This window comes from Typopeltis vanoorti, chromosome 5, assembly GCF_054136105.1.
Source record: "Typopeltis vanoorti isolate ZY-2024b chromosome 5, IOZ_Tvanoo_1.0, whole genome shotgun sequence".
NCBI classification, from domain to species: domain Eukaryota; kingdom Metazoa; phylum Arthropoda; class Arachnida; order Uropygi; family Thelyphonidae; genus Typopeltis; species Typopeltis vanoorti.
The window spans coordinates 71,436,148-71,508,236 of NC_143553.1; the positions used below are offsets into that span (position 1 = coordinate 71,436,148).

Sequence of the window (72,089 nt, forward strand, 5' to 3'; positions counted from 1 at the left end):
CTAGAACACTGAAAATTATATTTTGTTCCTCGTGTAAAGTAGTAGTAGTAGTTGTTGTTGTTGTTGTTGTCGAAGTTTACAAAAATTAAATCTGTTCAACATTTACTCCCAAATTTCCTGAATATTAATTTTCATAAAAATAACAATATTCGTTTTCGAAGTATTTCATACAGACTGACAAACATGAAGAAGTTGATGGATACTGTTCGTCATGTACTAGATGCCTGGCAAACTAAAAATGTTCTGAAGGTTCATACAATAAATAGTTGTGAACGCAAGCCGCGAATAATAATAATAATTATTATTATTCGTGACACTTCCAAGGAGTCCGAAGACTCATCGCGGGAGGACACCTACTATACAACTGTCTCCAATACCACACCGAACCTCTACTACCAATCATCTCCATCAACGCCATCTACCGCCCACCACCACAACTAGTATTTTTTTTGTCTCTAAATTGCGTGTGTTCTGTAGGGCCGATTTGTCTGTATACGGAATGAAAAACTCGAGTTTCGGTGAAAATAAACCCTGCAACCTCTAAGAGATCGGCTAATTCACCTTCGATTGAAAAAGTCCACATAAAGATTTCTCCCGTCACGGAAAAATCGAAGGGCGCAATATACCGTCGTTCTTCCAATTGCGCTACGGAGGCGTTAATATCGAGGTTTTTAATGAAAACTTGAAAATCAGTGGATATTAATATTTTCAATAAAAGTAAATATTGAAAGACGCTTAAAATGTGGATTCTTATAAAATGACCAGAGTATTATATAACGAACTGTTTTCATTCTTATGTTGACTTTGCCATGTTCATGGGGCTTGTCAATAAGTACAACTATTTTGCTGTATTTATCAAGTAATTAAAATTTTAAAAGATTTAATACTGCAAATTTTCTGAAAAAAACCATGATACCCCTAAATGTTTAAAGCAGAAAAGAAAATGAAATTTATGGTGTGTTGCATGTTGATGTGCTTAAAAAAAAAAAAAAATAATAATAAATAAAATTGTGGAGTTGCTAGCTATTTTTCATGCTTAGTAGGAAATTTATCCATAAATAGCTTAGTTTTTTCTTTTCTACTTTAAAAGATTTAAACATTTCATATTTAATTTCAGTATATGCTTAAGAAAAAAAAAGAGTAATTAAAAAAGCGAAAAAATGACAGATTTGTGCAGAGCACCATGTTTTTACACACATAGACGCAGAGCTTTTGTTTATAGAGATTACATAAAGATTTGCACTTTCATCTTATTGCTATTTTGGGCTCGTTACTAGCGTGTTAATTCCAAAATACAACTTTAGTTCTACAGTTTGACCTAATTTAACATGAGGAAGATATGTGATTGGCTGCGGGAACGAGTAAATCCATTTCGGTTATTTATTATGATAGCATGCACCTTTCGCGACCAAAGATTCGTCTGCTTTGATTCGTCGATATATTTTGAAAGTTATGTGGTTATATTCATATAATATGAGAATAACACCCATATTAAAAGTTCTGTTTGTGAAAAAAGATGGAAAGCTGTTTGTTTAACAGCAGTTAAAAGAGTAAGTTACATTTAAGTATACTTAACGGGGAAATGTAACCTAAAAAGTAATTCAGAGCGCTGATATTTCTACTTGACTATGCAAGCTTGTAGGTATGTATGCTCGTATTATGCTTTTAGTTCCGTTCTGTTCCTACCAACAATTAACGTGTAGATCAGTGGTCGATATAACATTGTTAGGGATCGATAGAAAAATATAAGACATCATTGTACGGGTAATATTTAATTCGGTTAACTTGGATTACCTCCATCCTGATTGACAACGCAATCAAGAGTGAATCGTGGAAGCAGTGACATGAATAGGACCTGTAAGATGGAGCAAGGCTATGAAAATAGTTAAAGAGGCCAATCATATAGGCCAAAATGACGTATTTACCAATAAACGGATGTCGGTGGTTCCTGCGCGGCGGGAGCGAGATTGCAACACGTGCGTGGTTGCTTATTTACTTACACTTACACGTATTCGATCCCAGTCTCATTTTTGCTCATCGACATACAAGTGAGCGTTAATGTTCTAAAATTCATCAACATACATATTATAATTCAATCCTTATTCATTCACGAACTAAACTTCAATATGTTGAAGAGTTGAGCAGGGCTGGTAGTTTTGTAAATCATATATACCTATAGGAAGATTGTATTATTGTTATCTAAATTAAATTTTATATGTTATATATTATTTATCCCTCCTATCAAATATGCAATGTTAAGAAGGACGTCAAAAACAAAAACGTATCCCTTTGACGTTAAGCCAATATAATAATATATACTATATTATACATACAAGAAACACTGTAACTATAAAATAAACAACCTAAAAACTCACATAAGCGTCTTTTTTACTTGTCCTATTATAATTTCGTAATAGTAAACTAGAGGGGGTCGATAAAAAGTCAAGAAACTCTTGAAGGGATCGACGGTCAAAGAAGTTTGGCGACCCCTGGTATAGATTATCTACTCATTACGTGTTGGTGTGGATTAAAAAAAAAAAAAAAAAAGTTGGTGGCAGTAGAGTTGCTGGCTATTCTTAATGCTTACTAGGAAATCAATATTTATTAAAAAGGCTGTAGTTTACAGAAAGGTAAAGAATTATAGACACGTAAACAAGATTATTTTAATATTTGCCAAATATTTCAGTCTGAAAATAACAGACTATCTTCAGTGGCTACATAGGAACAGTTTTTAACAAGGTGGAATACCAACAATTGATCATTCAAAAGTTGAACGAGCTGCGTGATGTTACATTGCTAAGTATTAAAGATAGGAAAAATTTCATCAGAGTCATGATTAAACTGTAGGTATTAATTCACAATTACATGTAATAATCTTAATTTATAAATAACATTAGACTAATGTAGGAATTACAAGTCTCAATTTAAAAAAAAAACCTAACATGTTATCCTGATTAAACTTTCCCATATTTTTGATAAGGAAATACAGTTATTTCGATTCAAGTTAGAGCGTTGAAGTAAGGCCTCAGCACTTTCTTTAAATAGGCGTTCGAATTTATAGCGACATCTGTGTAGAAGGCGAGTCTTGGACCAGAGGATGTTGTGGCTTGTCTCTATCCCGTGCTGAGCCAATCCAGACTTATCGGATTTGTTGTGCTGAATGTATGATTGATGTTCTTGAATTCCTGTTTGTCCAAAGTAAGACAGATTGCAGTTACAAGAAACTTGATACACACCAGGCAGAGACATAGTTGAGTGTTTATCTTTAGAAGAGGGGGAAATAGGTGGATATTTTGCTAATAGGTATATAAGTGGCTGTTAAATCATATTTCTTCAGAATTCTTGAAATTGGTTCTGAAATCCCGGAAATATATGGAATTGGAACTCGACGTATTGAATCTTTATTGTTCTGGATTGGATTGTAGGAATCAAAAAGATGTTGTGTACTTTTTTTCAGAGAAGCCATTTAATTTCATGTGATGTTTGATAGTTGAAAGTTCTTTCTGTAATTCATGAGAAGTTGAACAATTAGTTCTAGCTCCTCAGAGTAAACATTTTATGATTCTTGTTTTTTGATAATGATGTGAGCGGATTGTTTGAGAATATAAAATCCAGTGAAAGTGGGTTTTCTGTAAACTGTTGTTAGAATACCTGAAGGTGAACGGATGAGGAGGACGTCTAAAAAGGATAACTTGTTGTCTTTTTCAATCTCCATGGATGTAAGGAATTGATTATGGCTAAAAAGGAAGGTAAGGAATCTCTATTATGAGGCCGCACTGAAAAGATGTCGTCTATATATATCTTGCTGACATCTTCCAACAAGACATTATAAAATTATTTGATTTCGTGATGCACTCTGGATATTGCTTATGTTGAGAAAATAGCACCAACTGTGCTTTTTTCTCTGGCTTTAAAATTTTATAACAAAATAGTTAATTTTAAGTTGCCACGAAATATTCCATTTTCAAATAAAAAAACTTCCACTAATTTTGGCAAGCTGAAGACTGTTAGCTCAAAAACTGATAATTTTTATCCTTTTATCTTTCAGTTCTCTTTTAAAAATTTTTCAATAAAAATGTAGTCTATTATGCTACTTATAGTAAAACTGTTTGTAAGTGTATAATTCTGTTAGTTCTTGTTTTCCCCATATTTTTAAGTTTATTAATAAAAGCTACACTAATCTTTCTCTGTTCAAAGTGTCAAATAGCGTGCAGTCGCATTGCCACCATAATAAAGTCATTCCCAGTTAATTTATTTGTATTATAATTTCCACTTTGCATACTTCAGATTTATGTAATTTAATTCAATTTACAGCTTCGAATTTAACTGAAGATACAGTTCACAAATTGAAAGTTATCAAGAGAAGAATGGTAGGGAATATGTTCGGTGTGTCACTTGGTGAGAGGATATCCTCCCATTTATTAAGATCGAGAACAGGTTCAGGACATTATTAATTCAAAATGAAGATGAAATTGACTTAATGTAAGACATAACAATACATAATAGCCTAACTTATTAGCAGACTGGAGACCTATAGATATCACTAGGCAAATTGAAAGATTAAGGAAGAGATAGTGATATTACTAGTATTACTGGAATACTAATAATGGATGAGGAAAGCTGAAAAGAGAATAGAACGGAGGAATTACAGTAATAAGTAGAAGAATAATCACACAAAACAAGGAAATCGCATATGAAAAGTAAAGTACATAATTATATATATAACAAAATAATTTTATATCTTATATATGTTACGATTAAAGTGATAAATCCAGTTATTATTGATAATTACCAGTTATTATTAATAATAACCGGTTAAAGTGAATAATTCCTAGAGGAGTCTGGTAAATGTAATAAAAACATGCTTATAGGTTTTTTATATAGGTTTTCATTCTCAATAGAAATTATAACAGCTTAGGTTAGTTTATAATGAAAAAAGTAAGGAAAGTACTTCTTTTGTACTCAATAAAATCAGAAATCATTATAAACTAACCTAACCTAACGTAACCTAAACTAAACTAACCTAACCTAACCTAACCTTTATCGGTTAGAAATCATTATAAACTAACCTTTATTGGTTAGGTTAGGTTAGTTTATAATGAAAAAAGTAAGGAAAGTACTTCTTTTGTACCCAATGAAATCAGAAATCATAAACTAACGTAACCTAACCTAAACTGACCGATAAAGGTTAGGTTAGGTCAGTTTAAGTTAGTTTATAATGATTTCTGATTTCATTGAGTGCAAAAGAATTACTTTCCTTACTTTTTTCATTATAAACTAACCTAACCTAACCTATGCTGTTATAATTTCTCTTGAGAATGAAAACCTATATAAAAAAACCTATAAACATGTTTATTTAAGTTAAGAGATATTACATCCCATATAGTTTCATAACCGAATAAGAAACTCAAAGAGTTTCATGCCAAATATAGAAATAGAAACTTGTTTTTATTACAATTACCAGACTTCTCTAGGAATTATTCACTTTAACCGGTTAAAGTGATTAATTCTAATTATTCACTTTAATCGTTAAGTATTAATAATAACCAGTAATTATTAATAATAATCGGATTTATCACTTTAACGTAACGTATAGAGATAAGAAATATAAAAGTTTATAAATGCAATGACATCATATACCTTATAATATCACAAAATTTGTACCTTTTGTGCTTTCAATGCCACAAAATTCTTAATTCACCAAAGTCTAAATTATCCATAATATCGTTTTCTATAGATATTATAGACAACGTTCTTGGTGATCGTAAATAATTTTTAATAGATAAATTCTTAAAACAACTGAAATTCGGAAACGTATCATGTGAATTGTTCTTATATATGAGGTGAGGTTCAACAAATCATGAGGGGATATATCTTTTTTTTTATGAAACATTGTAAAGTTTTAAGTTCCTCGAAAAGAACATTGCCATCGATATCACGATCATTGGATTTTTATCGTTGCTTAATTTCAAGTGTAAATATTTGCAATCCTCCTTCCATTGTTTCAACTCTGCATTATGGATGAGGTTATGAATGATAGAGTACTGTCTAATACGGTAAAAAAGAAGTGTATTTTAAAATTATCTTTTGCATTAGATAGAGGTTCATCATTCGCTTCATAACCAAACATTCTTTTCTTTTTCGAATATCTTGGAAAACTGCTTCTATATCAAATATCTGCCATCTTATTTGAGAATTAATGACACTTTCAAAATTTTGATCTATCCTATAATCTGTTAATTCTTCTGTGATTTGTTCAACACATTCAGTAACTGTATATTAAATGAAGGGTTTGCATCATTCTACTTGACATTAATTTTAGTTAAAATATCATGTCATATAATAATTGAACAAAGAAATTTAAACGATAGTTTTTAAAACAAGATTATTAGCTTGCACTCTTGATTCGATATCTTTAGTTGCGTCTTCAGTTATTTCCAAGAGGGCTTGCTAAATTTCATGCATGTTAATTTTAAGAGGCTTTTATCGCTTCTAAACTGCTTTCCCATCTTGTATTTGACAAAGGTTTTAAAGTTAAATTTTGAATATGAGAATTAATATAGCCCATTGCTTAGAAGTGGAAAAATAATTGTGCAATTCTTGGACAATGCAAAAAAAAAAAAAGAATATTTTTATCGCATCATAAATTACTAAATTTAATGAGTGTATAGAGCATAGAACAAAGAAAGCTTTAGAATTTGTTTCAATCATTTTTTGTTGATGCCTCCTTATGTTTATCACGGACATTCGTGTGGGAAACATAAGGGCCAAGGATATGAAAACAGTGTTTTCATATCCTTGGCCCTATTTAAAACAGTGTTTCCCAACCTGTGGACCGCTGACCCCCGAGGGTCCTCGAGTAATTCAAAGGCGGTCCGCGGGATATTTTATTTTCGTTAAAATTTATCTTATCATGTTGCTCACACCTGGCCTAATTGACATGTTCTTATTCTTCCGAATATCTCCATTTATAACAGTATTACATTGTCATAAATAACACATTTAGTTTTGTAAAATTTTAATTTATTACTTCATCTTTATGATATGTAAAATATCATAAAGGTGATATTTTACATAAAATCCAAAATGGAAAAAAATTTCCATTTTGGATTTTATGGGGGTCGCGGTGAATTAATTCGCTACAGCGGGTCCGCGACATATTAACATTCGCTACAGGGGGCCCGCGACATATTAGCTTTCACTACAGGGGGTCCGCGACTTCCAAAAGGATGGGAAACACTGATTTAAAAGATGAAAAATTTGCTATGAGAGAGGACTTGAAAGAATTACTAGCGGTAGCAAAAGGAAAGAGTGAGAGCGTTAAGATAGTTAGTCTGTTACCGCGGTATGACAGAGTAAAGTTGAGAAAGAGAGCCATAATTGCGAATGATTCTATGCATAGGTTATGGAGGAGGAGTGGTGCGGAGTGAGTTTGAGGGCCAAAGGATTTATACAAGAAAGATGGTTTGCATCTGAATGGATTTGGTGTTCAGAGACTGGAAAAATTGTTGCTGAATGAAGTGAAAGTGGATGTGCAGAATCAGGGAAACTTGAGCTTTTAGGGAGGGTGGGAATGCTGTTAAGTGGACATGCAGACATCAGTGAGGCAATTGAGTGTAAGAATGTTTATAATATGCCTGAGTTAGGACGAAGGATAACAAACCAAAATGGGATAGTTAGTATAAAGCGTCAAAATTGGGGTGGGACTAGGAGACTTCTGCACTTTATGTACACTAATGTCAGGAGTACTAGTGTACATAAAGGACTTCTTCTTAGTTCTTCCTGGCCACAGGTTATTGGCATTAGTGAGACATGGCTAACAGAAGATGATATAGTTAGTGGGATGGAATGTGAAGGGTATAGTGTGTTCAGGAAAGACAGAGAGAAACGAATGGGGAGGGGGAGGAATGTTATTGATGGTAGCTGATGAACTGCAGCCAAAGAGAATAGAACTTTAACTTGAGGATAGCGAAAATAGCATATTTGAGGTTATCTGGTGTGAAATTGAGGTCAGCAGAATAACATTTCCAGTTGGGTTCTGCTATAGACCAGGTGATGGAATAGATGATGGAGACAATATGCCTAGGCAAATAAAATCAATGAGTGGAGGACAGGTAATTATTATGGAGGATTTCAACTATGGTAACATTGATTGGAGGGAGGAGAGGACAATTTGGAGGAAGGAAATGAATTTTATTCAGTTACTACCTGTGACAGCATGTAATGGAATATACTAGGTCAGTGGTGGCGAACCTTTTTATGTGTGCATGCCAAAAATTTACCAATCGATTTGCTGACGTGCCGGGCAGTTTTTAACAGGGGAAAAATTAATAGAAAATTAATCTAATTTAATTAATTTATTTATTTATAAATTTATAATATATATATTTATTTATAATATTTTATAAATAATTATTTAAAATTTTATAAATAATATTTTATTTTATTTAGAGTATTTATTTATATATAAATTTATAATGTTATTCAGTGTAAAATTGATTATTGTATTATTAAATTGATTTTCATTATGCTGGTTTGAAAAAAAAAAACAAAAACAGCAGTGAGAAAAATATTTATGCATTGTAACTCACCATCGAAGTTAGCTGAGCAAGGGAAGCAGCAGAAGGATGTCAACTTGTTGATGAAACGCTTACCATATTTACTCGAAAATAACTCGCCCTCGCATATAACTGGTACCCCTGATTTTACTTTATGAAAATATACATTAAAAAACATATTCGCGTCGAGGTGATAGTAACTTTCTCCCTGCAGTTAACAACACGCCCCCTCCCCAACAGCCATTATACTGCAGATGCAAGAAACAAGTAGTTTTTATTGTATCCCTGATTAAGGTACAGAGGCTTTTGCAGTCTGTGTAATATATTTCTCAACAAATAGTGCAATTAGAGACAACTGGAATAAAAACGGCGCTAACTAATGAATCACATATAAACTTGAGTCTATACATAACTAATGTATAGACTCAAGCAAAACCATATGTTGCAGTTAGAGTTAGAGTTTTAGTTAGATACTGGAAACACAGTATCTAACTAAAACCTCTTGTCCAATTTTTCAATTACATGAAATAAGTGTTTGTTTTATTGCATTTGAAATTCTCGAATTTCAAATGCAATAAAACAAACAATTGTCATTATGACAGATCACAAAGACTAACTTCAAATAAAAGTCTACCACGAATTGAAATATGCCATATAATGCACGTGTGAGTTCCTCTGCCAGCTGAAATGCAAACAAGCAGCAATAAAATTCAACCAAAGATTGAAACTTTGTGTGAGTTGAGCCCACTGATAAAGAGAAGTTCAGAACGATAAACGACACCCCGTCGTGAATGTGTTAAAACTAAGAAATATATAGTAAATGTTGATTATGCAGTTTCACATGTTATGGAATTCGGTTGAAGAGAATTAGCATTTCAACTCAACAATTGTAGGTTGCCTTTGTCTTTGGGTCGCGCGACCTTTTTTTAATACCGCACCAATGATCTGCACATCTTCATAGCTGCTCTCTGGTGTAAGACAAAATTTAACTTGTACATATTGTAACAATTTAAAAAAAGGTTGAATAATTTATAAGTGTATGAAAAGGATATCACCTGTAAATTGTTGACATGCCAGCAAAATTCTCGGATGTGCCATAGGTTCGCCACCTGTGTACTATGGGTTCGAGAGTGCTTGAGCTAGTAATTGCATCTGAGAAATTGACTATTATGAATATGACCATATTGCCACTGATTGGTAAGAGTGATCATAAGGTCTTGGAAGTGGCTAAATGTGTGCAATTTTCAATTAAGACAGGGTGCATGTGGAATTACCAGGCTGGTAAGTATGACGAGCTTAGAAGATTGCCTGGATCAGCGCCATGGCATATTGAACTGCAAGGGCTGGATGTTGATAGTGCATGGCAAGTGGTTAAGGAGCGAGGGAGGCAATGGCTGACTGCATACCTAGAGTCCGGAGAGTAAATTAAGTGGGAGTTAAATGGATGAATAACACCAGTAAGCTTGAGCTGCAAAAAAAATAATTATGGAGGAAATTTAAGGAGAAAGGTGACCTGCAGGCACACGAATAGTATAAAGCACAAGCCAGAAGGGTAACTAGTGTGGTAAGAAAAAAAAGCACATTATGAAAGGAGGTTAGCAATGCAAGCTAAAGTGAATCCCAAACAGTTCTTTTGATATGCTGCAAGTAAAAGAAAAAAGGTATACAGCAAAATGATTCTAAGGAATGTCAATGGCAAGGAAATAACTGAATCAGCTGAAATAGTAGAATTACTAAGCGCACACTTTGTAAGAGTATATCATCCAGGCTGTGATATTGCAGGAATGAGAGAACGAATGGCTGATACAGGAATTGAAATGGAGGTGAACAGTATATTACAGAACCTTAATGTAAATACATCTGTGGGATTGGATAGTATACCACCTTGAGTCTTATGTCAAGCGGCAAAGGAATTGTCAGTTCCCTTGACCATATTGTTTAATTTAAGTCTCAGCTCTGGGTTAGTCCTGAGGGGATGGAAAGAGGGGGAAGATATTTCCATTGCATAAAGGAGGTTCCAAAACTGCTGTTGTAAATTACCGACCGATCAGCATATCAGGAATTGTTGTCAAGGTTTTGGAGATATTAGCCAAGAGGAAAATACAGGAATGAATAGATGAAAATGGAATACTATATGGAGGACAGCATGGTTTTGTGAAGGGTAGATCATGCCTAAGTAACTTGCTCACGTTTTATAATGTAGTGACGCTGAAGTGGATAAGGGTAATGGATTTACAGTAATACTGCTGGACGTTTCTAAGGCCTTTGACAGGATACCACATGCAATTCTAATCAGCAAACTGCAGCACGTGGGGGTGGATATAGGGTTGTGAGATGGAGAGGATGGTGGTTGATGGAGAGATATCAGAGAGTAGTTTATTCTGGAGTGGAGTCCAAAAGAAGGCCTGTTACTAGTGGTGTGCCACAGGGTTCTGTTCTTGGACCACTGCTGTTTAATTTGTTCATTAATGATATAGGAAAGTATTATCTGAGAGTAACTGTTCATTTATTTGCTGTTGATGCAAAGTTGGGTAGAGCAATAGTGAATGCACATGTCAAAATTTTGCAGGATGATTTGGATAGATTGGCAGTCTGGGTTGATGAGAATGGATGTCAGTTTAATGTAGCAAAGTGTAAGGCTATGCATTTTGGGATGAAAAACTTAGCAGCAGTAAATCACATTTGATGGAACTGTACTCTAAGAGGTTAACGAATTCAGAGATTTGGGTGTGTTGGTAGATAGGGAGTTTAGGGGGCACATAGCATAAGTGGATAAATCAGATCACTTGGTTACTGAAGAATACTTTGACGAGCAGAGATAAGCAAGTTATTGTTCCTCTTTATCGAACCTTGATAAGACCCCTATCTTGACTACTGTGTCCAGATCTGGGCCTCTGGGTTTCTTCTTGATGGGAAGGCAGAGAGCGAGTGACTAAGATGATATCTGGTCTATGGAATCTTATGAGAACAGGTTGAATATCTGTGGGTTACAGAAATTGATTGATAGGTGGAAAAGGGTGATATGATTGAGACATTGAAATTACTGAAAGGTATTTACAAGAGTAATTCAGTGGAAATTTTTCAGAGCAGGTCTGGTGATGAGAGAACTAGGAGCCATCCATGGAAACTGAACAAGAATGTAGTTAGCAAAGGTGTTAGAACTAGGTTTTTTACTTGGAGAGTGAATGAGTGGAATAATCTGCCAGAGTTTGTTGTGGATGACATGACTATAAATGAATTCAAAACAAAGTATGATAGATACTGTGCGAATGCCGAATAGTTGCTCTTGATATGACATTTAGGGCCTCCCTCGATGAGTCTGAGGACTCCTTGGAGTTTCCCGTAATAATAATAATAATAATCTAGAAATGATAAGAATTACATCCAAAACAAAAATAACTAAATTATGTATGGCTTGTTTAAAATATCAACATACTGAGATTTTGTTATAATATTTCATATTCACAGGAAGAAGTGAAAGCATTTTACCGGATTTTCTGACGCCTGATGTCGAATGTACTGAAGAAAATAAAAAGGCGGAAAATTGTATTCTGAACTCTTTCATTCAAGAAGTAAGTTTCCCAAACCTCATCATTGAATTGCTTTAGTTTAAAACCGCACCCCCATCCCCACTGTTCTCACTTAAACTTAGATACCACCCTATAGGCGCTGCTGAACTTAATATCGAGAACAGCGGGGAGGGCTCTTATTTAAATCAGTTTTAAAATTGAAGCTAATTTTGTTATATTTGGATTCATAATTAGCATTTTTTATGTTTACTGTACGTCTTTAAGGTGTCGTAATCTTATGACAACTGTGCACTATTTCCAGGTATGCCGCCCATGCCGCCCATCCGTTCTTGTCACGTATTCGAAAATTTCTTCGGCATCTATTCTGTAACCAGCCTTATTAACTTATGTTTCAATTGCATATCATTTTCCACTTATCAACTGATTTTTGTAACACAAGTCTTTATTTCGTACTCATAAAGAACATTGCAGATCAGCCATTTTTATCACTCTGCTCAGGATCCTTTTTTCCTTTACCTCATCCCCCAAAAATTCCAGGCGATCAGTCCTGTGAACAGTAGTCGAGATTTGACAGTAGCAATGCGTATGGCATAAAATTTTCTATCGTGCTTCATAGGTATCCTCAGTGCGAAATGAATATAACATCACTGGACAACTAAATTGACACTGTACACTGTGATTTTAATAGCAAGTCAATTATGCTTTTTTTTGGGGGGGGGGGAGTAATGACGAGCTGAGTCGAGGTACAATAATTCCGATAAGAGTGATAAATGTTAAGCTATCTGATCTGTTGAGCGAGTTGCTAATGCCTTGCATCTTTCTTTGTAAAACCTTTCCATCAGAAATCTGTATGTACAAACTGTTTAGAAGAAATAGAATATTTTGCAAGACCAAACTGGTTAGGTTCGTGATACTTGTAATTTGATCTTTGCTACAAACAGCGGCGGATTTTTTGGATTGGATCAAATAAAAGGTGTAATAGACTACAGGAGCGGGAAACTAGTAGATACCTGGAAAACTCAAGGGGATAAATTTGTCTTTGGCTGATGAAAGAGAGAGGAAATTTTGCCGACCATGAAAAATGCTGTTGAATATTACTGACCTGAGAATTATACAAATTAAATAGCAGCCATCTCAATGCATAGCACTACAGCACATCGTCGGTCAGCCATGTTTCCTTCATTATTCTTGTCTTTAAACATCCTCATTTGTCAATATCACCACCTTCATATTTGTTGCTATTTGCACCAAGTTATATCATTGTTTCCATGCAGTATTCTATCATATAACTTTGCAAAGTCCAAAAGCATCATGTGTAATCATTTCCTTTATTCAACTAAACTATTCACATGTGAATAGTTTAGTGGGAATATCAATGTGAATAGCCAGATGAGTATTCACATTTATAGTTCGTGATATTCTTTGGTAATACCCTAAATTAACGCATTTACAATTCACCTACCTCCATTAGATCCTGTCACATCAACAACTGCAGTATCTTCACCAGGAAGATAAATCCTTGCATAGCTAATCGCTCTTACATCTGTTTCTGTCAAACAAAATCATTTCTCGTTTTACTCGGCACATAACGATAGCATTTGAACTAGACCTGGCTTTTTCTTTGGTATTCTTCACATAGGTCATCTTTTTTGCACGTACTTTGTACTGCTTTTGTACCGCTCATAAACTAACATCCTTTTAGTTTAGTTTCTTATTCCACATCGCTACCTCCTAAGATTGACACAATCGCTTGCAGCTTCTTTTAGTAACTGCTTGCTGACAAAAATAGGCCATTCATGCCAAAGTTGGTTGATACCATGTTTGGATATGGAAAATTTGACTACGGAATTTGTAGAAATAATGTCAATGTTTAAATTAGTGTTGGAAATGTATTTTCAAGACCTTTGCTTTCATATTCTGATTGCTTTCTACATTTGAAAAAATTCCTTGTATGCTACTGTTTTTCAAGGATATTATGCAACTGACAACGCAGAGGATCAAATTTCTACTTTAATTCAATAGAAACATTAGATTTCGAAATTAAATTAGCACAGGCAAGAATTAAAGAGTAAAAAAAGACAATATTTTTAAGAATATCCCATTCATATTCAAGTATGATAACTTTCATATCCTTCGCATATTTTTAAATATCTTGTAGTTGTGTCAGCTATAGAAGAAATGTAATATTTGATTTTTACTTTTAAATTGCAGATAGAGCGCAGACATGAGGATAATTTATGTGGCATAATGGTAAGTATAATTTGCTGTTGGATTATTAACGTGTATTTAAGTTAGCTCCTTAATTAACAAATGTCTACACATTTATTTTGAATCATCTACATTAACTTATGCAAAATTTTTATTTTTTCGTAAAATTATTACAAAATACTGTTTTATGCAAAACAGTATTTTACAATAATTAAAATATTGGTTTATATTAACCCACGTTATAAGTTTAAAATCACCTGTTGAGCTTAAATTTCTCCATAAGGATATTTAGATTTATTTTCCCAAATACTTTTCTTCGCTTTGAGGGTACTGATTCTATCTATCAATTTCCACCCTTTCCTTCAGTCGATATTAAAGATGCACTTTGGTTGGAAAGACCTGGTTTCCAAATTTGTCTAGGATACAAAGAGCTTTTGATCTGAAGGTGAGATAGCCGATCTCATACGGACGCGAAGGATATTTCATCCCAAACAACAGGCACACCGACCAAGAACACACGCAATTAAGACATAATACACTCACTCATATCTTTAGTTACTTCAGCAGTAATTCAGATATCTAATCCTTCTGTGCCTAATTTTCATTTTTCAAGTATACTTTTTTTAACATCTCTTTTAACACTGCAGTGAATTATCATAAATTAATTAAAGCCTCCATAGCTCATTTAGTTTCGATGATGTCCTTTGATTGGAAAAACCTAGATTTGAATCCAGTATAGGACACGAAGAACCTTTTTATCAGCACTTTTCTACTGAATGTGAGTTAGCCAGTCTCCTATAGAGGTGGTAGGGCTTTCCTCTGATGAACCCGGGTTTTTCGTCCCGCAATCGGCCAGATGAATATACACAATTGACAAGCAAGAATATATTATAACCGATACCTTTATACTGGTTTCACAAGATAATGCCATAGCTGTCATATTGGCCTCACAACCATTATATCATCATACTGTAATTTATTAAACTTGTGACATTTTTGCTAGATTCAAGCCAGCATCTTTAGAGTGTATCTTCACTTAATGGAAGACAGAACCAACTAATTGACACTTCAAACTGGAAAGGAAAAATATAACTGCTAGTGCCTGCCCTATAAGACTAATATGTGTAGCCGCAGCCAGCCTGGTTGGCCAAGTGGTTAGCGTATCCGCTCTCCAGCCGAAAGGCTGCGGGTTAGAATCCTGCCGTGGACATCTATGTTTGTGATTGTGAAAATACTAGTAGTGGGCGGTAAATGGTGTTGGTGTAGTTGCGGTTCGTTGTAGTTGGTGGATTGAGTGGTGGAGACGGAGAGTTGTAGAGTAGATGCCCCCCCCCCCTCTTGATGAGTCTTTGGACTCCCTGTGTCACATAATAATAATAATAATGTGTATATGTAGATGGCCTCTCACTATTGGGCTGACGGTAATCTTAATTTTCCAAATTAATGCACCAAATTGAGATTAGGGTGGTTTCATCGATTGAGACTAAACATAGACTCTCAGATTTATAACCACTTGTATGCAGATCTCTTTAATCCTATGTGAAGGGTGGGAAAGATGTTTATTTAAAAACATTTTACAGCATTTTCGTTATAACCTATATTTATTTAGTTAGCACAGATTAAGCAGTTACGCAGTTCTCCTCTAACGCCTTTTATTTCTCAAATGGAGCAGCGAGGAAATTTAGCCCTAACTCATTTTCAGAGATTAGCGGGCAGCTGGCCTCCACCCTTAGCCAATTACATATCTCGTCCAAGACTACCAGGTGATTTTAGTTAGCATCTCTAAGTACAGCAGATACTGTCACCATCTCATAGTCCTTAATCCTATGTACAGCATATACTGTTATATTGTCTGAAAGTATTGCGAGTTCTAAAGTTTCTTTTGAGTATACTGGATGAAAAACCCATTTGCCTGTGCCACAGATTGACTAACTTGGGAACATGTCGAAGAAAAGCTTAAAAAATTTTTCTGGCCAGCGACTAGAATCTAACGTTGACTGAACTTTCTTCAGACATCCTAGCTCTATGAATAAACAGAGGCCATTTCTACAAGACTACACAGGTGTGTTACACAATTTGGACTTGATAATATTTATGCTAAAACTTTCAATTTACCTCAATCAAATGCGTTAGCATTTGATTGAGGTAAATTGAAAAGTTATTACCAATTGTGATGGATTTCTCCTGTGGCATTCCTATAAGCAATTTCATTTCAAAGAGAAGTGTCTGAAACATGAGCCGCCGTACATTATGAAGATTTTTCTAATTTTTTAATATTCACATATATTCACAAATTTCTAATATTCACATATGTCATGATGAACTTGAAAGACGTATTTCTTGAGTCTGAAGAAATTACCCTCGATTCAACCCCCATGAATAGCAGCCTTAGCTACAGTTTACCTGATTCGCACAGCTCTGCTGTCCAGTGCTGGCGTTCTCGCAATATCATACGCACATTTGTGGGCATAAACATACAGCTGGAACTGTAGCTCGGACTCCAATTTAAACTGTACTACAGTTCTAGATAGATCTATTGTTGTTATTATGTAATGTTTCTGTCGGGTTATTTTGTATAATTCTTTTTACTTTGACACCTGAAGAAGTTGATTTACCAATGAAACCAGTAATGTGTCCTCATTAAACCTTATTCTTTATTTTTCTCGATGTTAAGTTATTTAAATTAAATTAACACACACACACACACACACATATATATATATATATATATATATATATATATATATATATATATATATATATATATATATATATATATATATATATATATATATATATTATAACTGATAATATAACTGAGCACAATAACAGCGATCTTTATGATTCTGGATGAGTTACAGACAACGTGAATTATAACTGCCAGATACCCACGTGGTTCGGGACTTAAGGTACGAAAGTAAAATTCTATAAACAAAACTCTGAATTCTAGTTAGCACAACACTCCCAGCTAAAGAAGATATAATCGGTTCACAATTTCAGTTTCTTCTTATGATGCTAAATATTTATTCACTATATTTTGTTATTGGTACATAAGTAAATACACTGCATGGAAAGAAGTCAACTGACATCCCCCATTAAGCAAAGTACCTCGTACGATGTAACGAGTCACGTGTTAGAGATAGGATGCCATGCTGCAGGCCCATCTATTTGGCCAATTGTCGACAAATTGGGCAATCTCAGGTCAACAATCAATGATCCCATATTGGTATAGAAGCGTAGGAGTCAACTGGCATCGACTGGAACACAAATCTACATAAAAACATTTAGAACCGAGGCTTACGATATGGATTTCCATGGTAGGACTGCAGTATGCAAGCTCCACATTTAACGAACCAACATGCAGCTTGCTCTTCAATGGTGCAAAGAGCGTGTGCAATGGGACATACAAGCTTGGAAAGTTTTGTTATGGAGTAACGAATCGCGCTATACCCTCTACCAAGCAGATGGACATGTGTGGCTGATGCCTAGTGAACGTCTCTTACCTGAGTGCGTAACCCCAACTATGAAATTCGAAGATGACTCTATGATAGTATGATCGGATTTTTCCTGGTTTGGCCTCGGACCTGTTTATAGTGCGACGAACATTATATTCCAAAAGGTATCTGAAAATTCTGTACAATGCAATGCTTCCAACGTTGTGATGTTTGTACTGAACTGGCTATTGTCTCTTTCAGAAGACAATGCACCCTGTCGTAAGGCAGTTTCGTGGTTTGTGGACATGAACGTCACTGCACTTGACTGACTTCACAGAGCCCTGATCTCATCCCTAGTGTACATCTGTGGGATGAACAAGGGACTTCTGCTCGCACAACAGTACAGAACCTCATTACATGCTTACAGGAAGAATGGCCCAAAATTCCCATTTATCGCTATCATACTCTTGTGGAAAACATGGCCCGTAGGATTGCTGCAGTCATCGCAACGAAAGGAGGTCATACATCCCATTAAGGTGAGCGCCACAGATGTTTGTTACTAACACTATGATGTCTGTTGAATTCTTTCTCCACGCAGTGTATAACATAAATACTATGACACCTTTTATTCTCCACGAGGAGGAGACTAGGCCTTTTAGCCCGAACTGTTTTAAAGACTAGTGGGTAACCATTATCCGTCCTTAGTTAATAATAACAGGCACGAAACTAGCAATGATTTTACTGACATCTGTGGAGATGAAGTATGGCTGATATCTACGACCATCTCTCGGTCCCTAAAGCTGCATACTATTGTCTCAAAGTTGATATTTGTTTTCCAAATATCAACTAAATGGAGAGCCTGCTGAAAAAGGCCTACAAAAATGTCGGTGACCTTTTTTTCTAGGCCTTTTTTTTTTTTTTTCTGTGACTTCTAATACTTTGGAGGCAGACGCAATTTCCACAGGCTTTCACAGTCTTAATTTTACTTATGAAATAAAAATAAATAAAGAGCCTTCTTACTTTCCTCTTATTCCCCAAAGGTAACAGGTGTGAAGACAAGTGGGCAACAAGTTTTCATCATTCACTGATAGCAATCTCAAGGTATCAACGAACCAAAACTTTTGGAAGGGATAGTCTTTGGACTCCCTGGAGGTGTTAGATAATAATAATAATAATTATATTTACCATATATTTTAAAATAGCAATAACCTGTGCACTAACAGAACGCAGTAATATCTGTTAGGTTTCTTTCGAAACCCAACAGATATTACTGCTTTAATATTTTACAAATGGACAACTGCTAACATCTCGTGGTCATAAACCCTAATAGTCATATTATTGTGTGTAATAGTACAGTGAGAGGTTCTAGTCTTTTTTTATTCTTTGAGATATTGTATGTTAATATTTATATTTATTGCAATGATAATATTAGCTGTTCATGTTCAAGGTTTATAGTTCTCGTGTTTATAGTTCTTCCTGTCTGCTCAAAGTTGGTCAAGTTGCAGGCTTTATGGCACTTGATAGTAAAAAAAATCTGTTTAGTCTATAGAGCAAGGTTTCCAGATCATGTAAGAAACTAAAACAATACATTTTTTTTAAAGAAAAAAGTACTAATGTGCTATAGGTTTGTAAAACCTTTCATAGGGGAGTTACATAAAATCGCTCAACACAGCTACTCAACCACACAGTCTAGCTGTGTTATGTTGATGTGTCTTTTTAGTGAATTTGAACAATCAGCATTCAAAAATATGTATTGTTTTAGTTTCTTACATGATCTGGAAACCTTGCTCTATAGACTAAACAGATTTTTTTTTCAAGCCACTTCAGGTGTCCAATAAACTAGAAGGAGGTGGTAAAAATTCATCTCCCGCAAAAAAGACAAACAACGACTTCCATGGCAAGATTCGAACTCCCAAATTGTTTGCATATATGTAAACCACTCGTCCAGCTAGGCCAGATTGGGGATCTAATATAGAAATTCTCTAAACTGACAGAACAATCTATGACTGTTCTATGTTACTTGAGTATTGTTCTTTCAATGTAACACAATCGGAACTTGAATAATTCAAAAATATCGGAAGGAGGGGGGGGGCATGCTAAGTCCATTTTAGTGGTATCAAAGCTGATCATGTACAAGTTCTTGATTCGAATTTTGAAATAAATCGAATTATTTATAAAAGAGGGCACAGTGACTTCAACTGTTTTTGAAAGTTTATAAGTAGATCTGCACATCAGATATTGAATAAAGGAGGAGAATACTGGATTTATAATGTCACATGTATCTGTTGGAAGTTAGTTGTATGCATATTTAAGCCTGTGAATAAATTTAGGACAAGAAGTAACTTTCTCTTAATTTCTAATGATTATTTCTTTGCGAGTTCGCTGGTAATGTAGTAAATCTGGTATAATCTGGTTGCTGTCTAAGCCATTAAAGAGCTAGATATGACCGTGAATCTGTAGAACTGCCTTGGCAATATGAACTTTGGAGTAGAGCTTTTCGCTAGGGTTATTGTCAATTTTCTGTAGAGCAGCAGCAATTACTGGATAGGAATAAATATGGACAGATGTTTAACTCCTGGACAGTTTTTGCATGTTTCATAGCTCCTACTACCGTCTGGCTGAATTTTCATACCTTTAAAATGTTCCGTCCTTAGTCTGGTGATGATTGTGGTTATTTCTCTATTTTCATTAATTTCACTGATTTCATTCTTCTTGATTATTTTACCAATCTTATTTTGGCGACAGAGTTGGCATCAGTTAGTGATAGTGGGTGTAATTTTTGAGGTAAGTATCTTTCTTCTTTGGCTAGTCTGTCTGCTCTTTCATTGCCTCCAATATTTACGTGGGCTGGTATCAATTGCAGTGTGCAGTTCTTATTTTTCAAATTTAAGGTTATTAGTAGTTCATGAATTCCTGTGTGTGTTTTGTTTTTCCATTTCTTAATGCCTGAAGTGCAGATTTTGAGTCGCTGTAGATGGTTATTGTTATTCCTTCTGTAATGTTTATTACTGGATTTGAGAGATAGAATTTGTATGAGAGCTATTTGTATGTATGCATGTATGTATATACATTTCAAGAGCTGTTATTTCTAGAAAATTTGAATTTTGGTGGTTAAGCGCGACAAATGAATATAGCTTACACGAATGTAAGCTATATTCATTTGGAGGATGTAGATTATAACTTACACGGAAGGTTTATAAGGGCTTTTCAATCGAAATCAGTTTATTTATTCTGGTACAGCTTTGTTTCCCAGAATGCTCTCTCCATTTGTAAAATAGACGATACATCTCTGGGCATTCAGAATACATGCTTTGACAGCACAATACCTGTGGTTTATGGAGTTAGCTGCTTCATTACAAAACCAAAGCAACAAAATAAACGGCATGAGTGACTTTAAAATCAAGTCGGTTTGTGTTTAATTGCGTTACCGTAATGAAGACTAAAAGATAACTATTACGTATCTCTCTTGCTTGCATGTTTTGCAGAGTCTTTTTAAAAAATCCATTAAGAAACATTCTTTCTTCCTAGATTTTTCCATTCAGTTGAAATACTGAAGTGTTTCTCTGGTATAGATAAAATTAAATTGAAGATTTTGAGTAGTTCAAGGATCGGTTTATGAAAATCATTTTTGTGCTAGGTGTTCAGATAATCATCATAATAAAATTCTGAACATACATTTATTATTTAAGTGTCCTTAAGTTTATTAATTTATTTCCAGACATTGCATAAAGTGTATTTTCAGTCAATAATGGTAAGTATGAGATTTTTTTGCATATTTGTACCTACATGTGATTAATTCTTATTAAAAAAATTAGGTTTTTGAAAAGCAGTTGATATGAAATAGATCAATTTAGTACAGATCAAAATAGTCCAGCAATGGTTATATAATGGATATTTCATTAATGTAATGATATTTCATCCTCATGTACTTTGTTGTACATAAAATTGTACAACAAATTGTACAGCAAATCCCGCCCCATGAATTTCGTTGATTCGTACTCTGATTGTAAATCTCTGGTCAAACATTTTATAAATAAATATATCCTCTAACTTGTAATCGCCGAAGGGAGTAGGTGAAGCTCCCTTAATCCTAACTTTTGTAGTCAGTGAGCCCAAGTTATGAATGAATCAAATCTTTTCGAGAGAGAGAGAGAGAGAGAGAGAGAGAGAGAGAGAGAGAGAGAGAGAGAGTATAGCATGAATGGAAACTTTTGAAGATCTTAATGAAGTACATCATAATTCTCGAATTAAATAAATCGTTTTGCCGAATCAAGAAATTTTAGCAAAGCCACAAAATTCATATTATTGCCTAATTGAGCCTGTTTTCCATTTAATTCGAATAAATGTTTGGTTACACATAGCATTTCATATCACCTTTGAGATTCCAAGATTTTTTGTATATGAATATATACCAGGGTGTATTGGTAAAAGTTGAACTTAATGAAGTTCAACTTTTACCAATACACTTAATAGCAACATATTTTAAAACGAAGTCATAGTGAAGTTTTGCAAATGCTGCCAAACACCCTAAACATTAATATGCCTAACGGGTATACTGCAGCGAACATGATCCCATGAGACATAAGCGTTCTACAACCATACTGAGCAGACAAGTTTAAACTTACTACTAGAAGCCCACGATTGGATTCTGAAAAATCTTGCAAATTCGGAACTACTGGAATACTCTCTCTCTCGAATTGACTCTTTCACATTCCTGCAACACCTTTTTCACTTTGATACCTAGCAGTCAGTTGCTTGCTAATTACCTGCAAAGATTTACTTATTTTTAGAAATAAATAAATAACCACTTTCTCATACGCAGCTTTATGGAGACAAAAGACAATGTACAACAAATATGTCAGCCATCTAACCCATTTCTTTCACCTCAGTACTTTCAAAAGTGAAGGAGAAAATTATCAACAACCAGCTTCTTCATTATCTGGAGACGTATCAGTTAATTAGCGATCACCAATAAGGATTCTATCTCATTCTATCTCATTCTACAGCTGACCTCCTAATCTCACCTACCTTTTGGACTAAGGCCATGGGAAGATTTGGAGAAACTCATGTTCTCTCGATCTATATTTTTAAGGTATTCGATTGTGTCTGGCATCGAGGCATGCTGAACCAAATTGCCATCTTATGGCCTCCCTTCAACACTCTGCGATTGGATTGTCAGCTTCCTAACTGGCCGTTCGCTGTGTCGCATGGTGGATTGATTCTTCTCATCAGATTCCCACACTGATGCTGGAGTGCCTCAGGGTTCTGTGCTCTCACCCACATCTTTTCTCTGACTTCAAATCCTATTCACAACTTTGCCGATGACAGTACTCTTCATCATTTGATAAACTCTGAGGTATCTTAATGTTAGATGCCTCCAGCTCTTCTATAACTGTTGCGATAATGTAAAATATAAATCATACAAAATAAATAAACACTTAAAAAATCCTCCTCCACCGACGGTACTAATTTTATTTCTTTTATATCAATAATCACTCCACGTGAGAGATTGCAAAACCTATAATACATTAGTGTCATGTCTGGGTAAGTAGTCAAGAAATAAGAAGGTATCTGTAGTGTTTTTTGAAAGACTGAAGGATATAGTCCTTACTGTGGGAAGGGTGTTCTGGAGTACCGAGGAAAAGGATATAAAAGACGAGGAAAAGAAGTAGTTTCCTTATGTGTGAAGTTGGACAGTGAACAGATGGGTTTGAAAGATAATGGAATCGTTCCAGCCAGTTCGGCAGAACAATGTACATAGGCGTGAGGTGAAGTCTAACAAGATTAATACATAGTGCAGTGTTGTTACAGACCTGGTGGATCGGTTGCTGGTGATGAAGAAATGCAACTACAAATTAATACGATGGGTGCGAAAAGAATAATCATAATGCCGGCGTGGTTGGCCCAGTGGTTAGCGTATCCGCTCTCTAGCCAAAGGCGTCGGGTTTAAATTCCCTCGTAGGTATTGATGTTTGTGATTGTCAGTGAAAATACTAGTGGTGGTGGACAGTAGATGATGCAGTTGGTGGATTGAGTGGTGGAGACGGACAGTTGCAGTGCAGATGCTCTCCTTCGATAAGTCTTTGGATAATAATAATAATACTTGGGGACTTTAATTACCTGAACATTGATTGATAGCTATAAAATCGGACGAGAATAACGAAACTGAATTTATTGAGCTGTTGCGATTCAACTTCCTTAAGTAGCATGTGACAAAAGGAACTCGAGGTCAAAGAGTGTTAGATCTGATTATAGTCAGAGGAGGTTTCAGTAAAAGAAGTAACTATTCTGTTTCCGATTGGGATAGTGATCATGCGGTATTCACTTGGGAAGTAGCTAAATTTATGAATGTTCCATTTAGAAAAGGTTACATGCTGAACTACAAAGCAGGAAATTATGACCACTTGAGTATGCTGGATTTCTGTTGGATAATATGTATGCAAGTAGCGTGAATGAATTCAAGAACAGGTATGACAGCCGGTGCGAACAGTATGGCCTCCCTCGACGAGTTCCTGACTCCCTAGAGGTCTCTCTTAATAATAATACGCAAAATGATTATACGTTTATAACCTTTCGTGGGCTGGAATACCAGTGAAATACTTTTCACTCTCAAAGCAGATTATACAGAAGTTCGGTTCATATCATACATCAGTATGAGAATTTCAAAATAAGCCTTTCAAATTTGTAAATAATATCGAATTGCTCTTGAACAGTAGCCTGAAATTTCTAAAACACTTATAAAATAAAAGCACGTGGCTCGTTTAATAAAAAAGAAACGTGTCGGAAAGCGTCAGAGATCCATTGCCTTTGGCAAAAATTGGTGGTGGCGAGGCGCAAATACCGCCTGCTTCCTCAGATAGTGTTTGGCAGCTAGTAGACAGTAGACTACATTCACAGTCCTAAATTACGTTAGTTTCCTGAGACAGGATATGATATAATATTGTGCTTGCGGCTGGAAGCACGCTTTACAGAACAAATGAGCGTCTTCATAAATGTGCAAACTATATTTCCAAATCCTAGATCTGGTTATGGTCTGGTGTTCCGATTAATATTGACGTCAACTGCATGATGATATACCACTGCCTAAGTTGGCCGAAAACATGCGGATTGTATTGTCATTACTAATGACAATACAATCATGTCAGTTCATGATGAAAATTGATGAATAAAGGAGAACACTTCAATTATTAGATAAAGGAGTTTAATTTTGTACTTATTTTCTTGCAATATTAATGAATTTGTTTGCTACTCTATATGCTTCAACGTTACATGTTCTGCAACTTATCTTGCTCTTGAACAGTAGCGTGATTTTATATCTATCCCACAGTAGCCTGTGGGATAGATATAAAACTTAAATTCGAATCATATAGAGCACAAAGAATAATATTCCCCACCTCCCCAAAATTTTAGTTCTGCCGTATATAGAATTATACAATGTGTATTTAGGTATTGTCATAACGAGAAAGCCAAAGGCTTATACTGGAACTGAGGTAAATGAAGTGGAAATGCATGGCATATTACAAAACCTTCATGTGAATATGGCTGTGGAATTGGATGGTTTACCAGCTCGAGTTTGAAAATTCCCTCGTGAAGCGGCGAGGGAATTTTCATTGCCCTTGACCATATTGTTAATCTAACTCTCAGATCTGGATTAGAATCAAGGGGTGTAGAGAGTAGAAAATAGTTCCATTACATAAAGGAGGCTCCAAGACTGATGCAGCAAATTACCAACCGATCAGCATATCAGGAGTTATGGACTTCTCCAATACTTCTCAAAGTATTAGATAAGTTGGTCATTAGCAAAATACAGGAATGGATAAGTGGAAATGGGATACTCTTTTGGGGCAGCACTATTTTTTGAAGGGTAGGTCATGCCTCAGTAACTTGTTAACGTTTGATAATACAATGAGAGCTGAGTTGGATGAAGGTAATGTGTTTACAGATACTGCTCGACTTTGCAAAGACCTTTGACATGATATCACATGGAATTCTAATCAGAAAACTGCAGCACATGTGGATAGATATAGGATTGGTGAGATGGATAGGAGGGTGGTTGATGGAGAGAAATCAGATAGTAGAGTCCAAAAGAAGGCCTGTGACTAGTGGCGTGCTGCAGGGTTCTGTTCTCGTTAATTTGTTCATTATCGATAGAGGAAAGGATCTGAGGGGAACTGTTCTGTTTTGTTGTTTGCTGATGATGCAGAGTTGGATAGAGCAATAGTTAATACAGATGATGTAAACATTTTGCAATGATTTGGGTAGATTGGCAGATTGAGCAAAGAGAATGGATGTCAGTTTAATGTGGCAAAGTGTAAGGTTATGCATTTTGGGGTGAAAAGATTACCAGCTGTATACCACATTGGTGGAACTGTACTCCAAGAAATTGACAAAGCTGGAGACTTGGGAGTGTTGCAGATAGGAAGTGTTAGTTTAGGGGTTATAAAGTGGCTAGAGCAGCTCATCAGATCACTTGTTACTGAAGAATACTTTGACGAGCAAAGACAAGCAGGTTATTGTTCCTCTTTATTGAGCCTTGATAAGACCTCCATCTGGACTAGTGTGCACAGATCTGGGCATCAAGGTTTCTTGTTGTTGATGATGAGGAGGTGGAGAGGATCCAGAGGTGAGTGACCAAGATAATAAGACTGTGGAATCAACCTTACGAGAACAGGGTTTGAATATTTGTGGATTACAGAAACTGGTTGATAGGCAGAAAAAGGATGATATGATTGAGACATACAAATTACTTGAAGAGTTTTTACAAGATTAATTCAGGGGAAGTTTTACAAATGTCTGGTGCTGGGAGAGTTAGGACCATCTATGGAAATTGAATAAGAGTGTTGTTTGCAAAACGGATGAACTAGGTATTTTGCTTAGAGAGTAGTGAATGAGTGAAATAGACTGCGTCTGTTGTTGGTGCCATACTGTGAATGAGTTCAAAGCAAAGTATGATAGTTATTGCTCAAATGTTGGATAGTTCTTGACATGATGTTTAGGGCTTCCCTTGTGGAATATCCTTGGAGTTGCCCATAATAATACTACTACTAATAATAAGAACAATACTTCTCCAAAATTATACGAACTCAGAAATCGGATATCCTTAAGCTGAAACTTGTATCCTGTGTAACTAAAATACACAGCGGTGTAATTCATAAATTATAATTTTTTTACAGAAATCCATATACGACCTATTGTAGTTCTATGTAATTATTATACAGGTATCTCGATGGAGTTAGAAGACTTATTGTGTGATATCCATTATTCACAACAATATATATCAAACTTCTCCTTAAACTCATTCACTGAGAAAGCAACCTCATCTTGTGCCCAATTCACCATTCTTTAAAGAAAAAAATCTAGTCTAACATCCCTGGAAACCATGCTTCTACAGTTTCATGGGTGACCGCTTGTTTTCTCCCTTTTTGCCATGTAATGAAAAAGTTCAGTTTCAATGCTATAAAACGGTTTTAATAACCAACATACTTCTTTCATATTACATATTTTTCACTTATCAGCTAGCAGATTTTGAGATCCACAGACTGTCAATCTATTTTTACATGGAGCATTCCACAGACTTACCAAATCTCTCACTTGTCTCTGGATACTCTTTGCCTCTTCTTAATCCCCAAGAAATCGGCGTCTAGATTTGCGTGTAATAATCCAGATGCAGCCTTGTTAAAGCTAATATAGAGAACAACTTTATCAGTGTGTGTTAGTGTGTTCTTCTTCAACAACAACAACGTAATCTGAAGTGTTATTTTGGCTACGTTCACAATATTCTTTCTAAACTTCAACTTCCTCTCCACAATCACCCCAAGCTTAGGGCCTCCCTCAATGAGCCTAAGAACTCCTGTCTAAGGCCTCATCATTTTCCTGCAGTTTAGTTCCATTAATATGGTACACAGCTTCAAAGTCCCAAAGTGCATCATCACCTTACACTTGGTCACGTCAAGGTTGCTGCTATTTACCTTTTCCCATACTGCTAGTCTACTGAAGCCTTGCAGCTGGATCTCTGCATCACTTTCCAGTTTAGCACCATGGGGAAACAAGTGAATATTTCCTGTCAAATCATTTCCTGTATCATTGATGTACTCACTAAAAACAGAGGACCAAGTGATGAGCCCTATGTTATGCCACTGGTCACCTGCCTTCTCCAGGACTTAATTACGCCATAAACCACTGTTTTGATATCTGTCCATCAGAAACCCTCTAATCCAAATAACATGATTCATATTCATCGTTTTTATTCTAATTCATGCAATAGTTTTATGTGGAATCCTAGAAAATACCTTTGCAAGGTCTAGTAATATCACCGAGTAGCTATTTATTTTATCCATCTCCACTGTCACTTTATATGATAAAGTGAGAAAACTAAGGCAAGACCTACCCTTCACAAAACCATCCCTTATAGAGTAACATATTCCTATCATCCAATCCTGAATTCTGTCTTTCACCAATTTTTCCAATGTCTTACCCATCACTCCTGCAATGCTGATTGGCTTACATGCACATTCTCGTAATACACGGGCCGATATGTCGTATAATCGCATTGAGGTTAAACAATATTTTAAGCACTTCCATTTCTTCGGCCTCTATTCTCCGATTGGTGAATGCCACATCTGACATTGCAACATCACCTAGGTGGTACTCAATAATTCAACTATTTGATTTTCTTCTGTTGTTTCTCCGCTGCTAATGCTTGTCATCGGCATCTCTGTTATATTCCTCCCTGGATTATAACAGTAATCAATTATATATTTCTCCAGATAGCCTCCATCAGCTGGTCTCTGCATCCCTGTGTCCTTCTGATGTACGACTACTCTTTTTTGGCGTCATTTCTTCTGCATTATGAGCAAAATCCCTCCTCCATCTTGTTCCCTCTATCCTCTGAAGATACTAGATTCTTTGCATTGTACTCCCATGACTATCATCCTCGGTTAACCAAGTCTCACTAAGTAATCCTAATGGGCACATTATTTTCGGTAACATTTACCAAAGTTGAGGTAGCTAATGCTAAAAAGTCCTCTGTCTGATTCTGAATACTTCTAGCATTAGTACACCTAAAGTGCAATGCCTCACTCATCCCCACAACTTCCCTCACACCTTATGAAAAGGTGTGGGTCTACGCTCACCTGCATCCCTCTAAGCATTCTAGTTTCTCTAACTCCGCACTTCCGGAATCTCACGGAACAACACATTCTCAAGACTTCCGATTTCAAATCTATTCAAATTAAATCATCCACTCTGTATAAATCCTTTCTTCCATCAAACTGACTCCACACTATTTTCCCAGCATAATCTGCGCACTGACTCATTCGCGATCATACTCAGTCTCAGCTCGCTCTATCACACGGTGGCAACAGACACACAACTTTTTCTTTCTCACTCTTCTGTTTTACTTTCACTGGAAACTTATATCTTCTCGCATACCACACTTGTCACCTGCTAAATCATTTATACCAGCCAATATAAACAACTTCCACTCTCTGCATCCTTAATCATGTCACCAGGAAAACACGATTTCTTCTCTCTCCTCAAGCACTCATCTTATCAATGTATCACCACTGGCGAACCCAGGTAAAGGACCAAGGGGCCCAGTCCTCCCCCCCCCAAAAAAAAAGAAAGAAAAAACACTAGAAAAATTTCCCAAAATCTTTTCCTAGTTAAAATTCTTTTTTTTTTTTTCAATTTATGTTGTGTCATGTCTTCTATTTCTATGCTACTTATGAATTAGCGGTCACATAAGGTCACATAGTTCTCGGGAATCCTGGCCGCTGTGAACGCAAGGCGAACGAAGTTGTGCTCGTGCGCTACTTCGTTTGTCCGAGCAGAGCCAGAGGAGATCACGGGTATCATGTATTGGCGATCACTGTAGATGCTCAGTCATAGCTCGTATGTAATGCGTAGTGTATTCTCAAATCGTCTACCCCCCCCCCCCCCCCCAAGATTAAATCTTGAGTGCTCGGCCCCCTCCAAGTTTAAATCCTGAGTGCGCCACTGTGTATCACCATACAAAATCCTTTCCTAATTCTCACACTTTAGCTCGTCCATACTCCGCTTTCTCCCTTCGCATCTTCCCCGATTTCCTTCTGTATTATACTCCGCCAGATGTCTCTCCAACCTCTCAATCTAACGTTTTTTTTTTGTGGAGAGCTCCACATAAGTGCGCTATCTTTTCCATTACCATCTGGTCATTCTCTTAATTTTCCACCGTCTCATTCCTGAATTCACTCATAAGGCCTGTAACATCAATCTCTTCTATATCATCATTTTCATGCATTTCGTCTTTCATCTCACCGCTATTATTCTTTTTACTCTCTTCACACTTCTGGCATTCGCTCACGAAACGTGTTCCAAGTTTCATTCTCTTTACATAAATCCCTCGTTCTGCAATGCATACATTTCGCCTACGCTAAAGCGAACGGACGTTTGCGTACCGGTGCCATGACTCAGAACACAACATACAAAAAAACAACAACTATTTAAAGCATAACAAACCATATACAGTATATAAAATATATATCATAATGATAAAACATGGATTCTTCGTTAAAACACATGAACAGATCGAGCATTTCTTGTCTTACTGATATTTTATAATATGATTTTATAATTCAGTAATACTTTGCATAGCGCGGTTAATAGGTAGTACCGAAAAAGTTCTATGCAAACCCGCACTGTTTAAAATATAATATATTATAATGTAATGCGTTCAAACAGATAATTACAGTATTGGTGTGTGTGTGTGTGTGTGTGTGTGTGTGTGTACGTGGGGGGTATAATGTTATTACGCATCATTTGTTTAGTGCAAGCTCACAAGAAATATTAATTAATGCACTCAAAAAAATCATAAAGGGTTAAAATAAAAGGGAAAAAATAGTAAAGACATATATTCACTTACGAATATATGTAGAAACTTCGTATTCAATGTAGTTTTTTTCTTCATTTTCTCTGCGTGTTTATCTTTGTAACATCGAACAGCATTTTGCGATGCTTTCCGAACATTAATGCTTCTATCAATGTTAGGATCGAAATAGGCGCTTAAGCGACAATTTCATCTAATTTATCTTCTTCTTTTTCATATAAGATATGAGGGCTGAGAACGTTGTTGATCCATTTCCGCGAGAGTTTCATCTAGGTCATTTGAATACGAGTCAGTGCATTTGCGCCCGCGCACACTGTTAGGATCCAAAGTTAAAACTCGAGATCTATCCCAATCAGCACAATGTCTTCAGAAAGTTTTAATTTGGGATTCAAAACTAGTGAAATCATTTCCACAATGCTGTAAAAAACATTTCGCCACACAGCTCTCATATATATAGCTAGCAATTACTTCAAGCCATTATTCGCCAATATTTTCAACAGCATTTCTGATATTAAAGCGTTCCAAAATTCTGTCAAAGTTATGGCCATCTTCCTGTGTTACTTTTATGGCTTGAAAAAAAAAAAAATCGTTTCACATAATAGGCCCTAACTTAGCAATGACATCACGATTCATTGGCTACGATAATGTGTTGGATGGCAGAAAAAGATTTTTAATGTAAGTTAGTGATAGGATGGCTTGATGCTTTATCTATTAACAACAAACTTTTAAAATCCATTTAATTATTTTTGCAATAGCGTTCGACTGTGGGACAGGAACAAATTGAAAACAATTCTTCAAATTAAGTTGAATATATGTAGAAACTTCGAAAGTTTGAACAAAGAGCTTATGAGAATGCATTCCCTGACATCTGAGTTGCCCTTGCTTGTATTACTTAGACGAGTGCTGCCACAGATTTGAAATAATGTTGGATCTTGAATATCCACTATTTCTATATAATTTATATCGCCGAAATGAAACCGTATGACTTTGATAATTATCAAAATCACAATCTCTCTGACATAGGATTGCTTAGGTATTGAATAAGAGTTCTTGCTCTCTTCTGAAAAAAAACCAAAGAGTTTGCTCTCTTAAGTTTATTTGCTCTATTAAGCATTGATCCTTGTGGTACACCACTGGTTACGTTAAATCCTGCAGCCTCTCATCCCCCTTATATCAATTCTTGATATGTCAGTCAACCATCCTCTTATCCACACTAATATTTTATAATCCAAACCCATATTCTCCAATTTATGCAAGTTTTCCATGCTGTATTCTGGAAAAAGCCTTAGCAAAATCCAAAAGTATAATTTTATATCCATTACACATATCTAGCTTAATAGTAACATTATTGAGAATGTGAGCAAGTTTCTAAAACATGACCTTTCCTTAGTAAACCAATACTGTTCATTGCAAAGTAGAGATTCTCTGTCAACCCATATCTGAATGTGAGCCCTGACCAACTATTCCAATATCTTCATTAACATTCCTGAGATATTGATTGGTTAATAGTTGGATCCATTGTTCTTCGCACCATCCCATACCATTCTTTCCACTCCTGCGGAATCTTTTCTGTTCTGAGAAAATTATATAGCCTGATCCAAGGAATAGTTCACCTGAACACTATTTTAGCACCCGTGCTGATATCCCACCAGTCCCTATTGCTGAATTCTTATTTAGTTTGTGCAATAGCTCTAATACTTACTCCTCATATGCATGGATTTCTTCATCCAGTGAAGAGGTAGCAGTGAACTCAGTGTTGCATTTACTGGGTTGATAGCATTTTGAAACATGGGCGCTCATTAGTTGATCAGCTTCTTCTGCATTTGTCACCCCTCACACTATCTACATTAGGCAACTGCATGATCAGTATCACCAACTGAAGGCAGAATAGTTACGTCTTTAACTGAAATCCCCCTCTAACACTATAATCAGATCTATCACCCTTTGACCGAGTTCTTTCTGCTACACGCTGCTTGAGGAAGTTGTCCCACAACAGCTCAATAAACGCATTTTCATCCTTCTCATGAGATTGTACTGCTACCCAATCAATATTTGAATAATTAGTCTCCCATTAATGACTACTCTTTTCGCGCTCTTCTTGTCCATTTGGTGATGATTTTCTTCATCACTAGCAACCGATCCACTAGGTCTGTAACATCATTGTTAAAGCACTCTGCAAATGCGTTACGATTAAGGAGAAGAGTAAGTTTCGAGAATTTAAAGTGGAAATCGGGAGAGATAACTGCTATCATGAATATGAAAACACCAATTCCTAATCGTCTTAATATGTTAGGGGTCAGAATTATGCAGAAATAGTTGGCCTGAAATGGCAGTACTTGCGTTTGTGAGTCAACTTGTGATTTCACCATGTGATTAAGTAATCACATGGTGAAAAAGCAAAATGTTCTAATTGGGAAAATGTGGAGCATTCAAAATGTCAAAGCACATTGTATAAAGGAAACAACTGCCCGCATAGAACTGCAACCGAAAGGCTTGGTGTTAGTATCCAGGCACTGGTAGAAGCATCTATGTCAGTTAAGGATTTTCTGCCTCTAAACAATCAATTAACAGTACTAGGGATAATCCCCCCCCAAAAAAAACAGTGGAAAATAGAGGCAGCAACGGAGAAATTCAACAGTTCTTACAGCATCTACTCAAGAGGCAAGCAGTGACCTACTCTGGTCACACCTGAGAATAATGTTGACTTCTGAGATACAACTAAACTTCCAGGGTTTTCCTTATCCGATTCATCGGAGAACGACAGAGTATGAAAACTGCACAGTTAAGAGCACTACCGACAACAGAAAAAACAAGGTAAGAAACAAAAGAAAGATGAGAAGAATTAGCTAGTACCTATGCCATAGGTAATGTGAATATTTTTATCATTGAAGATCTTGCCCAAATTACGAGAATCACATGAAGAGTCGGTACAGATACTCCACGACTAGTACTGTACCTACAGCTAATTTTGGAGAAAGCAACTGAGCCGACCAATACCCACCCACCCCACCCCCCCAAAAAAAAAGATGGCAAGCAGAAAATTGCAGACTTGGCCAACCAAACTTAAAATTTAGTATGCAGGGCGACCAGAAGATCCTAACAATATTTGAATGGGCTGGTTGATGTGCGATAACATCCAGACATAATTGCCACCTTCTGCATGCAATTAGAGAGCATTGATACACGGATGTGTGTTATGGCACAGTTTATTATGCTAGAGCAGTATTTCTCAAAGTGTGACACGCATACCCCCCCCCCACACACGGGTACGCGAAAGGTCTTCAGGGGGTTCGTGGCAATTTTCGGCTATGCATCATTAATGCATGGAATCATATTTCTCAACAAATAGTGCAATTAGAGACAACTGGGATAAAAAAAAGGCACTAACTAATGAATCACCCCCCCCTCCAACAGAAACTGTTGTATAGTTTCTGTTGGAGGGGGATGTGATTCATTAGTTTGTGATCTCAAGCAAAACCACATACAACATATGGTTTTGCTTGAGACTATACAACAGTTTCTGTTGGAGGGGGATGTGATTCATTAGTTTGTGATCTCAAGCAAAACCACATACAACATATGGTTTTGCTTGAGACTATACAACAGTTTCTGTTGGAGGGGGAGCAAGCAAAACCGTGTGTTGCAGGCGCAACATATGGTTTTGCTTGACACCATCCCATCGTGAATGTGTTAATACTATGAAATATATAATAAATGTGTTTCAGATATTATGGAATTCGGTTGAAGAGAATTAGCATCTCAACTCAATTGGTTGCGGTCTTTTGTTAATACCGCACCAATCATATGCACTTCATAGCTACTCTATGTATCTCAAGTCTTGTAAATTACTGGTAATTTTTGCTTGAAATAATGGGAAAGAAGATGAAACTATTTCTTGGTAAGTCACACCATTTTCATTTTTTTTTCCTGAAAACTTTAGTTTCCCAAAATCCACGCATATATCTCGCACCACGATTTTTTAGCTTTAATTTTGGGAAAAAAGTGCGAATTATATTCGAGTAAATACGGTAATTTTTTTAGCTTTCAAATTCTTAAGTACGGATCATTGGTTAAAGATTGGATTTATAAACCCCACGAAAAAGAGCAATATAGCAAATACAAGTAGCTGTAAGCAACAAGAAAATGTTGATATTGCATGTGGATCAAATGAAATTGATAAGGGTGTCGCCTGACATCTCTTAGAGAACAACCTAGGAAGAAGATGAAAAATCTTCGTAAGTATATGAATTACTTGGAATGGGGAGTTTTATGGACGGAAAATGAAGAGGAACCTATTCCAAATTTTGTTCTATTAAAAATGAATCACATTTTTTTTGTTTACATGAACATATAAATTTAAATAAAATAGACATTTACAATGAAATATAGTTTATTTCTTATTTGATAAGGGGGTACTTGGTCATAATGGAAATTTAAGAAGGGGCATGCGGATATCTGAAGTTTGAGAAACACTGCTAGAGATAATATAAATTCTTGCAAACATCGGAACCACTTTTACAGAACAGTTATGCGACTTTTTCCATCGCCTCGCTTAACACAAGAGCAAGGAAGCAAGCAAGAGGAAATATGGAAAAGCAAGCAAGATATATGGAAACTCGTGTTGTTATATTTATTTATTCATGTGGCAGAGTACACCTATAGTTCAATGTCCAGTGTTGAGAGCCACTCTAAGACCTCATTTGACACTTCATGTCGCCGTGGGAAAATCGAAGGGGAACAGTCGCTGATGATATGTTTGATAGTCTATAGAGCATGGGTGCAGTCACAATAAGGACTATTTGCCATTTTCTATTGATGTAGTAGATAGCCAAATCTTCCCTGGTTCGCCCTGATTTTGTTGATAGTAGTCCATAGGCTTCTAGGAAGGGTGAAGCTGGGCTAATGGCAGGGGATCTTTCACAAGAGAGCCATCTATTGGCAAGTTCATAGCCCATTGTTGGTTCCACATGTAGGTTGAAGGTGCTGGACCAGAAAAGGTGCTAGTTATCCCAAAATGAGTACCTTGACTTCATCCCAGTTCTAGAATTCATTATGGTTGAGTGGAAAGGATATAGGGAGTATTTGATTTTCTCAAGTTCTTTTAGTGAAGCCTGCATCTTCGTATATTTGGTGGAGTTATGTTGTGAAAAACTGGTAACCATGGCAGAGGGATGGATTTCTGGGTCTCGCTAACCGTGCGCATGATTATGTTCATTGGGGAGTCAGTGATATTTGTGTAAACACCTTTCCCAGACTGGTGTGCAGTACTCTGCACCAGCGTAAACAAGGGCCAGGCCTGAGATCCTAAGTACCTCTTCTCTGCAAACCGAGTTACTCCCACTTAGTCTTGAGATGCTGTTTCTCGTTTTTTACTTTACAAATGTAATTTTTTTTGTCAAACTTCTAAGTTCATTTCCAGGTATTGCGGGGGTGAGGATCATGCTTGACTGGGCTACCACCGAAAATTAGGTTGATTTGGCAGTTTGCCTCCTTGCAGTTAAGATGGAAAGGTGAAGGTGTGGACACTCTTTTTGTAGGGGTTTGGCTTTAGATGTCACTTCTCGAAATGTTTCTCAAGAATCTCCATATGTGTTTAGGACAGACTCCAGGGATTCGAAAGGTGATTAGTGGATTATCGTCCTGTCATCTGCATATTTCTTTAATTTTGTTGAGGGAATGTCCGAGCGAAAACAGAGCCCTCGGGGAGGCCATTCTGAAGGAATCTGGGTCTGCTCTTCCTTCTAATATGAACCTGAATTCTTCTGTTTGTGAGCTTGGATTATAAAAGGTGTAAGGTTGTTTCATTTTATAATGAAACTGAGCTTTGAGAGCAAGACTGATTTATACTGTTATCATAGGCCGATGTCAAGTGAATGAAGATAGCTCTATATTTTGATTTCTTTTGGAAGCAGCCAGCCTCAGTTTGAGTTGTTAAAGCCAAGACTTGATCACAGCAGTTTCTGCCAGAACTTGGGAGAGTAATCTCGATGAGCAGGGAAATCCATATCAGTATGATTCTTTCCAGGAGCTTGTAGGTTGAACAGAGAAGGGCAATTGGGCAAAGGCTTCCAAACGAGGGGGGGGGGTCTTCCCGTGGCTTGGGAACCCCGATTATCTTTGATTCTCACCAGAGGGCTGGTAGTTCTCCAGTAGAGAACAGAACTGACAGCCATGCCTTTCCACACTGACCAAGGGATTTTAGGGAGGCTTGATTCCAGTGGACTTACCACTGGAATCAACGGCCGCTTGGTAAGTGATAGCAGCATTTCCTCTGTTGTGATTGGGCTACAGAGATTTGAAGTTTCAGATCATGAAATTAAATTGTGTCTCAGTAGTTAGTGTGTCCTTTCTCGAGGTCTTTGGATTAATCTTAGATGTTGAAAATAAATGGGATGCAATTTGTCTATGATGATCACTGCTGAAACTGTAAGTTCTGATAGATCTATTTATTAGCAGAGAATGGTTGTCAGTGTCTCTAGAGACTATGCATAGATCAAGAGTATATGCTTTTCCCCATCTGGAAGAGCCACAGGTTCCTGGTTGTTTGGCATCGAAGATCAGGTGAAGGTTGTGGATATCCATCTAGTTGGCCAGTTGTTCTCCGTTAAGGTCAGCAGATTGGTAGTCCTCACATGAAGTGGTGGGAGGGCTTACCATCTGGTTTGGTTATGGCTGAGATGGAGGTTTGATGGAGATATTTTAGATTGTCCATGTTTATTGCAATGGCGTTTCCACATCAGGTAATGGCTGAGTTGAGTTTAGCAGGTCTGGGTGCATGTAAGTGGCCAAACCATGTCTGAGATGGAAACGCTAAGATGAAGCTAGGGATCTTGAGTATATTTGGGGTTGTGTATGGGTCTCTTGAAGTAACAGGGCATTGATGTTCTTGTTTGGGATATTTTTCCGATGACTTAGGCTTTGGATCTTGAGAGACCTTTAATGTTCATGGAGCAAATTTTGAGGTTTTTGTTGATGTGGAGACTAGTACACTTTTCGTGGTCAACCCTCTTCCCATACCCAGTGTCAGTCGAGCTGCCATGAGGCTACATAACAGAGTAGGAAAAAAGTCCAGGAGGGATAGTAGCCTTTGGACACCAGGTTGAAGACATTACCTTCATATGTACGAGGTCAGTGGCACACTACTGACAGAAGGGAGGGAAGGATCTCTCCACCCCCCCCCCCCCATGTCATATAAGTTTCTTGTAAAAAGAGTATCTGATTATCATGTTATATAATATTCAGTTACTCTTTTTACTTGCTTTTCAAATTGGTGGACAATTTTTTTAAACCATTACCCACTGTTATTCTGGGGGATGAGGAGTCATGGAGTCCGAATACTGATGCTACTCCTGATTGTTGGTTCATTCTTCAACTTATAGTGAGATACTAATGGAAGAATATGAGCTGTTGATTGGGGTTTAGATGGACACATGAGAGATCAGATGACTCAAGGGCATCGGTTCTTCCCAACCAGTGGTATGCGTACCCTGGGGGTACGTGCTAGGCCATTGAAGGGTACATGAAAAATAATCAGTAATGGCGGAAAAACAAGTCAAGTAATCAAAATGCAAAACATTAGTTAAATGTCAGTATTTAAAAACAAGGGGTATGATTTATAGAAATGAGTTTAAAAGGAGTACACAAGTAGAAAAAGGTTGGGAACCACTGCTATGGAGCAAACCAAATCATAGCAGAAGGTGACTGGAACTGTGTGGAGGACAAGAACATAGGCAAAATTAACTGTGGTAAAAACTCAAGTAGTGGTGAAGTGACTACGTTAGGGACTTTATGTAAAAACTGATTTCCGAAATCAGGGTAACTAGGACTGCACATGGTTTCATAACCAGAGTTGTACCCAGATCGACTGTTTCTATGTATCCACCCATCTAGAACATCAAGTAATCAACATAAGACATCTGGGCATTCCCAACCAACGGAAAATTTCGGATCACAAAATGGTGCTCTTAAAGCTTATGTTCCAGACCTTGGCGACTCAGCCTCAATTCCGGACTGGTCATACAAAGTAAATTCAAGTCTTAGGAAAGAGAGACACCTGCAGCAACGTCAGAAGTTTCATCAGCTACAGAAAAAAGCTAATTTGGCATGTGAACAAGGAATCAGGCATTTCATACTCTGGATTGATACAAAGAAAAGTTTAAAAGTAAGGTTGCAGTTCAGGTAAGCAGATACTCCTTCTACATCTCTCTTAAAAAAAAAATAAAATAAAATAAAGCTATTCTGGAAAGCTCCAGAGAAAAAAACATCAATGATATGAAGCTGTAGAGGAACACAGTAAGCAGCACTTAGGGAATCATGCCTTTTTCTGAGCACTGAAAAGAAGCCTTCTCAGACAAGCAAGCAAGTAGCGGTGTCGCTCCAGGTATATTGCATCTACCATGTTTGCCGCCTGATGTTCAGCTGATTCAAAATGGCCCTATAATAGCAGATGAAATGAAACTAGTGGCTAAATAGCGCAGGAAAGAAAAAGTTTCAGGGCCAGATGGCCTGGGAATAGAACTTTATAGAGCAACACTGAACACCATCTTACCCATACTAATCTGGCTCTTTAATAAATTCCTCCAGACTGGGGACATACCAATGGACTTCTCCAAGAGTTACACAGTATTCATCCCCAAGAAAGGCATGACAGAATCATATCATATGCAACTGGCGTCCCATCACACCCGATAACAATTGGATTTATTGATAATTGAATGAAGGTCAGTCTAAAATATTTTTTTTTGGCACACAGACGTATGGTATCCCAGGCCAAGAGATGGGACTCAACCTTTTCCTGCTAAGAGATATTGTGCAGCTTTCCAAAAATAAACAGTAATGCTTGGCAGACTCAGCATATACTACTTAGAAAAAGGGGTGACATAGTCTGACATGAATTTCTCCTCCAGATTTTATATCTTGCAGGGTTTGGCAAAAGTTTATGCTAGGCAATCAGGGAAATTTACGTTGAAGCTGAAACTAGTTTGACAGTAAAGGCTACAGATCAGATCCTCTCCCTTTTTGCAAAAGAATGTCAGGATTGTCCTCTGAGTGTTTACTACTTTCCAGTCTGGTATTAGAACCGTTTCTGAAATGGATGAGTATTGCCACTATGATAAGAGGAATACCACTACCATCAAGCCCCAGGAGAGCGCAAAACTATCACCTCAGCAGATGATTTAATCTTACCTCCAGAGAGACAGTAAGATTAAAGCAGGTTCTTTAACATACTCCATCAGTTCAGAGAAAGTGGCAGACTCGAGGCCAACTGTATTCCCCCCCCCCCCCCCAAGTTATTAATCATCGGACAGTGGATAACTGCCAACTTACCACTTGACTTAATCCCAAGGAGAGATCCTATAAATATGCTAAGAGTTCTATTCCTGGAAGCTCCAACACTGACAACAGAAGACTTGATCAGCAAAAGCGAAATCACTTTACATGAATGGAACATTGGTTTTCTTTCCTTTTCAGCAAGAGCCAGTATCATCAAAACTGGTCATTCCTGCACTACTACACATCATTCACCTTACAGATATCAGGGAAAACACAGAATCTGATCTGTACAAACCCTTATTTCAATTCTTTTGGAATCATTGCGAACAAAAGGTGGAGCTTCAACATCTCCTCCCTCACTGAAAAGGTGGATTTAACTTCCCCGTGCTCGTATATCACTTTTTACTAACACCATTAGAATGATTTAAGAAAACATTACTTCAACTTTGCTATCTCTTCTGGGTCTGGCTCCCACTTAATGCGACCTTAATAAAGGTCAAAACCAGTCTGGGTAATGGCTGTTCTCATAATGCTATGCATTATATATGTCTGAAGTGTGCTTTGCATTATGGGATACTAAGACAATCGATGTGAAGTCATTAATCTCTCTATATAAGTAGCCCAGTCGTGAAAATACTTCGCATGCAAACTGTGTTTGCTTACACTTGGATAAAGGATTAAACAAAGAATATAATTTCTTGCTGCCCCCAATTGCTAACTTCTATTATGGAAACTTTTGAGCAAAGTGCTCTTGATTTCTCCACTCTAAAACCTAGTGCGGCTTAGATAAGTTGATGATGTGTATATAGTATATATGCTCCAGAAGATGACCTTGATATAAAGGTCAAAACATCGAATGTGGATTTTGGTTTATATTAAACTAAAGTTTTATTCAAACACGGTAGTTGTCTCCATAATTTTCCAAAATGAATTTCTTGGCATCTTTAATTTGTGTGTGTGAGTGTACATCTGCGTGCACATGCACTAATACAATGATTATTCTTTGATTATCAATCAATTTTCTGCACTTTATCTTTCAGAACTGTACAGATCAGAAGAGGAATGGTCTTTCTGATATTTTTAAGCCTCTCGTGAATGGCGCAAAGAAGTTTGGAAATATGGTGAACGATTTTTTCAAAAATTTTGATTTTACAAAGCAGAAGAAAAATACATAAAACCACTAATTAAGTAAGTAACTTTTTTTTTAAGTGAAAATATTCAGTAGGGCAGCTAGCTGCCACCTCAAGTTTTGATGGGCTTGGACACCTAGATGTAAAACTAACCCATGAAACAACCTTAGTACTAAGGCTAGAGATTTGACATTGTCCCTCTGAATTATGTCACTACTAAATGGCATAATTTAGTTCACTCTTTTTAGATTACAGTCCATTTAATTTTTTACATTTTGTTACCGTCTGAAGGTTATTATTATTTATTATTACATATGCTTATTAAATTACTGAAAGAATTTACAACATACAAATGATATAAATTAAACTTTAATCTATATTCCAATATTTCGGCAACGTCACGTTGCCATTTTCACAGGAACTTAAAATAAAGACAGGTGCATGCAGGCACTACACACAAGGACAAAGTAGGAAGCTGTTGTTTCTCCAAAAAGTCCTGATGGTGCCCCTAGTGGGCTATGTAAGTATTCTAGGCCGTTGGGCTGAAGGTCTTCTGATGTAAGTCTCCCAAATTTGGGACAGTCTCATGCAACCAAACTTGTTGAGGTTTGGCATGTTTCTTAGGGCTGAGGCTGATTCCATGAATAGCCTTTCAAATTTGAATTTACTACGGCCATGGCTTTCTTCCACTGTATTCTGTGGCGAGTATCTAGAGCATGGTCTACAAGACCAGAGTGGCTGTACTGGTGAAAACGGATGTAGTCCTTGTGTTCTGAAATTCTGATATTCGCTGTCCTGCCCTGTTTGGTCAAAGTAGAACAGCTTACAGCTGCAAGGAACCTGGTATACACCATGGGTCTAAGAGAGGTGGATGGTCTTTAGTGGAGCAGATAAGGGATGCCAATTTTTTATATGGTCTGTAACAAGAGGTCAAGTTATGTTTTTTTTAGGATTTTGGTACTTTTTTTCTGAGGTGCATCGGATGTAGGGAATGGTGATAGATTTAGAATAATCCTCGTTGTGAGGGGGGGTTGTGGTTAACTGGTGTCAATATTTTTTGGATTTTTTTTTTTTGGAGGGGGGATAGCCATTGGCTGAGAAAGTGTTGAGGATGTGGTTAAGTTCCGTGGTTAGGGCGTTGTCATTTGAACAGATAAGTTTAGCCCTGTTGTGTAACTCCATATTGTTGTGAGGTGGATGGTGGGATTATTGGTGAATGTATCTGTCTGTATGGGTGGGTTTTCTATAAACTGAGAAAACCAAGGTTCCATGAGGCTGGCGGGTGACTAGTGTGTCTAAGAAAGGATACTATAGGTTCTTGTGACCTCTCATGTGGGGTTGAAATATATATTTCAACTGACAAGAAATTACATTCTTGTTTTAAGCCATAATTTGAGTCTCATGTAAGCAAAGTTGTACATGAAACATTTTCATTCAACTTATCGATATTCGAATCAGAGGATATCTCAAATTCAGATGAATTTGAAATATCCTTCTATAGCTAATACAATAGGTTGTAGCATATCTAGGAAGTCAATTTCACTATAATGTAAAACAGTAGTGCACTCAAGATTTAATCTTTGGGGAAGGGGTCCTAGTTGAGAATACACACTACACATCTCATACGACCTATGACTGAGCATCTGCAATGATCGCTAATTCATAAGCAGTATAGAAATAGAAGACACGACACAACATAAATTTAAAAAAAAAAATTTTAATTAGGAAAAGATTTTTGGAAAATTTTGTAGTTTTTTTCCTTTTTCCTTGGGGGGGCAAGGCCCTTTGGTCACCCCCCCCCCCTCTGGGTGCACCACTGATGTAAAACAATATACACTTCCTAAGATACATTATGTCAGATACTTGAGAATGTGCGAATCTGTTATTAGTGCATAGATATGGCTGAAAACAATAACTTTTTTTTTTTTTTTTTGCTGATCATAATACATTATTCAAAACAAAACAAAATCTGATTTCCTCTTAAAAACTTATTACAACACTATCTCCAGACACTTTATAAAATTCCTTGCTCATGTAAGTTGGCATGGTGCAAGCTACAAGTGATGTGAATCCATTGGAAATGAAGTCAAAACATAAATAACACGAGGGAGGACATAAGGTCATTTTCAATAGTTTCTTGATTGCCAGAATAGCTGTATTTTTAAGGTTGCCTTTTTCAGAAGAGGTTTCTATTGGATCCCCTGCATTCTTTAAACACATACTGAATATGAAAGGTATGGATGCCAAAAATTTTCCCAACTTTTGGCAAACTACCATTCTGTGGTCAATTTATTAAACTGGCTTTCCCAAAGTAGCAAAGCTGTGTTAATATGCACTGTGAGGACACATTTACTTAACAAGTTAACATTAGCTTATTATTGTGATTGTATTATAGTAATCTCTCAATGCTGGTTGGATAATCAAAGGTTGGTTACTTACATGGTGCTGTACCAGAGGTTGGTTGACACATTAAACCATTTCAGAGGTTGGTTAATTGTGAGATCTCTCTCTCTCTGATGTTATTTAACATGATTAAATATTCAAATTAAATTTATTTTGTACAGAGTGGCTGTGTTGTTGGTATGCAGATAAGGATTTTAAATTACCTGAAAATATGCATTACTATCACAAGGCAAAGAGCTAAAGTGGAAGGGGTGATATGTGATAACAGAGATGAGAGTAAATAAATGAGATGAAAACTCGCAAGTAGACCGCCTGATAGTTCTCAAGCTTATTTTTAGAAAACAGCTGTAAGAGTAAGGATATTGTGCACTTCAATTTGAAAAGACATGCCCTTTCATTATGACAAGAGGAGTATTTATATTGGCTTTTTAGAGTAAAGGTGAGTTTAGCCTGTCTCATAGAGGAGGTAGCAGGTTTTTACTTCTTGTAAATCATCTGCCAGAGAACATGTAATTAGCAGCCAGAAATACTGTATGGTGGGTGGTAGACACAAAGTAGTGATGACTCCTGAAAACAGTGGCATGTAATGTATACTAATAAAAAGCAGCAACATATGTTTTCTTAATAGACGATATAAAGTGTAATCTTAAGCTACAATTACAAATGGACTTATGACAAAATTCAACTAGTGCTAGTGAGGTGCAAGCTATACTTCCTAATATAAAATTTTGAAACTCTTTCCACAAATTTCCTGTGTATTTGGGGATGTAATAACTTCTGCACTAGATATCTCTCTAATACGTTAGATGTCTCTAACATATTGGCCATTAGAGTTGACTGTTTGCCAATGTATTTGTGGGAAGATGTTCTTCATAAAACATCAACTATTTTAAGCTGAATAAATAATCAAGTTATAAATTGTCTATATTTATTATCAATTTTTCAGTAGATATATTCTAAAAAGTTTCATGTTTTTATAAAGTATTCAGATATTATGCTTCACTTAATCTCATTTCAGGAAACTGAAACATGCTATTTACAAATGTATCTTCTTACCCTGGAAGAAAATAGTGGAATAGATCATGGAAGTTGCAATTCTCTCTTTGATCTGAAGAACATTTAATCCTGGGAATTTTCATAGTGCACAAATAACTTGTTTTCTTTATAAGGCATATTCCTGAAATTGGACCACATTTTTTTTTATTAAGCTAAAAGCACAATAAAGAAATAAAATCCAACAAGTTTTGTAAGTCGTTTGACTGACTCACAAATCAGGTCTAGCTTTCCATACCACTTCCACCGACCACAATGTACTCCGGCAGAAAACAAACATGTCTTACATAAGAAAAAACTATACAGAGAGAGAAAATGGTTTAAATGATAAAAAAAATGAGGAATTATTTGTAGGAAGTGAGATCGCTAGGTTATGCGCAGCGGCAATTAGAGCACTGCAAAACTCTTTCCAGTGTGATTCGGCTAATGTAAATAAACAAGTGTTTGAAAGGAAAAATAAACGTAAGAGTGGGAGAGTTTCGGAAATGAAGGAAAGAGTGTCGTATGGTGACTTGTTATTAAGAGGAGTGATAGATGGGAGTTTAAGTAAATCATACTTACTGGGTGTGAAATTTAAGGACGTAAGTGAGAGTATTAGAGCACAAAAACAGAGGGTGAATGAATTGATAGTTGTGGTGGGTATGAATGAATTGAAAGGAGATAAATTGTTTATGAGAGAGGACTTGAAAGTATTGTTAAAGGTAGCAAAAGAAAAGAGTGACAGAGTTAGAATGGTGAGTCTGTTGCTGTGGTGTGACAGAGAGGAGTTTAGAAGGAGGGCCATAATCGCAATTGACATTATGCGCAGGTTATGCAGACGGTGTGGTGTGGTATTCGTGGATGTGTGGAATGAGTTTGATGGGCGAAAGATTTATACAAGATGGATGGCCTGCATTTGAATGGATTTGGTGTGCGAGACTAGAAAAAGGGTTGCTGAATGAAGTGAAAATGAATGTGCAGAACCAGGGAAACTAGAGCTACCAAGGAGTGGGGGGGGGGAATGGATATGCAGACATCAGTGAGACAGTTGAGTGTAAGAATGTATGTAATGTACCCAAGCCACTACTAAGGACAAAAAATGGGAATGAGATATTTAGAATAACACATCAAGATAGGGGTGGACAAAGGGATCACTGCATTTCATGTATACTAATGTCAGGAGTATTAGGAACAAGAAGGAAGAATTTTTGGCCTTGATTGGCTCTTCCTGGCCACAGGTTACTGGCATTAGTGAAACATGGCTGACAGAAGATGATATAGTTAGTGGGATAGAATGTGTAGTAGGTTATAGTGTGTTTAGGAGGGATAGAGAGAATAAAATGGGGGGGGGGAGTGGTGTTATTGATGATAGCTGATGAACTGCAGCCAAGGAGAATTGAAGTTGTATCACAGGATAGTGAAAAGAGCTCATTTGAGGCTATTTGGTGTGAGATTGAGACTGGCAGAATAAAATATACAGTTGGGTGCTGCTATAGACCAGGTGATGGAATAGATGGTGGAGATAGTATACATAAACAAATTGATGAAATGAGTGGAAGGAGGTTAATTATAATGGGGGATTTCAACTATGGTAACATTGATTGGAAGGAGGAGAGGACACATGTGAGGAAGGAAATGGATTTTATTCAATTATTAAGGGATAATTATCTGAGACAGCATGTAATTGAAAATACTAGGGGTGTGAGAGTGCTTGACCTGGTAATAGCATCTCAGAATTTGACTGTAATGAATATGACCATGTTGCCACCTATTGGTGAGAGTGATCATAAGGTCTTGACCTGGGAGGTGGCTAATGGTGTGGAATTTTTGATTAAGACAGGGTATATGTGGAATTACCCTGCTGACAAGTGTGACAAGCTTAGGAGATTGCTTGGATCAGTGCCATGGCATGTACAACTGCAAGGGCTGGATGTCGATAGAGCATGGGAAGTGGTCAAGGAGCATTTACAGGAGGTTATGGCTGATTGTATACCTAGGGTCCGAATAGTAAAACAAGTAGGAGTTAAATGGATGAATAACACCATTAAGTTTGAACTGCAAAAAAAGAAACAACTGTGGAGGGAATTTAAAGAAAGGGGTGACCCACAGACACATGAACAGTATAAAGTGCAGGCTAGAAGTGTAACGAGTGTGGTAAAAAAAGCAAAAGCGGATGATGAAAGGAAACTAGCTATGCAAGCTAAAGAGAATCCCAAACAGTTCTTTCAATATGCTGCAAGCAAGAAAAAACTGTACATGGCAAAATGATTTTAAGGAATGACGATGGTAAGGAGGTCACTGAATCAGTTGATATAGTGGAGTTACTGAGCAAGCACTTTGCAAAAGTATATCATCCAGGTGGTGACATTGAAAAAATGAAGGAACCATTAATTTATATGAGAATTGTGATGAATGAAGTGGAGGTGAATAGTCTATTACAGAAACCTTAATGTGAATACATCTGTGGGATTGGATGGTGTACTGGCACGGGTCTTGCATGAAGTAGCTAAGAAATTATCAGTGCCCTTGACCATGTTGTTTAATCTGAGTCTCGGGTCTGGTTTAGTCCCGAAGGTGTGGAAAGAGGGGAAAATAGTTTCACTGCATAAAGGAGGATCCAAGACTACGGTTGCAAATTACCGACCGATCAGCATATCAGGAGTCGTTGTCAAGGTCATGGAGAAAGTAGTCAAGAGAAAAATACAGGAATGGATTAATGAAAATGAGATACTGTATGGGGGACAGCATGGCTTTGTGAAGGGTAGATCATGCCTCAGTAACTTGCTCAAGTTTTATAACATGGTGACGGCTGAACTGGATAAGGGTAATGGGTTTATAGTGATAATGCTGGACCTGGCAAAGGCGTTTGACAGGATACCACATGAAATTCTAATCCGTAAACTACAACATATGGGAATGGATATAGGGTTGGTGAGATGGATAGGTGGGTGGTTGATGGAGAGATATCAAAGAGTAGTTTATTCAGGAGTAGAGTCCAAAAGACGGCCTGTGACTAGTAGTATGCCGCAGGGTTCTATTCTTGGACAACTGCTGTTTAATCTGTTCATCAACGATATAGGGAAGGATCTAAGAGGAACAGTTCATTTGTTCGCTGATGATGCAAAGTTGGGTAGAGCAATAATGAATGCAGAAGATATGAAAATCTTGTAGGATGACTTGGATAGACTGGAGTTCTGAGCTAAGGAGAATGGATGTCAATTTAATGTGACAAAATGTAAGGTTATGCATTTTGGGTGAAAACATTAGCAGCAGTATACCAAATTGGTGGAACTATACTCCAGGAGATTGATGAGGCCAAGGACTTGGGAGTGTTGGTGGACAAGTAGATGAAGTTCAGGGGGCACATTGCAAAAGTAGCTAAATCAGCTCATCAATTCACTTGGTTGTTGAAAAATACCTTGACGAGCAGAGACAAGCAAGTTATTGTACCTCTGTACCGAGCCTTGATAAGACCTCATCTCGACTACTGTGCCCAGATTTGTTCACCTAGGTTCCTTCTTGATGGGGAGGAGGTGGAGAGGATCCAGAGGCGAGTGACTAAGATGATAGCAGGTCTATCGAATGAACCATATGAGAACAGGTTGAAGATTTGTGGGTTGCAGAAATTGGTTGATAGGCGGAAAAGGAGAGATATGATTAAGACATTCAAATTGCTAAAGGGTTTCTATAGGATTAATTCAGAGGATATTTTTGAGATCAGGACTGGTGGTGGGAGAACTAGGAGACACCTATGGAAGCTGGGCAAGAGTGTGGTTATCAGGGGTGTTAGAACTGGGTTCTTTACTTTTAGAGTGGTAAATGAGTGGAATAAGCTGCCAGAGTCTGTTGTGGATGCTATGACGGTGAGTGAGTTCAAGGCAAGGTATGATAGATACTGTGAAAATGTCGTATAGTTATGTGGACATGATGTTTAGGGCCTCCCTGGAGTCGCCCGTAATAATAATAATAATACATTAATTTCATTTTTCGTTAATGGACGGCCATAAAAGTTTATAACCCATTTGTTAGCCGGTAATTTGGTTATATTTTTATTCTTCGATCATTCTAACAATATTAAGTCTTTTTTATGGAGATTTACATTGCTTGTTTCAAATGCTTTAATGCCTGCATTTTTTTGAAATATTAATAACCAATTGTAACAGGTCTTGATTTAACATATTTGATAGATCAGCTTCCATTTCTGTTATTTTTATAATATTTATTGCCAATTCATGTTTTGTACCTCATAGTTGATTAAGCAGCAAGGAATGGCTAGCTTTTTTTGATAAATTTTGTGAGCATCTGGAGATTCAATAACTTCCTTTAGTTTAGTGAATGTGGGAATGAGTTTATCATGTCTGCACTTTTTTAAAATGAGTTTTTGACACATAGCTTACCCTGTTTCAATTGAAGTTTTCCCAGTCAGTTGCTCTTCTGTGCTGTTGGTTCCCCGTGAAGGGATGAATTAAATGGTTGTATCCATTTAACCCCCCAACCGGCCACGACGTCTATAGACATCGAGATAAATATGGATACGAAGCTCTAAAACCCATTGAATAACATGGATAAGAAGTGCAATTTGGTGTCACTATTTCTTCCACATTAGCCAGTAGGGAGGTTAACCTTATTAAATGGATACAACCCAAAAAACAATCATCAGCCACTTCCCTACACATCAACGCAAACATGAATCCCATAGAACTCCCATATCATATATCAAAGGCATCTCTGAACATTTGTCAAAAATTATGAAGAAATACAAACTCGTTGCTACCTATAAACCAATCAACTAGATCCAGAATTTGCTACTACCTTCTCCAAAAGACAAGCTCTCACCTATGATGTTACCTGGCATATACGAAGTTCCATGTTCTTGTAAGATGTTGTACTATGGACAAACAGGAAGATCTATAAGTAAACGCATCTCTGAATACCAAGACCACATCCATCTGATCAAACCGCACAAATCTGGCCTCGCTCAACATGGAGTTGAAAACCCCTAACCATAGGATCCAATGGAAAAACACCAAGCTGCTACATAGATCCTTATATAAAGAAAGTGCTGAAGTCTTATTATCACAGACCCAATCGAAGGTGAGTTAGCCGATCTCATACAGAGGTAGCAGGGTTTTTTTCTCCCAGAAACTCGGGTTTTTCATCCCACATACAGACAGGTCGGCCCTTCAGAACACACGCAATTTACAGACATAGAATACCAGTTGTGGTGGAGTTGTAGGTGTCTTCCCGCGATGAGTCTTCAGACTCCTTGGAGGTGTCAGGAATAATAATAATAATAAAAATCTTAACTGTAACGACTGTCTCGCTATCCCAAAGGTCTGGGAGATTATTATCCTCAACTGTATAAAATAAATTTATTACATATATTTTAATTTAATTTTAATTTAGAGCCAAATATTTTAGTCCTCAAACATGCTACTGTATGAATAGAGGGATTTCAATGTAAGCATGCGCACTAGCTGTTCCTTTGAATGTAATGCCTAGTATTGTTTATAATAACTATACCGATGATGTCTTAAGATACTTAAGATGAAATATCTACATATTATTAAAATTTAATTACTGTGGTACACGTGTGAATTTTTAGTTATGAATACTCCATGGGTTTCACTATATGATAAACAAAGACAAAGTAGATATTATTCTCCTTATACTTCTGATCATTAATTTTTGATTCAGTCATGGCTTAAACTTATTACTTAGCCTATTTTAAACAACTTGCCCCCTTATTTGTCAGGTACATGCAGGTTCATAGTTTTGAAATTAGTGCATTGACAAATCAGCCTTAAACATGTTGTTCACACACTAATTTAATTAAGCCAAAAAATCTATTTACAATGTTCAACATATACACTATCTACCAATAATTGTCTGGACACTTTAGCAATTAATAGTTGATACTAGCAGGCAAACCCTAATATCAGATATGTCCGCCTTTGGCTTTGATCATCTCCCGCACCTTCTGAGGGAGGCTTTCAACCAATGTGCAGCAGACATGTGGAATTTGTCTCCATTCCTCCATCAAAGCAGCACCGAGTTCAGAGACAGAGGATGTGCTGCTCTGGACCTCAATCACTACTCCAATTCATCCCACAGGTGTTCAATGGAGTTGAGGTCAGGACTCAACACAGGCCAGGGCAGTCGTTTAACACCCATCTCTTCATACCAGTCCATAACATCAACAGCTTTGTGGCATGGGGGCATTGTCCTATTGATAGTATTGATAGTAACATGGGTTCATTCCATAAAAACTCCACAGTATAGGCAGCACCTGATTATCCAGAATATCAAAGTACTGAGATGCCTTCATGGAACCACAGACAACAACCAGTGGTCCTACTCCAAACCAGCTGAATGAACTCTGCACCACCAAACTTGACTGTGGGTATAACACACTGTGGTAACAAGCATTCACCAGGCAACCTCCACACCTACACCCTGCCATCAGACTGGAAAAACAGGTGAACCTTGATTCATTGCTCCAGAGTGCTGTTTTCCACTAGTCAATTGTCCAGTTCACATGCTCTTTGCACCATGCCAAATGAGCTGTCTTGTTCATTGTTGTGATGGTCAGCTTGTGTGCTGCTGCTTTTCTGTGGAAACCCAGTAAATGGAGTTCTTTTCGTACAATATTAGTGCTCACCATGGTGTTACTGGTGCTTTAGAACTCATCATGAATAGTCTATGCCTATTGTAGCTAGTTTTTTGCATGCCACCTGTTTTAACATCCTCCTGTCCCTATCAGTCATTTTCGGCAGCTACCCTGGGTGTTTTCCTGCACTAGTGATGTCAGAATGTCTCCATTTATTGATCACATTACCAATCGTTGATACGTGCCATTGCTGCCCAACTGGGCAGCAATGGCATGCCACCAATGTGACAGCCCACGATAACACCTGTCTTGAAGTCGCTGAGTTCACATGTTGCCATACCACCTGTATTCAACTACTATGATGAAATGCTACTTCCTACTATCTGGTACACTGGTTTTTATGTTACTAACAAACCTGGAATGTTCCATAACTTCAAATAACACGGTCTCTGGACAATTATTGGTAGTAGTGTAAGTAAGTTATTGGTACAAAGGAAGTAAAAGTCATAACTAACTTCATGCGATTCTATCTGAGACACTTCCAAGGAGTCCAAAGATGAATCTAGGGAGGTCACGGTTATCATTGGGACATGCTGATGTCACAACTCATGCAACACCAGTTTGAATAATACAAGTTTGAATAATACATTTTTCAGAAAGTTGTTACATACAGGAATTTTAATATTATTATGAACAATGACAATTGTAGTTCTCCTGCAATCTTAACATTTTTGTCTTATAACCTATATACAACTTAGCACTTATTACTAGTATTTCTTATTCGTTAAACATATTACTTTGCCAAGCATGAGCTCTTTCAACAATAACTTACGTTCACTATATACAGCAGTTCGCTTACTCTTACAATTGACACCTATTGACGTACAACATGAATATTTACATTAGCACAATCGAATATGGAACAAAGACACATAATGTGAGTTTTGTTTTCCGGAAGTATTTGCATATTCCAGAACTATCTGCAGAACCTAGCTTCTGTGCATTCCAGAAGTTAATAAGGCTGTGGGAATTATTATTATTACATCCTCCATGGAGTCGGCAGACTCATCGTTGGAGGTTAATTCGACTGACAACACATTTATCATATAGAATCTTAACACTCCTTGCATTAACAACATATTCTGGTAATGGGTTCCATTCACTGAAAATTCTCTATGTAAAAAATCTGCTCCTCACACTACTGTTTATCACTCTTACATAGCTTCCAGGGGATGGCGCCTCTAGTTTTAACTCTCTTGCCATCTACTCTTTTTTATAATTCCCTCTGGATTAATCTGATAAATTCCTCTCACTAACTTAAATGTCTGTATCATATCACCTCTTCTCTTCCTGTCCATCAAGCTCTGCAAACTACATTTCTTCAACCTCTCTCTCCATAGCCAGTATTGAAAAGTCCTGATAATGTCTTAGTCACTTGTCTTTGAATCCTATCAAATGGTTCCCCATTACATTGAAAACCGAGTGACCAAATATGAGCGCAACGGTCCAAGTGTGGTCTGACCAGTGGCTTTATACAGTTGAACAACCACTTTCTTATCCCTGCATGTTAGAGCACTTCTTATCATAGTGGTACTATGATGTGTAGTCTTTGCAACATTTGTAATATGCTCTTGAAATTCCAGTCTACTGTCAACCAGCACTCCCAAATTTCGAACCTTATCCTCAATCAAAATGCAACACCTTGCACTTATTAATATTAAAACTGCAACTCCACTCCTTGGTCCAAGTCAAAATTCTATTCAGATCTTCTTGAAGGGAATTAACATCAGCAGTGCTATTTATAATTCTCCCTAACTTTGTATCATTAGCAAACAACTGAAGATCTACAGTCAGTTTGCATGATATCATTTGCAACCAAGTCACACAACAATTTTACAATATCTTTTGAACTTCAACTCTCTATCCACCAACAACACTCCAAATTCCTGGCTTCAGCAGTTTCCTGGAGTACAGTTACATCAATGTGGTACACAGCTGGTAATCTTTTCACTTTAAAATGCAAAACTTTATGCTTTGTTGCATTAAACCATCCTGTAAAATTTTTATTATTATCTGACACCTGCAGGAAGTCAGGACTCATTGAAGGAGGCTATAAATCACCCAAACCAGCTGTCATACCCTCCTTTAAATTCATTCGCACTAGATGCATTCATCACCACTGAAGGCAAACTATTCCACTCACTCACTCCCAGAGCAGTGAGTGAGTGGAATAGTTAGCCTTACCTCTTTCATGACTGTGAACAAAATTAACTTTCGTGGATGACCCTGTATTCTCTCCCTACCTTCCATATAACAAAATTATCAGACGATATCCTATTACATCCACTCAGAAGTTTATAGACCTCTATCATCACACTCCCCCCCGCTTCTCCTGTTAACTAGACTCTGCAATTCACATACTCTCAATCTGTCCTCATAATCAAAAACTCATAATCCTGGTATAATCTTCGTAACTTTTTGCACCTTTTCCACAGCTTCTTTATCCCCTTGGAACCTGGGAATCAAATCTGCACACAACAATCAAGATGTGGTATTATCAAGGTAAAAAGGCAAAATGACTTTCTTATCCTTGAATGTCAAGGTTTGTTTCAACATCACAATTATCCTCTGAGTTGTATTTGCAACTTTTGTCACCTTTGAACTTCAAGTTCCTATCCACCATTACACCGAGATCTCTAGCCTCATCTCTAGATGAGGCTAGAGATCTTGTGGCATAACCCCACTACTATAATATGCTGCTGGAGATCTCATCACACCAAACTGCATAACTTTACTAACAAACTGATAGCTATTTATCTTTGCCTAAATTTCCAGCCTATTCAATTCATTTTGTAAGTGCTAGATAGATATCAGCAGTATCCATGACTGATCTGCTTATCTTCACATCAACAAACAATTGCACATCTCCTGTTAGATCCTTCCTAATGTCATTAATGTATACAGACTGAACAACAATGGCCAGAGGACTGAACCCTGAAGTACACCACTGGTCACCTTAAATCTAGCAGATCCACGCCTAGTGTATAGTGTATATAACTATGGAAGTTACAAAAGGAAACTGTGAGCAATAGGGTGAGGAGTGGTTTCTTTGCATGGAGGGTGGTTGAACCATGGAATGCATTACCTAATAGAGTGGTGAGAGTGAGAATGGTCAAGGATTTAAGGAGTGGTATGATAGACTTTGTGTTTCCTAGGAAGGACTTCTCGCGATGAGTCTTTTGACTCCATGGAGGCCTGAATAATAATAACAATAATAAACTTTCTGATATATCTTTCAGCCATCCACCGATCCAAGTCAAGGATTTATATTCCAATCCCATATTCTCCAGTTTATGTAACAGCTTTTCATGTAGTATCCTATCAAATGCCTTAGCAAAATCAACATTGTCATAGTATATCCATTCCCTTTATCCAACTCATCTGTAACATTGTTATAAAATATGAGTAAATTGCTCTATTTTATAACATGAAAAATGGGACTTTCCTTTAGTAAACCTATGCTACTCCTTGCAGAGCATAGCTTGTTTCTCTACAAATTTCTGTATCTGAGTTCTTACCAGCTTCTCTAAAATCTTCACTACCAAATCAAAGATACTAACAGGTCAGTAGGTAAACACATCAGTTTTTGCACCACTCTTGTACAATGGAACTATCATGCATTCCTTCCATTCCTGTGGTATTGGTGTCATTTCTGAGCTGAGACTAAAGTTATACAAACATGTTAAAGGCATTGCCAATTCTGCTGAACATTGAAGGGAGATATTCAGTTGTTTGCTGATGATGCAAAGTTGGGTAGCACAATAAAAAATCGAGCTCATGTTGAAAGTTTGCAGGATGATTTAAATAAGCTGGCAAAATGGGCAAAAGGTAATGGATGTCAGTTCAATGTGTAAAAATGTAAAGTTATGCATTTTGGTATTAAAAGATTACCAGCTGTGTACCACATTGATGGAACAGTATATTCCAAGATATTGATGAGGCTAGGGACTTGGGGATGTTGGTGGACAGGGAGATGAAGTTCAGAGGGCACATTGCTAAGGTGTCCAAGATTGCACATAGGATTACTTGGTTATTGAAGAACACACTAACATTCAGAGATAAAGAGGTTATTATTCCCCTTTATAAGGTGTTGATACTTCCACATTTGGATTACTGTGCAGGTGACCTGGTCTGGTCACCTGGATTCCTTAGAGATGAGGAGGATGTGGAGAGGGTTCAGAGGAGAGTGACTAAGTTGATGAGTGATGTAAAAAATGTTCCCTACATTGATAGATTGTGGATTGCAGAGGTTGGTTGATAGATGGAGAAGAGTGGATATGATAGAAACATTTAAATTACTAAAAGGTTTCTATAAGATTGATGCAGGGGAAATATTTCAGGTGTGTGATAGTGATGGAAGAACAAGAGGTTATCCCTGGAAATTAAGGAAAAGTGTGGTTAACAAGGGTGCGAGAACTAGATTTTATGCTTGGAAGGTGGTGAGTGGGTGGAATGCATTGGCTGACTCAGTTGTGAGTTCTTTGTCTGTAAATGAATTCAAGAAGAGGTATGATATATATTATTTTGATAGTTTGGGTTGCCAGCGATGAGTCTACTGACTCCATGGAGATACCCGCATTAATAATAATAATAATAATAATTCCTTTAGGAAACATGGTGATATTCCATCTGTCCCTATTGACAAATTCTTATCCAGGTTATGCAACAACTTTTCAACCTCATTTTCATGCACCTTTAACTCTTAATCCAGTGTAGCAGTAGCACTGTGCACTATGTTGCATACATCTGGTTGATATATCTTAGCAAAATGAGCACTCACTAATTGAACAATCTCATTAGCTTCTGACACTAGAGTACCATCTGAATTCAATAAAGTTATTCATCCACATTCATTCTTTCTTTTGCTTACAGCATAATGATAAAATTCTTTTGAATTGCCTTTACCTTGAATAGCCAATTTCTTTTCATATGCCTATTTAGCTTTCTGCATAATTTTTGGGTTTATATATATTTCATAACTTCTCTCTCTCTTATTCTCGCTATATTCTTTCCACTTCATCTTCTTCTTGTGGATCTCTAGCTTAATAATGCATTTTTGGAAATTATGGAGACAACTACCGTGTTTGAATAAAAACTTTAGTTTATTATTACTAAAATTTTACAATTCGACGTTTCGACCTTTATGTTAAGGTCATCTTCTGGAGCGTACAAATATACACAGGAAACAAGCTATACTACAATCATACTGGTTCGTTAAAGACACTGACTAACCGCTACCACAATTGTTGGCCTGACCTCTGGTGGGGAAAAAAAAAAAAAAAAAAAATTATTATACATCAACGCTAAAGTCCTATTATTTGTGTTGTCTACTATATACATATATTAACATTATATTAACATCATTCCAGCCAGTTGGAGTGGAATGGTTTCTAATAATAGCAGATTGGCTAGAGTCCTGACTTGTGTTGAATCTTTCAAATTAGGTTGGCTGAATGTGTGCCATCCAGATCCTTGGAATTTTCATACCATCTTTATTGTTGATATTTGGGTGGTTTATCAGGATTTCGCAGGATTCTTTAAATTTTCTTTTGTACCATGTTTTTGTACGGTGTAAGGAGCAGGAGCTTTTCCAGTTGATTTGGTGTAAGGTGTTGAGTGCGTGGTCTGAGAGGCCTGCTTCACCATAATGGTTATATTTAATGTGTCTAATGTGTTCTTTTTTGCATATAGGGATTGTCCGTCCTGTTTCACCAATGTACGGTAAGTTACAGGTGCAGTGGATGCAATAGACTCCAGGATGTGCTAATGGGAGGAGAGGGTCCTTAGAGGAGCTGAATATGGTTTTAAGTTTAGTGGGTGGTTTAAAGGTGGCATTAAGGTTATAATGTTGTAGGATTCTGTTGATTTTTTCTGATAACCCTTTAATGTATGGGATGGCTATAGTTTTACTGTAGTCTAGATTCGTTTTTGTTGTGGTTTTACAGAGTATTTTATTGACCGTATTTTTGTTATAGCCATTGTTTATGAATGTGTCACTAATGATTTTTAGTTCTTGTTTCAGGGCCTGCTGGTTAGAGCAAATAGTTGTGGCTCTGTTTTTAAGGGTGTTTATGACTCCATATTTTTGTGCTGGGTGGTGATATGAATTCGCATGTATGTATTGGCCCGTGTGTGTCGGTTTTCGGTAGACCGTGAAGGATAGATTGCCTGAAGGAAGACGTGTAACTAGTGTGTCTAGGAACGGGAGCGAATTTTGGTTTTCGATTTTGATGGTAAATTGTATGCGTACGTGTTGTTTGTTTAGGTGGCTGAGGAATGTGTTTAGCGTTTGTCGACCGTGCGGCCAGATCGCGAACACGTCGTCAACGTATCTGAGCCAGATTGTCGGTCGAAGTGTGGCGGAATCAAGAGCCCTTTGCCCAAAGGTTTCCATGTAGAAGTTCACGATTGGGGGGGATAATGGTGAGCCCATGGCCGTACCTTCCTTTTGTAGGTAGAATTTGTTTTGCCACACGAAGTAACCGGACTTTAGTACGTGGGCAAAGAGGGCCGTAATGTTGGGCGGAAATTTGTTCTGTAGTAGGAGAATTGTGTCATTGATGGGGACATTAGTGAAAAGGGCAGAAATGTCAAAACTGACTAATAAGTCGTCTTTGTCGAGTGTTATGTTTTTGATTATGTTTATAAAGTGTTGTGTGTTTTTTATGTAGGAGGGGGAATGACCTACCAACTCCTTGAGTGTTGCCGCTAATTTCTTGGCTAGGTGGTAATTGGGACTGTCTATTCCTTCCACTATTGGTCGAAGGGGCACATTTTGTTTGTGTATTTTCGGAACCCCATATATTCTGGGGGGGCGGGCGTAGTGGGGTTTGAGTTTTTTAACTGTGTCTGGTGGCCAAGAAGTGACGGACTTTAATAGTTTTTCTGTTTTGTCCTTTATCCTCTTTGTTGGGTTATAATTTACCATTTTATATGTGTTGTTATCGGCTACTAGTTGGTTCATTTGCAGTATGTATGTTGACCTATCAAGGACAACAGTGGCACTGCCTTTATCAGCTTTCGTTATTATTATGTTTTGTTTGGCTTTTAACGATTTAATTGCTGCTAATTCTGTTTTAGTCAGGTTATTCTGTATGGTTTTCTTGGTATTTAGGACATTACTGGTTTCTAGTCGTATTTTGTCTGCTATGTTGTTAGGTAGGGATCTGATGCCTCTTTCAATGTGGTAGATAAAATCTAATTTGTTTACCTTTTTAGGCGCTATTGCGTAGTTCAGTCCTTTATTCAGCAGCGTGAGTTCGCCGTTGTTCAGGGTGTGGCTTGATAAGTTAATCACATGGTTCTTGCTTGTCGGTGGTTGGTCGCTCTTTGTCTCCCTTGTTTGTTGTTCATTGTTGTTTCTCGGGGAGGAAGTCCTCTGATTGGCCGCCATATTTTGCCGTTGTTTCAAACTGTGGAATTTTTTCTCGAGTTTTTCTTTGTTCTTTTCCAGGGTATGCTTGGCCGAATTGTCAGTAATTCTTTCAAGTGTTTGTAGAATGTCTTGGTTAACATAGTTCGATAGTTCTAATTGTAATTCAGAAACTAGATTTTGTGTTGTAGCTAGGTTTCGGCGGGCTGTTTGGATCTGTTCCCTAAGCATTGCTTTTTCTGTGCGGTCATAGATACGAAGTGCCTTAGCGGGCGTAAATTTCTCTTTTAGCCTGATGCAGATCGGAATGAGGTTATTGTCTCTTTTTTTCCCACCAGAGGTCAGGCCCACAATTGTTGTAGCGGTTAGTCAGTGTCTTTAACGAACCAGTATGATTGCAGTATAGCTTGTTTCCTGTGTATATTTGTACGCTCCAGAAGATGACCTTAACATAAAGGTCGAAACGTCGAATTGTAAAATTTTAGTAATAATAAACTAAAGTTTTTATTCAAACACGGTAGTTGTCTCCATAATTTCCAAAAATGCATTCGGATCACCGTGCAAGCCTAAAAGAAAGGATCTAGCTTAATAAGGTTACACATCCATTTCACTCCAAACCTATTTATTCTTCGAACACTAGGGATACATTCAGATATCACCTCATTTAAACACTTTTTCAAAGATTCCTATGTATTGTTGACATTTTTCCCATTCAGCATATGATGCCATGGGACCAAAGATAGTATTCTCGTAACTTGATCATAATTTCCAGCTTTGTAATTCAGTATGTAATCTGTTCTAATGGAAACGTCAATATAATGATATATTTCTTAAGAAAGCAGAGCATTAATCACTGTCACCAACAGGTGGTAAAATAGTCATATTCTTAACAGAAACCCCTTCTGATGCTATGAACAAATCCAATGCTCTTTGAGCTCTGGTTGATTCTTTCACATGCTGCTTAAGAAACTTATCTCACAACAAATCACTAAATTCCTCTCCATTCTTATCATGAGATTTCTCTTGATAAAAAATCTACATGGGACATTTTTACTATAATTGTTTTCTTGCATTTCTACTTTAACTGGACTTAAGTTGTCTGATAGCGGTACTCTCCCTCCCTTCCTACCTCTTCTGTTATACCTAAAAATAATGTACCGATTACACTTAATTCCAGTTACCATATCTAATTTTGATAGCCAGGTTTCACTAAATTGTCAACAATCTTGGGTCACACTGTACTCAATAAAGCAATGAACTCAACTCCTTTATTTCTGATGCTGTTGGCATTTGTGTATACACACAACAAATTACCACCTAGCCTATTTTTATAATTCGATATGCAGTCTATTTACCCTTGTTGTATAACTTTCTCTTTTCCTTCCCCAGGCATACTCAAAATGTCTGAACCCAAAGTATATTTTTCTACCCCATTTTTGCATACCATAGCTGAACTTTCACACACATTTTTCCCATTCCTCCCTTAATCTAGTTTCTCTGACTCTGCATTAGGTTTCATACCAATAAGTTCTTTTTTCCTGGCTCATGATGCCCAAGGCTATCCCTCTTATACAAGTCTTTTCTACCATCAAACACACCCCACATCTAAAAACTTGTATTCATTTCTTCTACACAGCCTGCACATGGAATCATTTGTTATCATTGCCCTCCTTAATTGAGTACTGTCATATTTAGGTAGCAAACCTAAAATTTTCACTCTCTCACATTTTTTTCTCGCTTCTTCCAACAGACCTTTCATATCCTTTCTCATGTTACATTTGTCGATACTTAAATTATTAGTGCCTTCCAGGGGTAAACTAAAAGTAGTGACTCCCTCAGCAAATGCAAATTTTATGATTGAATCACTATACCATATCGTCTCTTTTTTTCCTTAGATTTTAATTGACTTACCTTGTTATTAATATTTTGTTTACCAAGTTCAGTGCTTTCCTGCTTCTTGTTCTAATCTGTTTTCTTATCCTGTAGGTTTCATTAAACATTTTCCCACTTTTTCTAATTCTCTGGTCGATTTTATATTGATTTCCGTTACTTGGGATATTTCCAATGTCAGATTATCCTCGGATAAATTATCATCACTGCAGCAACACGTGTTCATTGGTACAAACGTTCTCAGTAGTAACAAAACTTTAACTTGAGCTTCAGAAAACTCGTCATCACTGCCCTGTTGTGACGAGTTTTCGGTGCCATTTCTTAAGAGTGGTAAAAACTAATAATAATAATTATTATTATTATTATATAACACCTCCAGGGAGTCCAAAGACTCATCGAGGGAGGGGTATATACTCTACAACTCTCCGTCTCCACCGCTTCACAGCCGCAACGACCTTCATCATCCACGCCATCTACCACCGACTACCACTAGTATTTTCACAAATAAACATCCATGCCCACGACAGGATTCGAACCCGCAACCTTTTGGCTGGAGAGGGGATACGCTAACCACTCGGCCAACCAGGCAGGCATCCTGGCCTGGTTGTTTAATTATTTAATGCTGTAGTACAATAAATACACTAAAAACTGCAATAATATACTAAAATGCACCAATAAATCTAAGAAAACTCAATAGATCAACAAAATTCACCAATCTTTCAGGAGCTTCCTAAATATAGCCTTGAATATATTTTTTTTTTACTATTGCTCTTCCCACTTCACTTTGGAAGCATGATATTCCTTCAAGTACTACTGTCTTATTAACATAAAAGTTTATTTATTATTATTATTATTATTATTATTACTTGACACCTCCAGGGAGTCCAAAGACTCATACCTCATATACCTGCAGCTCATTCACCATTAGTTCTTTCCTTTCCATTTCCCACTATACTCACCTTCCTCATATACTTATGAGGATGAACTATCTTGATCATCTGTTCATTTAACAAGGATGCCAAGTTTTTTTTGGGAACTTGGCAACCTTTTTACTCGAGATGCTACTTTTCATTTGTCACATTACTAACTCTGTACAAATCCACCTAAGACTGGAATGCTTTCTCATTTAGGGTTGTGCACCTAAAACCTCTCTAAAAATTCTGTTTCCAGAAATTTCACTCCTTGTTCAGCAGGAATCCTAGATCCCTTGTCTCTTCAACTCCTGGAGCAAAGTTCCTCCAGTATTACACAATACACATTGTTTCATTCTCTCTCTCCCAAAGTGCATGACTTTACACTTAGTGTCACTGAACTGACATCCCTATTTTTTTCTCTACTCAAATATATTGAAACAGCATCATATCAGATTCTTGATACTATTCTCCTCAATTTAGCATTATCAGTGAATGACTAAACATCTCCTATCAACCTTAAGCTATATTGTAAATATATATATACATTAGACACTGGAATCCTCCAGAACAGAGCCCTGTGTCATCTTGCTTGTCCCATGCATTCCTATACATTACTTGTTGACTTCTGTCAGCCAGCTGTCAGTTGGTAGCTTGGTTACAGGGACAGCTGGTTGATAATAGCAAGCAATTTGTATATGAGAGCAGTGTTCCTCCTCATTTTTAACAGCAGTTTGTAATTCAATATTTTATGAAACACATTTGCGTTATCCAGAAAAATTGTCAAACAGGGAAATGGGGGGTGAAGCCTAGGTAGACATGGCATAGGGAGAGTGGATGTTTGAAGTGGAAGTGAATGTGTGTATACAAAAGTGGAGCATATTGCAATGTGGATGGGGAAGTTGAAACTGAGAGATATATGTGGCAATTGGTGAAAAAAGTGGTTAAGCAGGTATGGTGGGGAAATTACAACCAACAAGTGGTTTGGATAAGATTGGTTATAAGACATAAAAATAAATTACTGTGTTTGTTTGCAAATGCCAGAAGTATCAAAATAAGAGAGATGAAATGGTTTCACTGATTAGGTATATTTGATCCAAAATCAACGGAATAAGTGAAACATGGTTGAATGAAGATGACATTCTAATGGGAATAAGAATGAAAGATACAGTATATTTCACAAGGATAGAAAGGAGGGTAAGTGACAATGATGATAGCAGGGGAATTATGTCCACATAAGGTAGACATGAAAGAGGGAAATAGCAGCAACAGTTATGAGGCAGTGTGGTGTAATGTGAAGGTTGACAGGAAAATAAATTTAGTTCAATGCTGCTATAGGCCTGGGAAAGGGTAGTGATGAAGAAATGCATAAAGAACTTGGATTAGTGAACAAAGGAAGGGTAATTATTATGGGTGATTTTAATTATGGGTATAGATTGGAATGAAGAGATAGCATTAGGGAATAAGGAAAATGAATTTCTTGTTCTTGAGAGAGAACTATCTCAGGCAGCACATAAAGGAGGGCATGTGAGGATTGGGAGTTTTAGATCTGATCATTTCATTAGAGGATGTAATTGTAAGTGAGGTTTCATATTTTCCTCAAGTTGGTGAGTGATCATAAAGTGATCATAAAGTGATCACTATCCTTCTGTGAGGAAAGGATATATGTGGAATTATAAGGCTAGTGATTATGACAAGCTTTGACAGCTTGGAGCTATAACATGAAACGAGGAGTTGAGTGGTAAGGAAATACATCAATGTACAAATGTATTTCAAAGGCCAAAAGGTTGAATAAGGTAGGTGTAAAATGGATGAATGTGGAGCTTAAGCATGAAATCTAGAAAAAGAAAGTACTTTCGAGGAAGTTCAAGATGAATAATGGTAATAATCAGTTATATGAAGAGTATAAAGAACAAGCCAGGAGAGTGACTCAGTAAGGAAAACAAAGGTAGAATATGAGCAGAAATTGGAAAATCAGACAAAGAAAAAACATAGAGAGTTTTTTTAGATATGTGGCAAGTACAAGGAAGAATGATCATGGTAAGATAAAGTTAAGGGATGAAAGTGGTAGAATTGTAATTGCTGCAGAAGACATTGTTTAGGTATTCAGTGATCAATTTATAAGGGTGTTTCATCCTGATCGGGTTGAATCATGAGAAAATTAAGTGCAGAGGGAATGGCTTAATTGTGAGTGAGCAGGAGGTGTTAACCTTGATGTCAATAAGGCAATAGGATTTAATGACATACCACCATGCATCTTAAGGGAATTGGCAGTAGCACTGGCATGCTTGTTTAATAAGCGTCATACAACAGCACAGATCCAAGGGAGTGGAAAGAAAGTAAAATTGTTCCACTGCATAAAGGTGGTGATAAGGCTGTGGCTTCAAATTATAGGTCAATCTCTGTATATCTGGAGTCGTAGTGAAGGTACTAGAGAGAGAGAGAGAGAGAGAGAGAGATTGGTGAGAAGTAGGATACAGATACAAGGTGACAAATACCTTGGTCAGGAATGATGAACACAGTGGTTACCTTGGATTTTTTAAAGTCTTTTGATAGACTGCCACATGACAAGCTGGTAAATAAACTGAAACAGATGGGATTGGATAACAGACTTCTGAGTTGGATCAGCGACTGGCTGTCAGATGGGTATCAGAAAGTTGTATATGGGGGGGGGGGGTGAACCCCGAAAGAGGAAGACCACTAGTGGTGTACTGCAGGAGCCAGTTTTGGGACCATTGTTGTTCACTCTGTATGTTAATGATATTAAGAGGGATTTAACCAGTGATATGCAGCTGTTTGCAGATGATGCAAATTTGGGGAAAGTAATGCAGAGTCAAGAAGATGTTATGGTCTTACAGGAGAACTTGAACAGATTGCATGAATGAGCAGGTAAGTGGAACTATCAGTTCAATGTTGCAAAGTTTAAGGTTTTGAGATTTGGTAAGCAAAGTTGGGATGCAAAGTATACATTTGGTGGGAAACTTTAAAGGAAGTAGAGGAGATGAGAGATCTAAGAGTGATGGTGGACAAGTACCTGAAATTCAGGGGTCACATGATGCAGAGGACTCTAACATGCAAAAATAAAGTGGTTATGATGCCATTGTATAAGGCCTTGAGCAGGCCTCATATGGATTATTATGCACAGATTTTGTCACTGGGTTTTCATGGTGACAAAGATATGCCAGAAAGGATCCAGAGAAGATTTACAAAAGGTGGTCAGTGGTCTTTGGAATGTGGAGTACAAAGACAAACTGAGAGAATATAAATTGCAAAACCTTGTGAATAGGAGGAAGAGGGGAGGGGGATATATGATTAAGACATATAAGCTAGTCAGGGGTTGTTATCAAGTTGACATGGAAGAGATTTTTCATAGAATGGGAGAGGAGTGGGGGAGGAATTGAACAAGAGGCCATTGCTAGAAACTGTATAAGGAGGATGTGAGCAGAGATGTGAGGAGTAAGTTCTTTGCATGGAGAGTGGTTGGTGAGTGGAATGCATTGCCTGAATGTGTTATGAATGTAGACACATTGAATCAGTTTAAGACATGGTGGATGAGCATTGTGTGCAATAGTGTGCACCTCCCATGATGAATCTCTGACTCCATGGAGGTCAGATGTTAATAATAAGCATCTCCTCTGTCCAAAAATAGTCATCACCACAGAAATATAAACTGGGATGAGCTAATATTTGGTTTTTCTTTGGCACGTTTTTCAGATATTCAGCTTCAGCCAAATCAGTAGAAAGATTCAGTATTCAGTGACTGAAACAGAAAGATTTCTGACCAAAACTGTAATATTTTTCAATATTTTAAGACTGCATGTGCAGATTCGAAATTTGCCAAATGTAAAATATGCTAACAACAAATATTTGGGTGACAGAGGAAAAATGAAGTACACATCTATGATTAATCAAGTAAAAGTGCAAACATAGAGGTTTTTATAAATGGAAAGGAAACTGAAATATCAAACTAAAATGCAAGAACAAGTACCACCAAAACAAATGCCATTTGAGATTTAAAAAAAAAAAAAAATTCAGATGACAAACAGGCAAATTCTTGCATTACACTATGGTGGAAATAACTGCATTGGATTTGGATAGATCAGCTACCAGCATATTAATAGTTCTTTTCAGAAGGGGAAATATTTATGAAAAATCAGGTTTAGGTTTCTCCCAAAAACAGGAAAAAAATTTATTTTCCTACATAATTCTGATTAATAATAGAGATATAAGGAGAGGGGTGGAGGACAGATACATGAAGGATACAAGACACAGGCCAGGAAAGTGACCAGAATGGTGAGGAAGGCAAAACTGGAATATGAGAAGAGATTGGCCCTAAGATCCAAAGAAAATCATAGGGAATTTTTTAGCTATGTGACCAGTAGGAGGAGAAATGATTGTGGAAGAATGACATTGCAGGATAAAAATGGGAATAGAGTGACTGATACAGTGCAGTTGTTCAATGAGCACTTTATTGGAGTATTTCATCCTGGAGGAGGTTTTAATACTAGAGGGATAGGGCAGATTCAGGGTTTAGAGGAGCAAGAGGAGAGTGTGTTCCAAATACTGAGTACTCTGGATACCAGTAAAGCTGTTCGACTGGATGGTATTTCACCACGGGTTTTGAGAGAATGTGCTAAAGAACTGACAGCTCCATTGACCTGACTTTTTAATAAAAGTCTGACTGAGGGAAAGGTACCCAGGAAATGGAAGGAAGGTAAGATAGTGCCACTGCATAAGGGCAGTAGCAGACTGGAAGTGTCTAATTATTGGCTTGTTTGTGTGTCATCAGTAGTTGTTAGGTCTTGGAGAAATTAGTGAGGGACTATATACAGTGTTGGGCAGATGAGGGTAATGTTATCTGTGAGAATCAACATGGATTTGGTAAGGGGCATTCTTGCTTTAGTAATATGATTGCCTTTTATAATAAAGTGACAAGAGCAGTTGATGATGGAAAGGCATATACTGCCATTTTTTTTGGATTTTGCAAAGGCATTTGACAAGGTGCCACATGATAAGCTGATATTTAAGTTGCAGCACATGGGTTTAAATGTCGGGTTAGTCAAATGGAATTCAGGATTGGCTGACTGATAGGTATCAGAGAGTTGTGTATAGTGGGGCAATATCAAGGAAACAGAAGGTTACAAGTGGAGTTCAGTAAAGCTGAGTAGTGGGACCTGTATTGTTCAACCTTTATATCAATGATATTGTTAATGGATTGCAAGGGGACACTCAGTTGTTTGCAGATGATGTGAAGCAGTGGCGAATTCTCCATGCTTGCTGCGCAAGCTCATTAATTGAGATAAAAGTAATATTGATTCGTTAATAAATGCATGCATTTATAAGCATTCCATTTAAGCTTTTATTTTTGTAGACAGAAGACGTTTTAAGCTTGCACGGCAATAAATGAGCTTTGCGTATCGAAGGCCGACGCTAGTCAAGCTACCTTGGCTTGTTCGGTTGTGCGAACATCCAGGTCCTCGCTTCAGCACTGAGATTTCATATGCGCATAGCCATTTCCGTCCCTCCACGTCATCTCGCCCTGTTGCTTAAACACGGGCCATACTCGGTCAAAGTAGCTCTAGCCAGTGAGCTTCAGCCAGTCTTTACAAGTATGCATGTTGCTTGGGAAAATTAAGTTACAACCAACTTTTTATGATGATGCTATTGACCAGTTCATAAAGAACCATAGGGTAGAATTTGTATTCAAGTAGCTAAATTGAAAAAGATAGAATATCATTTGTAAAATAAATGTTGTATTTGTATGATTAAATGTACATAAATTTCTAAATACAGGTAACCTTCGTATGATGCAGTACTTATACAATGCAGTTTCGATATAACACAGTCTAAAATTGTAGTAATCCTTGTTGAATGCGTTACTTATACAACACGGTTCCGATAAAAACGCAGTCTACAAATTGTATAACCCTTTATCTTTTCATATGTTTTTCACCGTGCGAGTTAAAAATCAAATTTCATCTTCATTAAATTTGTGTCTGACTGTATCCCACATGTAATTATAAGTAGCGAATTTATATTAGGGGAAATACCCTTTAGCAAATATACCTCAATTCTTTACCATATAAAACATTTATTGTTGAAAATTGTCCTCGTTTCTGCCAGGAAAGTGCATTAAAAATCATAAGTGTTCATCTCAAGTTGAGCACTTTATTTTCTGGTGAGTTACATACAATATGTAAAGCTTGCTTTTTTGTGTAAAAAATTATTTTTATAGTAATGGCCACAAACTGCAATGAAAGGGAAAAACCAACATTGAAAACAAAATTAATTTCTCTCAAAGAAAAATATTCAAAATCTTGGATCGGTTGAAAAATGGAGAAAAACCAGGAGTTTTTGCAGGGACTTTGAATTTAAATGAATCAACAATTCGAACAATCAAAAAAAAATGAACATAAAATCCGAGAAAGTGTTTATTGCTGGGTCAACGATAAGTGCAAAGTACGTTGCTCGTGTACGCGATATTCTAATGGAAACATCTCTAATGATTTCGATAGAAGACTGCAACTCAAAAGAAAATTCCTATGGATGGAAATCTTATTAAACAAAAAACTCTCAAAGTTTATAAACATTTATAGTGCAGAACAGGTGTTCAATGCAGATGAATCTGGGTTATATTGGAAAAAAGTGCAAAAACGCATCTATATTTCGAAAAATGAAAGATCAGCTCCTGGATTCAAAGTTTCCAAAGATAGAAATGCATCAGGTGATTACATGACAAAACCAGTGTTTATTAACCAATCCTCAAATCCTCGTGCTATGAAAGATTAAAACATACACTATTTTATTTTGCCTAAAACGTTTATGCATTATGTGCAATGAAGTTTAAGTAAAATTTGTAATTTTTATACATTTATACTATGGATTTGTTTCATAGTTTATATGTTTTCGTAACTTACATGAATTACCTGAATTAAATAAAAATATATTTTTTGTTGGATATGTCATTGTTGTTTATATAATTAAAAAAAAAAAAAACGATTTTGGAACATAACCTACGTTTTCTATGTAATCTGAGACGCACATAACGCAATTCATATAGCGCGTCATTTCTGTGGAACCTAACATCCGTGTTTTTTACGAGGGTTACATATACATAGTTTTAAATGGTCAGTAATTCATTATTCTGCTAATCAGACTTCAATCACACCTCTCATTCCCTGAATGATAACAAGAGCAAGCGTGAATTTCAAGACCAGCATTCGCCTGTGATGTGAAGCTGGGAAGGGTTATCAGTAATAGTGCAGGTGTGGCAGCCCTGCAAGAGGATATGAATAAACTAGACAGATGGGCAAATGAATGGGGGTGTCAGTTCAATACAGCAAAATGTAGTCTTGAGGTTTGGGATCCATCGATGGGAGGATGCATACTCGATTGGAGGATTGTACTAGAGGAGGTGGGGGGGGAGACAAGAGATCTCGGGGTGTTGATTGATAGAAACAAAGTTTGCGCCTGAAAGCATCTTCAGGACTGGGTTAATGTTGTTGGTACAACACCAGGGCAACTCGTTGCAAAGGTGGAGCAAGCTACCAAAACTCCTATCTCAGTATCTCCTATAATGCAAAACACATCTCCTTGCGGATATGTCTAATGTTATGCATTAAGGGAAGGGCCACTACCCAGACTAGTTTCGACCTTTATTGAGGTCTCTTCAGTGGGAGCCAGGTCCAAGTAGAGATACCAGGCAGAAGCATTAGCAGGTCATCTCTACCTATAGGAGTTGCCAAATGGTGTGCCACCTTTAATGCATAACATTAGACATATCCGGCAAGGAGATGTGTTTTGCATTATAGGAGATACTGAGATAGGAGTGTTGGTAGCTTGCTCCACCTTTGCAATGAGTTGCCCTGGTGTTGTACCACCTTAACCCAGTCCTGAAGATACTTTCAGGTGCAAACTTTGTTTGCTCACACTTGGATAAAGGATTAAACTAATTTTATCATACTCTAACCAAGTGAAAAATAAACTTTCAACATCTTTCTCTAAATCCAGAGTAATTTTTTAAAAAAGGGTGGCACACCTTTTGGCAACTCCTATAGGTAGAGATGACCTGCTAATGCTTCTGCCTGGTATCTCTACTTGGGCCTGGCTCCCACTGAAGAGACCTCAATAAAGGCCGAAACTAGTCTGGGTAGTGGCCCTTCCCTTAATGCATAACATTAGACATATCCACAAGGAGATGTGTTTTGCATTATAGGAGATACTGAGATACTGAGATAGGAGTGTTGGTATCTTGCTCCACCTTTGCAACGAGTTGCCCTGGTGTTACAACACCAGGGCAACTCGTTGCAAAGTCTCGTTGCAAAATACTTTCAGGTGCAAACTTTGTTTGCTCACACTTGGATAAAGGATTAAACTAATTTTATCATACTCTAACTAAGTGAAAAATAAACTTTCAACATTCTGTTGTATAAGACTCTGATCAGACTACACTTAGACTATTGTTCTCAGATTTGGTGCCCAGGATTTGAAGGGGATAAATTGACTGTGGAAAGCGTACAGAGGCGGATAACAAAGATGGTTTCAGGACTGTACAATATGAGTTATGAGGATCGACTGAGGGAATGTGGACTGCAGAGTTTGGTGGATAGAAGAAGGAGAGGTGAGATGATTGAGACTTTTAATTTGTTGACAGGCAGTTACAGGGTAGACATTGGAGAGTTCTTTTACTTGGTGGAATGGTGGGAAGGAGCAATGACAAGGGGCCATCCCTGGAAGTTACGAAAGGGGGCTGTGAGCAAGAGGGTGAGGAATGTTTTCTTTGTGTGGAGGGTGGCTGAACCTTGGAATTCATTGCCTGAGAGAGTAGTTGGAGTGGGAACGGTCAATGGGTTCAAGGAGTGGTATGATATTGAAATTTTATTTTTCACTTAGTTAGAGTATAATAAATTTAGTTTAATCCTTTATCCAAGTGTGAGCAAACAAGTTTGTGCCTGAAAGTATCTTCAGGACTGGGGTTCCTGAAGATACTTTCAGGCGCAAACTTTGTTTGCTCACACTTGGATAAAGGATTAAACTAAATTTATTATACTCTAACCAAGTGAAAAATGAAATTTCAACATCTTTCTCTAAATCCAGAGTAATTTATTAAAAACGGGTGGCACACCATTTGGCAATTCCTATAGGTAGAGATGACATGCTAATGCTTCTGCCTGGTATCTCAACTCTAAAGCCATAGCTCAGATCTACCCGCTAATTAATAGAAATAGCAAACTCAGCAACAGAATCAAATTGCAGCTATACTAGATGTCGATTCGTACTATAATCACCTATGCCTCTCCAGCCTGGAGCCACACCTCTAATACTAACATTATTAAGATACAGCGAGTGCAGAACAAGTGCTTGAGAATGATTTTGAACGCCCCGTGGTATGTTAGAAACAGCCAACTCCACAGAGACACAAATATTCCCTATATTCTCTCTTATCTACAATTCTTAGCTTCCAAATTTTTTCTAAAGACGTCCACACATCCCAACGATTTGGTTCAACAAGCTGCAGCATGCGAGCCAACGGACGTATTTAAATATAGAAGACCAAAAACTATATTAGCCTCCTATAGCGATACATAATCTCCATGCCCATTCAGGGCGAGCAAACTGCTCGTAAATTTTACCCTCACTGTAACCAGGACAGATAGCAGGGAATATGAAAAGCATCTTGCTTCACCCCTAAAGACATAAATGTCAATTGTCAATTGGTATCTCAACTTGGGCCTGGCTCCCACTGAAGAGACCTCAATAAAGGTCGAACCTAGTCTGGGTAGTGGCCCTTCCCTTAATGCATAACATTAGACATATTCGCAAGGAGATGTGTTTTGCATTATAGGAGACACTGAGACAGGAGTTGTTGGTATCTTGCTCCACCTTTGCAACGAGTTGACCTGGTGTTGTACCACCTTACCCCAGTCCTGAAGATACTTCAGGCACAAACTTGTTTGCTCACACTTGGATAAAGGATTAAACTAAATTTATTAGAGTGGTATGATAGACTTTGTGTTTCCTAAAAACGACCTCCCACGATGAGTCTTTTGATTCCATGGAGGCCTGGATAATAATAATAATAATAATAATAATTATTATTATTATTATTCTCCATAATTATTCTCTATTTCACAATTTACGATAAAAGTTCCTTTAATATTTTTATGTTGTTGAGGAAAATAAGTGAAATATTTGTTTTCTGATTTTTACTTTTTTTTAAAATTTTCTATACAATGAAATGTATATTATATAATGACAAATTTATTATATAAAAATGGAAAATGTTATGGATCCAGCCATATTTTATAACCATAACTACTGTCTGACCATGGAAGCAAGAGCCATCATTGGCAGGCTGCCAAGAAGAGTTAATTCATGCTGAAGGAGAGAAAGAAATAAGGCGATGTACGAATTGGTTACCAGCACGCAAAATCACGTGCTTTATACGTAAAACTTTCCAACTGTTATACAAGCAAAATAGTTACCACTTTAAAAACTACAATGATCATAAAAGAGAAGTTAATTTTCTGACGTGTAATAATAAACAACTCATCCCACAATATGGATTGATTACTCTATTATCGGAATGGATTCTCCTTCTTTTGACATGCGCAGAAGTGTTGAACAGTCCCATATCTGTGGGCGTACAGCAGAAAGAAATTTAGTTTCGAAAATTTACCAGAGACCTTACGAGAACATAACTTTTGCCATCGGAGTTACCTCAGCTTGCACTATTCAAAGGACACAAGCTCTGCACCAAAGCCCGTATATTTGTACTTTTATTAGTGCATTGATTAGGTAAGTTTCACTGGCT

General features: G+C 37.1%; 1 long non-coding RNA gene across 2 annotated transcripts; it reads left to right on the plus strand.

Annotated features, from left to right (window-relative positions):
• The first annotated feature begins 1,400 nt into the window (after positions 1–1,400).
• On the plus strand, positions 1,401–44,645 carry LOC150106517 (uncharacterized). 2 transcript variants are annotated; one of them, XR_016548312.1, is made up of 6 exons: positions 1,401–1,642; positions 12,027–12,130; positions 14,300–14,338; positions 21,449–21,481; positions 40,909–41,056; positions 44,420–44,645. It is a non-coding gene; the product is annotated as an uncharacterized LOC150106517 (long non-coding RNA). The 2 variants fall into 2 exon arrangements; XR_016548311.1 differs by having other exon boundaries at positions 1,401–1,550.
• Positions 44,646–72,089: the final 27,444 nt, after the last annotated feature.